We start from the raw sequence: 68,703 nt of genomic DNA, 5'->3' as shown, positions 1-68,703 counted from the left end.
TCCTTTTTGGGAGCTTTCTAATTGATTTTTTTGGGTCTTCCAAGTTAGAACAATAGTCTTTTCTCATATCTTCTTTGATCCTGTCTCTCAAGTTAGTGATCAGATTGTGATTCACTTCTAGAGTCCGTCTCATTAGCAACAACATCAGGTTTATGACTAGAGTATACACCTAAATCTAAATCACCAACATGTCCCATTGGGTGAAACATTACCTCTTGAATCAGCCTAGCCTCTCCAAAACCCACGTGATCGTGATGGACTCCAAACGACCCTTCAAGATCCGATGCCTGAGAACTGCCATTCCCCTCCTTAATCTCCTTGTCTCCGAAAGCCTATTCAAGAGTCTCGAGAACCATGGAAACTTCCACTCTGAATGAGGCATCCAGAGCTGAATCAGCAACCGGATTGGACATAGCCTCCATAGATGGTTCTTTACTAGGTTCTCCATGCTCTTCCACCACTATTCCATCAAAAGGCACCAAGCTCTTCTCAACATTAATGATCTGATCATCCCCGTCCACTTCTTTCTCCCCTTTGACCTCAGGTTTTCCAGCTTTCTTCACCCAAACCTTCGAGGGTATTGTCTCCTTCTTTCCATGCTTACGAGTCCTCTGGTTATGCCCTTGGCAGTGGCAACTTACACAGTAGGCTGGCAACGTTTCAAAGACAATCTCTTGTCTCCTGCTACATGGCATCCTAGGTAAGCCAATCCAAAAATGAGAGATGGGTTGCTTTGAAGCATCTACCTCGATACAAACATGTGCCCCATCTGTACGAGTAGCACAAATCGTGGGGTTATCACAATGGATAAATTTCCCTATCGGTGCCGTGAGCATCTTCCAAACAGAGGCCTAGTAGAAGTTCGGTGGGAGGCCTAGCAAGAACACCTAGATCGGAGCAAAAGGTGGCTCAAAATCCTCTTTAAAGTCCAGTGACCAAGCAAAAGGCATGTAGTGAACACCTTCCATTTCACACGATTCCCTCGACATCGCCTTGTGGAAGTCGGATTCGTTGGACATACAGATGCAAATGTTTCTGGGACGTTGCATGGCAGAGACGATAGGCACACTGGATAGACCCCAGCGGCTGCGTATGAAGGCACGAATGGCGTCAAGGGAAGGTCTCTGCCGTAGGAATTTTGTCACCATTGAGAACCTAAAGGGTTCAGCTATTTTGAGGATTTCCTCAACTGAAAATGTGAAAAAGATTTCACCAGTTTTCGGATGCCGAAAAGGGACTACCATCTTCGACAGCGGTTGGGGTGTTGCTAAAACAAGGTCAACAAAGGACCAAAGTGGACCAGCCAAGGGAAGCTGGCCATTGACGGCCCCCATATAGAGTATGGGAGAAGCTTTTGAAGCGATAAAACCCAGCCAATAATTCAGCCACTATCACCAGCTTTCCGATGAGGATCTTCTCTCCCGAGGCTGCTGCAACTCTAGCCGACAAGATGGCCACCGCCCAAAGCCAAAGCAGAGTCGTTGGAAGCAAAGATCAGATCCCAATACGATGACAGGCAAAACAGGTCACAACAATGCCAGAAGATCCTCAGCAAAGTCGCCTGAGCCCCACAATGAAGTCTGTGCCGGCAGTGAGCAGCCATGCGCCGGACAAAGGCAGCGATGGGACTTCTCTCTCCTCACGGTTTTTCTCTCTAACAATAGTATTTCTCAAACAGCCCAGAACTATTAGGTGAACCTTATTTAATTTGGTTGAAGAAGTATTGATCTTGAACTTCTTACAATTTTGTGCATCGTGGTCATTAGAACATTATCTGTTGGAAAGCAACAGTTGATCTTACAGAACAAAGAATTTGATTTGTTGGTAAGGTTAATCTGAAACACAATTGACAAACCAACTGCAAAGTTCTCATGATACTCTCTTTTTGCCACTGTCACCTGGTTGGGTTATTCAACTATTTCAATCCAGTTTGAATTATTATTTGACTTCATTCCAATTTTTTTCCCAATAAGAATAACTTTTGAGTTCTATCTTTCTTTGGATGGTGGATATTTTTCCATCACTTTCAAAGAGATTATATTTTTCCTTAAATTAACTGATAGCAATTTATGATATATGATATATTCCTAACGAAAAAAAAAAACACTTTATAATATACACGTATAAGCTAAATGCTACTTTTCCAGGACTGCTTATTGTAAAGATTGCTATTTATAAAAGTAGGAAACTATCCTTGTCGGAGACTTCATGAAGATACTATCATGTATCTCACTATAGCTTACCTTACCACCTATTACCTGGTGCGGTTAGGTCATAGCTCTAACTGCAAGCAAAAGTTGTCTTTTGTTTTTTCCCCTCCATCTTTCCAAAACAGTTGAATAATTAAAATCTAAATATCCTATGTGTTTTGGTATCAGGTTGCAGATAATGACTGTTGTGCTGTGAAACTTGTTTCACACTTGGAGTGGAAAAGTAAATTTAATATGGAGTTTATATTACTTGGTGGATCATGTGAGGTTTGGATAAGTGCCATTACATATTTGCATATATTCTGCATTATTTCCCTCTTTGTTGGGACTAGTTAGAATTGAGCATTTAGGTGCCACTTGGCTCAGTGTTCCATCTTTGCCCCTTGTCTCAAGTACTTCATATACTTATTATTGCTCTTGCTAACCATAATAACTTAGGGTTATGTTAAAATTCAAGTATGTTACAAAAAGTTCACTTTTGTGTATTCCACCAAGTCACTAATTCCATTGTAGTTGTACATCCTTTCAGATTTACCCATATACTTGATTTTTATCATCTAGTACCATATTGTAGTTGGTGGACAATCATAATTGCCTTCTAAATTGAAAATTAAACAAATATAAGAAGAAGAAAAACTACAGTCTTGGGAAGTTCTATGTTGAAATAAAGAGTAAATTTTATTATTAGATGCATGTGCTTGAATTATGCATTTGTTAATTGAAGTTTTTTTTTTTTTTTTTGAAGATAACTGTGTAATTCTTTATTGAATAAACCTGAAACAAAGTTCAATCAATACAGTATTTCTCACTAAGCTAGTATGTGTAATTTGTCTAGGGCCTTCTTTTATCCACACCCTCTCTTCTATACTAGATAAAGCTAGTTTTGCAAGTCTATGAGCTACTTTGTTAGCTTTTCTATAAACAAATCTTGTAGACCAATCAGTCATACATTTAAGATTTTTCTTTTTTATATCTTCTAAGAATGCCCCATAATCTGTTAGCACATCCTCACTACTGCACAAGTCCTTCACAACAACTTGAGAGTCCCCTTCCAGCATTACTCTGCTGAGCCCAGTTCCAAGCAAAATAGAGCAGCACTTCTAGCAGCCATGGCTTCTGCTGCACAAGCCCCTTCTTGATTCTCAACAGCCGAGCACAGACAAGATAGCACCTCCCCTTGATCATCCCTCACTACAACGTCAATCCCCACTCTTCTGTTGGTAGCATCCATAGCAGCACCCCAATTTGCCTTCACCCTCCCCACCTCAGGCTTTTCCCATTTAGCATCTTCTCTTCTCATAGCTCTAGTATCCATGCCTCTCTGTTGGACCAGATTTGCTTCCTTGAATTCTGCCCAAGCCAGCTTAGCAGTTTTAAGAACTTTCTTTAGTTCATCAAATTGATCTTCAAATACGCACAGGTTCCTCCTAAGCCACAACTTCCGCATGGTTTAAGCAATTAATTCCACCTCTTCTATACTTAACTTCATAAACATAGTGGCCCATAACTCTACAAAGCCAATCTCTGCATTAATCCATTTCTTTACAGGACACTCATCCTCTGCCCATACATCTGAAGTTGCAGGGCATCCCCAGATCACATGTACTGCTGTTTCAATCCCCTCTCACAGATAGGACACAAATTAGAAACAAAAGCTTTCCTTTTAAAGAGATTGGCCTTAGTAGGTAAGAGCTCATGACCCACTTTCCATAAAAATAGCTTCACAACACCTTGCACATTCATATTCCATATTTGCCTCCACATCCCCTCCACCTTATCCTTCCCTGAACCTTCTCCCATGTTCCTCCTCAATCTTTCTTTTCGGAGAAAATATGCAGATTTAACAGAGAACCTACCATTCTTTGTTGTCCCCCATACCATCCTATCCTCCACACCCCACCTACTAAGGGGTAACTTGCATATCTGCTCTGCATCCATTGTATTGAAAGACTCGAAAATGAAATCTCTCTTCTAACATCCAGTCTCAACATCAATCAACAAGTTAACTTTGGCATCAAGAGGCAAAGTAGTTTGGAGATTGCACCTTGTATGAGCTAGGACATAGGAGCCATCTGTCATGCTAAGACACTAATCTTCCTGCCGTCCCCAACCCTCCATAAAATCCCATCTTTGACAAGATCAATGACAGGCCACAAGCTCCTCCATATGTATGAAGGATTATACCCCAGTTTTGCATCATTAAAGCTAACCTCCCTCTAAAGTATTTCTCCTTCATAATTTGAGCAACCAGCAAGGAAGGGGAAGTTAGCATTCTCTAGCATTGCTTAGCAAGCATTGCTTGGTTGAAACATTCAATATCCCTGAAGTCTAACCCTCCAACCATTTTTGAATCGCCCAACTTATTCCAGCTTCTCCATTATATCTTATTCTCCTTTTGTCTATGCCCCCACCAAAACCTGGCCATAAGGGAAGAGATTTCTTTGCAAATTTTCCTTGGCAACATAAACACACTCATTGAGTATGTAGGAATAGCCTGAACAACAGCTTTCAATAAAACTTCTTTCCTTGCCTATGCTAAGAAAAGATTCTTCCAGTTATTCAGCTTAGCCCATACCCTTTCCTTAAGTGATTTGAAAGTGTTGTACTGAGACCTACCCATCATGGCAGTTATACCTAGATATTTCTCTTAACTCCCACACACAGGAACCCCTGCCACCCTTTGGATCTGTCTTCTCACTGCAGTAGTTGTGTTTGTAATAAACAATATGGTGGACTTTTGTAAGTTGAACAAATATCCCGAGGCCTTCCCATACAGCTCCAACAAATCATGAATCCTATGCCATTCAACCATGAGTGCCCTCCCAAAAATCACACAATCATTTGAAAAGAGCAGGCAATTTACCCTTTTTCCACCCCTGGCCACTGCAACCCCCTTATCTTCTTAGACCTTTCAGCCATATTAATTAAGGAGCTAAGTCTTTCAGCACATGTACACAAGATGAACAAATAAGGGGATATGGGATCCCCTTGTCTAATCCCACAAGTTGGCTCAATAACCCTGCCATGTTGTCCATTCAATAAAATTGAGTGAGAAACTGAATTCAAACACTGCATAATGAGCCCTATCCACCTCTCCCCAAACCCCAACCTCCTCATCATTCCTTCCAAAAACTAGTTTTATTGTTTTTCTTTTCAGTTTTATTATGAACTAATTCTATTTTCTAGAATTTTGATGTAGTCTAGCATTGAACACACATTTTATATTCTAGGTTATTTTATTGCAATATTTTCATGATTGAATGTTTATTCCTTGTTCTTAATGCTTGCAATTTTCTAACTAATTATTGTTCAATCTATTGAATCATAATAAAACTAAGAGGTGATTTGTGATTAAAGCTCTAGGATTAAGTACCATTAGTTGAGCGAAAATATAGATACTTTACCGTGATTAGTGTGATTTTCAAGAAAAATCTAAAAGATTTAATGAGTCTCCAATTAGTTAAATTCATATAGAGATATGGAGTTATTAGTTGGAGATATTCTTGATATTGTTTGAGAGAAAATATTGAATAGTTAGGGGATTTTTATCATCAACTTGGGATAATTGAAATTCTATGACAAGGAAGAATAAATTGTGTGGGATTTGCTAGATGAAATCAAACATTCTAGATCTATTCTTATTATCTTTAAAATCTAAATATTGATGCTATTTTCTTCAATTTAATTTAGATAATCCATTTTTCAAATTTTGATTTTCTAAATAGTAATTAATTTAGTAAATTTCAATATTCAATAAAAAAATTATTTCCTGTAGGTTCGATATCCGTTTTCTTAAAATGACTTTACTACTTGTAATGATTTTACGCACTTGCAAATATATTTTTATGTGAACAGGTGGCGATTATATTATATGGAACAAACGAAGCCAAATTTTCTAGTAGGGGAAAACTCGAATTCTCTTGCTTATGGAGATGATGGGAAACCTAACCCCAACTAGAATGCACATCGTGGTGCTCTAGCTGAATGGGTTGGTTTTGCAGGTGGGCTGTCACTGCATTTGATTTCACAACCAAAGGGATTTTGCAAGCAGCTGTGGAAAGGGAGTTATGGAGGTTGAAGGACTCCAATGGAAAGCCACCAGGATTGATTGGAATAAAGCTAGAAAGTGCTATGACATTTATTGACAACCATGACACATGGGTCTACTCAAAATATTTGGCCATTCCCCTCTAATAAAGTCATGCAGGGATATGCTTACATTCTAAGTCATCTTGGCACCCCAACCATTGTAATTCCCATCTTATTTATTCGTCTAACTTTTTGTTCTAAAGATGGCTAATAATTCATCATGGTATCATACCAACTTTGTTGACCAAAAGAGATTGTTTTATGCTTTGCAGTTCTATGATCATTTCTTTGATTGGGGTTTAAAGGAGGAAATAAGAAAAATTAACTACAATTAGGTCGAGGAATGGGATCAATACCAGAAGCATTGTGAGCATACTAGCATTTGATGGTGATTTATATGTAGCTGGGATTGATGACAAGATCATCATGAAGATTGGACCAAAGATGGATCTTGGAAACCTCATTCCCTCAAACTTTCAAGTTTCAACCCCTGGCAAAGATTGCTCTGTGTGGGAGAAAAAGTGAAGAATAGAAATGATTTTGTGCTGGATCAATGTCATAATACCCTGTTACTAATACTTTAATGTAGAATAACGTTTGGCCGCCCTTGAGCTACTCAATCTAAGCCCTTAAGGGGTGACCAACATCGGCCACCCATATAGAATTGTTGCAAATTCAATGAATATTGTTAGATAAAGACACTATGATGAGACAAGGAAAGGCAACATGTGTCTGATTGGCGACAGAGAGTGGAATCAGCGATTACGATTTTCTTTGAGCATTTGAGAGGGTAGAAAAGGCACATATATGTGCCTAGGACCTAGCTAATCAGCCCTTCTGGGCGAAGTTAGAAGAGAAGATAAAGAGATGGAAGAGGCATGTTAGTAGGTCTCTGGTCACTTGTGTGAGGCCAACATTAGTGAGGAGCATGCTCGTGTTGGGAGAGCAGAACATATTGCTAGCATTATGGCGTAAGCTCCATTCTACATCTTTTTTGGGTTTTCCTTGAGTGCGTGCATTTGGCATGTAGAGCATAATGTGGGAGATAGAGAGAATATAATCAAAACAATGTTTTTTTCAAAAAAGAAAAAGGCGATACCCTCATATTATTGATAACCCTCACTTCTAGCAGATGAATACCTCTTAAAAGTAAAGTTTGGGGGAGACAAGAAATCCCAACAAAACCAAGGCCTTGAAAAAACTATATCTATACCCTGTACTAATTGTAATTGAAATCTACAAAACAAATAGAACAAATGCTAACATGCTATCAGATAAAAGTGATTGAATCGAGGCATTCTCGTAGCATCCATCCTATATTTTCTCAATGCCAAAGATGGCAACTGATTAGCCAAAAGAATAGACTGAGATGGTCGGAGCTCCTACCTTTGCAAGATGATCAGCCACAAAATTACCCTCTTGATAAGAATGTTGTATAGAATAATCTAACACTTGCTGGAATCCAAGAATGTCCTCCCAAATATGAAAATATCGTAGTGGACCAGTGGTGGAGAAGTGGAATTATGAAACCATTGAACAACAATAGCTGATCAGCTTCAAAGAGAATATTTGGATAGTCTAGCTGTAAACAATACAACAAGCCTTCTTTCAATGCCATCAACTCTGCCAGTGTGTTAGTTCCATTTCCCAAATAAAGTGTAAATGCAAACATAAGCTTGCTATCTGCATTCCCCAACACAACACCATGTCCTGCCATACCAGGATTTCCAAGATTAGACCCATCAATACTAAACTTTAAATGTCTAGAAGGGGGAGAGGCTGCCAAGTCACTGGTAAAGGCCTCTTAACCCAGAGTTTCGTAGGATTACTACCCAGGACCTGTAGAGAGATCTGATAATGAAATTGAAGCTGCCGAGATGGCTTATTGAGGCCATTATACTGAACTAATTCTATCCAAAACTATAGATACTTTACCGTGATTAGTGTGATTTTCAAGAAAAATCCAAAAGATTTAATGAGTCTCCAATTAGTTAAATTCATATAGAGATATGAAGTTATTAGTTGGAGATATTCTTGATATTGTTTGAGAGAAAATATTGAATAGTTAGGGGATTTTTATCATCAACTTGGGATAATTGAAATTCTATGACAAGGAATAATAAATTGTGTGAGATTTGCTAGATGAAATCAAACATTCTAGATCTATTTTTATTATCTTTAAAATCTAAATATTGATGCTATTTTCTTCAATTTAATTTAGAAAATCTATTTTTAAAATTTTGATTTTTCAAATAGTAGTTAATTTAGTAAATTTCAATATTCAATAGAAAAATTATTTCCTGTGGGTTCGATATCCGTTTTCTTAAAATGAATTTACTACTTGTTATGATTTTACGAACTTGCAAATATATTTTTATGTGAACAGGTGGCGATTTGGTTTTTCGAAGGGCTATGCCCCCAGTATTATAAAATATTATATGGAACAAACGAGGCCAGATTTTGCAGTAGGGGAAAACTCGAATTCTCTTGCTTATGGAGATGATGGGAAACCTAACCCCAACCAGAATGCACATCGTGGTGCTCTAGCTGAATGGGTTGGTTTTGCAGGTGGGCTGTCACTGCATTTGATTTCACAACCAAAGGGATTCTGCAAGCAGCTGTGGAAGGGGAGTTATGGAGGTTGAAGGACTCCAATGGAAAGCCACCAGGATTGATTGGAATAAAGCTAGAAAGTGCTATGACATTTATTGACAACCATGACACATGGGTCTACTCAAAATATTTGGCCATTCCCCTCTGTGTGGGAGAAAAAGTGAAGAATAGAAATGATTTTGTGCTGGATCAATGTCATAATACCCTGTTACTAATACCTTAATGTAGTAGAATAACGTTTGGCCGCCCTTGAGCTACTCAATCTAAGCCCTTAAGGGGTGACCAACATCGGCCACCCATATAGAATTGTTGCAAATTCAATGAATATTGTTAGATAAAGACACTATGATGAGACAAGGAAAGGCAACATGTGTCTGATTGGCGATAGAGAGTGGAATCAGTGATTGCGATTTTCTTTGAGCATTTGAGAGGGTAGAAAAGGCACATATATGTGCCTAGGACCTAGCTAATCAGCCCTTCTGGGCGAAGTTAGAAGAGAAGATAAAGAGATGGAAGAGGCATGTTAGTAGGTCTCTGGTCACTTGTGTGAGGCCAACATTAGTGAGGAGCATGCTCGTGTTGGGAGAGCAGAACATATTGCTAGCATTATGGCGTAAGCTCCATTCTACATCTTTTTTGGGTTTTCCTTGAGTGCGTGCATTTGGCATGTAGAGCATAATGTGGGAGATAGAGAGAATATAATCAAAACAATGTTTTTTTCAAAAAAGAAAAAGGCGATACCCTCATATTATTGATAACCCTCACTTCTAGCAGATGAATACCTCTTAAAAGTAAAGTTTGGGGGAGACAAGAAATCCCAACAAAACCAAGGCCTTGAAAAAACTATATCTATACCCTGTACTAATTGTAATTGAAATCTACAAAACAAATAGAACAAATGCTAACATGCTATCAGATAAAAGTGATTGAATCGAGGCATTCTCGTAGCATCCATCCTATATTTTCTCAATGCCAAAGATGGCAACTGATTAGCCAAAAGAATAGACTGAGATGGTCGGAGCTCCTACCTTTGCAAGATGATCAGCCACAAAATTACCCTCTTGATAAGAATGTTGTATAGAATAATCTAACACTTGCTGGAATCCAAGAATGTCCTCCCAAATATGAAAATATCGTAGTGGTGGAGAAGTGGAATTATGAAATCATTGAGCAACAATAGCTGATCAGTTTCAAAGAGAATATTTGAATAGTCTAGCTATAAACAATACAACAAACATTGTTTCAATGCCATCAACTCCGTCAGTGTGTTAGTTTCATTTCCCAAATAAAGTGTTAATGCAAACATAAGCTCGCTATTTGCATTCTCCAACACAACACCATGTCCTGCCATACCAGGATTTCCAAGAGTAGACCCATCAATACTAAACTTTAAATGTCTAGAAGGGGGAGAGGCTGCCAAGTCACTGGTAAAGGCCTCTTAACCCAGAGTTTCATAGGATTACTGAAAAAAACTATAGAGGAAAATAAAATGCAAACTGTATTTCTATGTTTCTTTACAATGCAGCAGAGCTGCTTAAATACACATGTTCCCATAATTGTAGGGATTGAGACATAGGAAGAAACAATGTGATTAGATTACATTCAATCAGAATAAATCTAGATAAGGAAACTAAATAGAGAATAAATCTATACAAGGAAAGTTGATATCTATACAAGGAAAGCATCAACTGTCTTGTTGTCTTGAGCATGGTCTGCATGCGGGCCTCCATCTGAGGCTGAATTAGTGGCTGAGATCAAGCCTTTATCTTTGTCAATTGAGCCTTGATCTTGGTCAGCTGAGTTTCTTCTAACATCCCCCTGCAAGCTGATGGGTGAGGTGGTCACTCTCAGCTTGTCTCTAAGTAGTAGAAATCGTGCTGAAGTAAGTCCCTTAGTGAATATGTCTGCCACTTGATCAATGGTAGAGAGATACCTGGTTGTGATGTCTTTATTAACAACTTTCTCTCGAATAAAGTGATAGTCCACCTCTATATGTTTAGTCCTTGCATGATACACTGGATTTGTTGCCAAGGACAGTGCCCCTAAGTTATCACACCATAGGGTAGGAGCTGTACCGAGAGGCACTTGCAGTTCTTTTAGAAGCATCCTGAGCCAATAAACTTCAGCTGTGGTAAGTGCTAAAGATCGATATTCAGCTTCTGTACTTGATTTAGAAACCACAGTTTGTTTCTTGGCACTCCAGCTGATTAGACATGGTCCTAGATATATGGCATAGCCAGTGGTTGACCTTCTGTCATCTGGGTTACCAGCCCAATCTGAGTCACTGTATGCATTAAGAGTGAGTGATCCCTTGGTGAATAACAGTCCATGATTGAGTGATCCTTTGAGATACCGTAGCACTCTTTTGGCTGCTGTCCAGTGGACTGTGGAGGGATTGTGCATAAACTGACAAAGCTGATTGACAGTGAAGCTTATGTCTGTTCTTGTCAAAGTGAGGTATTGCAAAGCTCCAACAAGTTGTCTATATTCAGTGACATTTTCCAATGGATCACCATGATGCTTAGATAACTGAGAGCCTGCTGGAATAGGGGTTTTAGCTGGTTTGGCTTCTGTCATTTTGAACCGAGAGAGAAGGTCCAATGCATACTTGGACTGTGATAACAACATCCCATTGGTCAGATATTGAACATGTATCCCAAGAAAGAAGCTAAGAGAGCCAAGATCCTTCATTGCAAAATGTTGCTTAAGACAATTTATGAGACCTCTCATTGCTGCAGTATTATTTCCTGTGAGAATTATGTCATCTACATACACTAGCAGAAATATGTGTATGTCAGAACAATGATAAACAAAGAGAGAGTAGTCCACTTTAGATTCTTGAAATCCAAAAGCAATTAAAGTGGTGGCAAGCTTGTTGAACCAGGCACGAGGGGCCTGTTTAAGGCCATAGATGGATTTGTGTAGCTTGTAAACATGATTTGGATATTTTTTATTTTTAAAACCAGCTGGCTGTTCCATATAAACCTCCTCTTCAAGTGTCCCATGGAGAAAAGCATTTGAGACATCAAGTTGTCTCAATGGCCAATTGTAATGAACAGCGATTGCTAAGATTGTTCTGATTGTTGACACTTTGACTACTGGACTGAAAGTTTCAGTGTAGTCAATCCCATCTTGTTGCTCATACCCTTTGGCTACAAGTCTAGCCTTAAATCTGTCTAGAGATCCATCAGCTTTCTGTTTTATTTTGTACACCCACTTATTATGAATGACATTCTTGGTGGGAGGTCTTGGACACAAAGTCCAAGTGTGATTGCATAAGAGAGCATCAAACTCTTCTTGCATGGCTTGAATCCAGTGGGGTGACTTGATGGCTTGAGAATAAAGATGTGGTGTAGTTGGTAAGGTGGTATTAGGAGTCACTGTATGCAAAGCCATGAGAGGGTGTTTGATGACTGAAAAGACTTTGTAATCAGGAAATGCTTTAGTTTTCCTAGAACCATCCTTGGACCTGGTAGTCATAGGATGTGTAGAAGCAGCTATGGTCTCAATTGGGGGTGCAGTAGGGACTGCTGTGTCCTCTACTTGAAGTGTTTCTGGTATGGAGCAGGCAGTAGAACTCATTTGTTCCTCAACTTGAGGTGGTTCTAAAGGAGAACTGAAGTTGGGAGACATTTGTGGTTCAACAGAGGGATCAACAGATTCAGCAGGTGGTGCAATATTGACAGAGACATCAGAACTTTGTGTTGATGTAGTGTGGTAAACAGGTAAGATAACATCATTTGAGTGTAAAGTACTAACCTGTTGGGGGAGGTCTCGTGCAGAAGACTTGAGCAGAGATGGTTTCCAATCCTGTGCTGGAAAGGAGTGCTCATCAAAGATGACATTCCTGCTGGTCAGAATTTTTCCTGTCATGGGATCAAGACATCTATACCCTCGATAATTGGAGCAATAGCCTATGAATATGCACTTTTTGGATCTGTACATAAGCTTGTGGGTGTTATAAGGTTTGAGAAGAGGATAGCAACAGCAACCAAACACTTTGAGAAAGGAATAATCAGGGACTTTGTTTAGCAGTTTGGTATATGGACAGTTATCTTTCAACACAAGGCTAGGCAATCTGTTTATGAGGTAAACAGAGGTGTTGAAGGCATCTGTCCAGTAGGTATTTGGCAATTTAGATTGAGCTAAGAGAGCAAGATCCATCTCAACTATGTGTCTATGCTTTCTTTCAGCAAGACCATTTTGTTGGGCAGTATATGGACAAGATATTCGATGGTGGATCCCATTGGCAGTGAGAAATTGTTTGAATTGAGTAGAAAGAAATTCACCTCCACCATCAGATTGAAAATTTTTAATTTTCTTAGACAAAAGATTTTCAGCTTGGCATTTAAATTTCACAAAACTGTCAAAGGTCTCAGATTTTGTCTTGAGAGGATAAATCCAAGTGAACCTTGAGTAGTTGTCAATGAACACAACATAGTATTTAAACCCAGTTGTAGAAAGAACAGGAGAAGTCCACAAATCAGAATGTATTATTTCCAAAGGTTCATTGGTTACAATTGTGGAAGCAGGAAAAGGAAGATTTTTGGCCTTGGCTAATTGACAGGCCTCACACAAGACAGAATGTTCAGTAGACTGAATGACAGGAATGTGAGCAAATTTTCTAATTTTATCTAAGACTAGAGAAGCAGGATGTCCTAGTCTTCGATGCCAAATATTGGCATTTGCAGAGACTCCAAGGAAACTAGTGAATTTCTTGACTTTATTGATAGACTTGGAAAGTTTGATTGGATAAAGGCCATCTCTACTTGGTCCTTGCATGAGAGTCTGCCCTGTGATGTTGTCCTTCACAAAAAAATGAGTATCAGTCAGTTTAAACCAACAGTTATTATCAACACAAAATTTCTGAATAGAAAGCAAATTGGCTGCTGCATTAGGACAATGAAGAATATTTTTGAACTTGAAAGGTTTTTGAGAATGAAGAAGTGTTGAGGAACCAATGTTTAGGATAGATAAACCTGAACCATTTCCTACAGCAACTTCTTCATCACCCTTGAATTGTTCTTGAAGAGTGAGATTCTCTAAATCTGCTGTGACATGATTGTTTGCTCCACTGTCAGCAAACCAGGGTTGTTCTTCTGGTTCAACAGAATTCATTCTTGCAGCCATGGCAGCCAACTGAGAAGGAGGATGCCTCCCTTGATAAGAATAGTTCATCCTATGGTAGCAGTCTAGAGCTTGATGTCCCATCTTTCCACAGATTTGGCAAGGTCCTCTCTGGTTTGTTTCATTCTTGGGCTTGTGCCCTTCTGATTTCTTAGAATAAGAGTGTTGCCTCTGCTGTCCAAGATTCTTTCCCTTGTAGTTAAAAGATTTGGGCTTTTGTGAGTAAAGGGCAAAATTACCAGAGTCACTTGTTTGCTGCTGTTGTTGATTCCCAAGAAGAATTTCATGGTTTAATAGCTCAGCTTGAAAGTCTTCAAAGGCCATAACAGACTCTCTAGTAGCAAAGTGAAAAGATGTGATGAAGGCAGTGTAAGTGGGATTGAGACCACCCAAGACATAGGAAATAAGGTCATCATCATCCACTGCCTTTCCTGCTGCAGTAAGTTGATCAGCAAGGATTTTGGCTTGTCCTAAGTATTGAGTACAGGTTTGTGATCCCTGACTCAAGGATTGAAGCTGTCTTTTTAGGTAGGCTATTCGGGACCTAGACTGTGAGGCAAATCTAGTTGCCAAAGAGGTCCAAACTTGCCTAGAAGTGTGTAAGCCATAAACTGAAGACAACACACTATCTGACAAGGTGGTATTGAACCAACTGAGAAGGTATTGATCCTTCTTTTGCCAAGATAGAAAAAATGGGTTGATCTCAGTTGACAAGTTTCCTGAATTATCAGAGAGAAACTTTGGTGGGCATGGCTCAGTGCCATCAACAATACCCATGAGATCATGACTACGCAACACAGGTAGGAACTGTGATACCCAATTTAGATAGTTGTTACCATCTAGTTTGATAGAAATAAAATGAGTGATACTTGGTAGAGATAGAGTAGAAGAGGAGGAGGAATTACCAGAGTTTGACATGATGTTAAAAGGAAAAGGATCAGAAAAAGGTATTAACCCTCGAGGGTCTCTGATACCATGAAAAAAACTATAGAGGAAAATAAAATGCAAACTGTATTTCTATGTTTCTTTACAATGCAGCAGAGCTGCTTAAATACACATGTTCCCATAATTGTAGGGATTGAGACATAGGAAGAAACAATGTGATTAGATTACATTCAATCAGAATAAATCTAGATAAGGAAACTAAATAGAGAATAAATCTATACAAGGAAAGTTGATATCTATACAAGGAAAGCATCAACTGTCTTGCTGTCTTGAGCATGGTCTGCATGCGGGCCTCCATCTGAGGCTGAATTAGTGGCTGAGATCAAGCCTTTATCTTTGTCAATTGAGCCTTGATCTTGGTCAGCTGAGTTTCTTCTAACAATTACTACCCAGGACCTGTAGAGAGATCTGATAATGAAATTGAAGCTGCCGAGATGGCTTATTGAGGCCATTATACTCAATTACAGAAAGTTTTGTCTTCTGAACTACTGCTGCAGCCACAGGTTCCTTGCCATTTTGAAGATGCTCATTTCGAGCTAGCCATATGTCCCGTAAAGTAAAAACAGGAGTTATGGAAACCAAAATAAAAGCTTGATCTTTTCTAATGGAAAGCTGCCACCATCTCACAAACCAGTCTTTCTATAGTAATGAAAGGAGATTTGAAAAACCAAGGATTGCGGCAAAATGCTCCCATACCAACAAGCTTAATCTCCTTCAGCAAATAAGCGCTCAATATTTTCAATATTAGGTGCCATTTGCGGCAATGACATTTTGAAACTAATGGAATGCCACATCTTCTGATAATTGCATCAACAGATCATACAGCGTCAAATGCTATTCTCCAAACAAATACTTAAGAGCGATCAAATTACTCCAAAATACTTTGGCTAGCAAAAAATCTGGGTATGCTTTTTCAATACCTGCCAAGCAGATTTCATGGTAAAATCCCCTTCCTTTGTGTGTTTCCAGACTCTGATCTGCTCCTGATCTCAAAGAAATGGGGAATTTGGATACTTCCTGCACTAAGCGACTCCCTCCATGCTGGTTCGACAAAGTTACATTCCAGCGAGAGCCTTCAATGAGATCTTTTAACAATAGAGTAGGTTGTATATTCAGGAGTATATATATGGATAGGCGTTGAAGACGAGACCTGTTTTAATAATACAAGCTTACCACCAGATGAAAGCAGCTTCCATTTCCACCCTGCTACCTTCCTCTTCAAGCATTGCTACTGAGAGTTTTTTGTAGTGCAGTGGAGCCCCCAAGTAATTCAAAGGAAAACTTCCTTCTCAGAATTTGGTAGTAGCTGCAATAATTGCCCTCCTAGCACCAGGCAGCTTGGGATGCATTATATAATTACTCTTCTGAAGATTAATCAGCTGACTAGAAGCACTCTCATAGATTGATAAGAATTCCAGCAAGTTGATTAGACTTCTTCTAGATCCATTTGTAAAGATTAAGATATCATCAGCAAACAATAGGTGTGTAACATGGAAGCAGCCTCGGAAATCTTTCTAAGGCTGAATTTTTCCAACACTCGATAGTTTGGAAATACCTCTACTCAATACTTCCTCACTTAAAATGAATTGAAATCGAGATTAATCCATGTGGCTGAAAAACCAAGCAGTAAGGACCTGCGAAAGATACTTCCAGTTGACCCTGTTAAAGGCTTTCGCCTTGTCAAGTTTAAGCATCAAATTACCTCCCCATTCTAATTTTTTTTAGTATTTTTTTAAATTAATGATTAAGAAAATATTTTTTAATAATATTGTAAATTTTTTTAAAAAAAATATTTAAAAGTGTTAAAAAAATCATGTGAAAAAAAAAAAAAACTTCAAGTGTACTAGCGGGAGGCCCCAGCGTACCTGATCATTCTGCTTAAGTTTTGGAACCAAAAGAATATTTCGATACCTGTATTTTCCAATATACAATTTCATAATTAACTATATATATATATATATAAACACACAAATACATATATGATACATACTTATATATACATATATTTCTTTTATTAATTAGCAATATATATATATTTATCGCTATTATATTATGGAAGAATTAAAGATTTCTAAAATAAAGATACGTTGAAAATGTAAATAAATAAATAAAAAGGTAGAGATATATGTGTCAAAAGATAATGATATAAAGATCACAAACTTGAGAAACACAAAAAAAGAATAAAAAATAAATAGCCGATAAATTACAAAAAATAATGAGATTTAAAAAAAGATTGAGGGGACTTTCTTCACCAAATTTCTGTCTTATTTAGTTTTCTGGTTTCTTCATAATTTGGTAATCATGTGGTTGCTCTAATTCAAATCGGAGCTGTGATAATAAATATTCACAATTTCGTCAAGAAAAACAAAGTTACGTAATTGCCTTTCATAATCTGGGCGATCTTCAAGCCGCACCCTTGGCTCTGGAGTCAGAAACACTTGATGCAGTAATGAAAAGATTGAATCAAACTAAAATATATCATTCGCTTGACATATCACGTTAATCTTCAATATAATGGGGTTGGTCCCCTGTTTTCAAAGAAGGAAAGAATAACGTATTGGTTTATTAGTACAAAAATTTCTTTTAAGAACCAAATATCTCCCTCCTCTGATTGATCGATCTCAACATTTTTCTTTATCTCTACGTTCTTTCCTGTATATGTGTATATATATATATATTATATATACATATGTATATATGTATCCTATCTTGGATGCTGATTCCCCTCTATAAAGTTTTTGGAAGTAGCTTGCGCATTTATCTTCCAGTATTTTCCAGGGACTAACTGCTAATTATAGGCTGTACTTGATTTTGTGTGGCTGTTAACTTCTTCAGTTGCTCCTGCTTCCAGCGTATCTCCGGTTGCTATATGATGGGGTTTCACAGATCCATTTGAAAGGTGAAGGTTCTGCTCATGATGAGCTTGTGACATCCATATCAGAACCAAAATCATCATGATCACTGACAGGAACAACATTGACACCCATACCATCCGAACATATCTCTTCAAAGGTTTGCAGTGCTTAAACAGGATCTCAGAAAATGCATCCTTCACTGATTGACATTCTACTAGACTTTCCATTCCCGGATATGCGTCGAGCAGATTTTGTATTGAATTTGAGTAAGCCACCACTATCTTGTAGTTGCTATTAGATAGAAGTTGACCATTTTCGCATTTCCCATTGTTGGCATCCGAACAAGTAAAGAACTTCAATACCTTAACAAATAAGATAAGTAGAAATAATGAGAGAATGGACTCGCAGGGTTTTGTCAGGAATGGGACAAAGTATTTCAAATAGTAGTAGAGATAAATTGTGAATAAAGAAAGAAGAGTTTCTCAATTTCAACTGGCATACCTTTGGGATGTCTCCTATTCGAATTGTATTAGCTGAACAGTTGTCTGGCTGGTATTGGTAGTCTGGTGGTGCAGAGAAGGGATTGCAAACATAAAGAAGATTTGGATTCGATGTTCCTTGAAAGAGGGATATGTTTGCATTCACCTGGAGAAAGATTTGACAACATAAGAAAATTCTTAATTTTGTAGAAGTTTTTTCCTTTTTGTACAAAATAAAGTAACTGAGGCTACTTTGAAAGAAGATTGAATTAGTTAGAGCATTGGACCCTTTCTTTCCCTTCCTTGATTCTGTTTTTCCCAATGTATACAGTTTTAGGCATACTGTAATCTTTCCAGGTTTTTGCATTGTCATGATGAGAGTAATTCATTGACGAAGTGCTCCAAGCATTATTTTCTATATCAAATTGGACTTGATTTAGTGGCCTTGTTTGGAAATTTCACCAAGAGGCATGCAAAATGCAGCACAGACAACTTAGAATATTGGCAAAGAAACAACTCATAGCCAGCCAAGTAAATTTGTACGAGGTTAATAAAGAACTACAAAGGAGACATCTCAAAATAGTGACTTTGTGAGACGAGGACGCTACTCATTACCTCATTAACAAGCTTGTAGATCCCTGCACTGACATCAAATAGGACTGATTTAGCTGATAGTACTTCATCACAAGGAAGGATTGAGCTCAAGCTGCTGGTGCTGGGATTTTCTTGGAAATTTTCAAGAGCTGTGCACGTATCACTAGAGAACCTGAAATAGAATTGAAACTCTTCTCAATTTTTATGCAGAGACTTCTTTTGGAATGCCACTTTCATGTTTTGGGTAATTCTATAAGCAAGAACTTGGCTTACTTCTCTAAAAAGAAATATATTCCAGAGAACAACCAGCAAAGAACCGTCAGGGACCAGCATAGTATAATGAACCTGTATGGAAAGAAGCTTAATAAGCTTTGTACTCTAAATAAATCGTGACTGAGAATTGTGCTATTAGATCCATGAATGGTATCTGTATACTCACAGGTAAAGTGCCCGACGAAACCTCATAGTTCCAGACACTACAAACAGGAAGAATTTTTACTTCAGTGACTTTAGGTAATTGGGGTATAAATAGTGAAAAGTTTACCACTGCTTCCCATAATTTTAAGAAACTAGAGGCATAGTATTTCCATTGTTTTTAGTATAAAATTCTCTGATCCAAGTAATTTCTGCTTCTTTTTGGATTCTTTTCAACTTTGAGCAGGGTCAGATTGATGTATCAAGCAAATTTTACCACTAAATCCAAAGTTGAAGAATTAGTTAATTGGTAATAGATCACTTAAGACTGACTATACTTGCAAAACACAACAAAAACACACCCATCCACCCACCTGAAAGAGCTATGACCGCAACCAGGTTGAATGAGATGGTAACTGTCGTTATTATATATCTGCAAGCATGCAAATGTCATTTACCGATGTTTAATGGGGAGAGAGAGAGAGAGAGAGAGAGAGAGAGAGAGACTAACACTATCCTCAGACCCTTGTCGATCAGATGCCTGTTCTTCTTTGCCTGCCTTTGTATTTCTGCAGCTTCAACATTAAGTTTCTCAGATGTGGAGGTAAGGAAGTCAGAAGCATCACTACTTCCTTCAGCCGCTCCTAAGTTATTTGTTATGTCTTTCATTGCTCCTGTTGTATTGTATATGGTTTCTGAAGCCTCATTTGCTGTGTTCATGATAATGTTCACCACTGTTTTGGCTCTTGAGTGAAATCTTGCGTTGGCCCCCAGAACTAACCCAGATGCAGTTCTGCAAGATAGCCATAATTATGCTTGGGACGAGATATAATTAAGAATCTCTGAAACAAATGTTCTTTCATTCCTTCCATATTATGGAGACCAAATGTTGGTTTCGCTTTTGTTTTGACAATCTAAAGTGTAAACGCTCTGCATTTGCAATACTTTTAAACAAAATCATCTTTCATGGAAAGCATTTTCAGAAGGATTAAACAAAAAGAAAGACAGTTCAATTTCAATTTCAAATGCAATATCATGTGCTTTAATTTTAGTAGAGATTATAGGTTAATCATAATTTTGATAATATATTTTTGTAGCTTTATTGAATGTGGACTTCGAAGTTAAATTGCTTACATTGCTAGAATTGTGAACAATGTGACAAGGAGAATTGGTCTGAGGCAAAACTGCTTATTAGGTAATCTTTTCCTCAGCTTTCCAATCTTTCTACTTGTACAACAAAAAGTAGTTGCCAGCAGAAAGCCTCCATATACAACTCCACACAAAAGCCACAGCAACCCAGCGCAATATCCATAAATCCCAGTAAATATGGTTGACTGCACAAAACAATATCCATCACACATAGAATTTAGATATAACACACACAGATATATATATATATATATATATATATATAGAGAGAGAGAGAGAGAGAGAGAGAGTTACACTCCAATAGTGCTTGTTGGTGATATCATATCCTCCCCTGTATTTTTTTAAGTTGTCTAGAGGATCCACCCTCACAGTATCATCGGACTGTTTAACTGGTTCTGAGACATTGTCTGTCTGAAGCAAATTTCTCCCTAGGTAATCAGAAAAGAAAAGGAAAATTAGTAGCTTATTAATCAAGGTGACTATTGGTGTATTTAGAACTGTATGCATGTGCATATGTGCCAATCAAACTTTTAAGGGATGAAAACAGATAAATTTCAATTCTTTGGATTAGTGAATTGAAGTGCTCAAGTCTCTTCACTTAAGCTTGTATGGTAAATAGTTTTACATACATGAGCTAAACCATATATGGTAAAATGCGGTTAATATACAGTTTTCACTCAGTTATCTATCTCTCCTTTTCTTTTTATGATTCACTCAGTTATCTTCATTTTATATCATTTTGAAAAAGGAGGAGAATCCATCAACTTTGATGAGGTGTCAATCTATCATGTATCCCACACAATAACTTTTTCCAATTATATAAACAATATGAAACAAAAAAATCTACAACCATAAGCCTTCTCACCCTCAAATTCAAACTTATCTGTGTAGATGCATATTTATAACTGAAGAGACTCTGGATTCAGCTTATTGCAGGGATCAATAAACCTTAAAAGTCCTAATGTTTTTGCTTGAATCCTTAAGAAGAGCTCTAAAATGTATTGACATTAAGATTTGAAAATCATAAAGTTCTCAACCTAACCTGGTGCAAAGCCACTTGATGAAATTGTCTGTCCTGCAATTTCTGGAAGAGCCCTCAAGGCTAAAATTACCATCATGAAAGTCAGGGGCAGGACCAGTTGTATTCTGTGTGTGGAGCCCATGATCTCTAACCTTTGAAATAAGTAGAAGAAACAACAAGTTCAAATATAATACTCAACAGATTGATAAAATCTGCAACATTCTTTTCTATCTAACGCATTAAACTTTAGATGGAAATCCATACCCATCAAACAAGATGACAACAAAAACCCATTCAAAGAAGCTCTTAATCAATCCAAACAGGCACCTAACCAATCAAAGAGACAGATGGAGCTATCTCATTTCTTGAGTTAAGAAATAAGAACCGCCGACGTTTATATTAGCAAACAAAAAGCCAAACTCCTTAAAGAAGACTTGCATTTAAACTTAACAATTTTTATTGCAGCAGCACAACTTTTCTAAAAGTAGCCTCTTTTGTGTAGAATGAGTTCTTTGCTTGCAAGTAAAGAACATTTTTAGCCAACAAAATCTCAACATATGTACATATATATTCCAAAATAAACTTCTATTGTTTTAAAGACTGAGAAAGTTGGAGAAAAAGCTGCAAAGTTTACGAAATTTGCCCATGAACCATAGCAGGAAGTTCCACGAACTTACCTGATCATAGAGATGAAATGTTTGTTAAATTTCAATGATGATTCTTCCAAATACTTGAAAAAGACATCAAGGGAAAGAGCTCTGCATAAATTTCAGTCAAGGTTCTTCCACAGACATCTTCAATATATAGAACTCGAGCCTCTAAAAAGTTTCTGAACTCCAATTCTCAAACACAGAATACCCATATAAAAAGAATTTCTCTGCAATCCAATCTCTATATAGCCAATAAAAGTCCTGCTTGGATACTTGTGCCAAGTGTGCAATCCCGTTCAGGGCTCTCTGAGGATGACTTCTTATGTCGATATTAATGCAGTACAATTATCTAGAAACTCCAATACTCTTCACATACCATCTATCGGCCTCCGAGTCCTCTTAAAACTCAAAATCTCAACTGAAACACCTCAAAAATCAAAATTCCCGTCAATAATTTTTATTGAATTTCAGACGTTCCACTATGTTGTCTAACATGTTTTAAGGGCAAACAAAAATCGTGTCAAACACGCCCTTGGAGAATGGAGAGTTGCTTTTCTTTTGTGCTTCTCAACTGATTCCACTTCTGAATTAATGCAACAACTCCCTAGTTTCCCAATACATGTCATTCATTTCTAATGGGGTTAGTCTGAACTGCATCTGATTCCAACCAAACCTCTCCCTCTCTCTCTCCGCAAAGTCAAAAAACAACAAACGTTACTCAAGTCAAAATGGACGACAATTTAGTCATGGAAGTCGCAGATCTCTCTCTCTCTCTCTCTCTCTATCCCTTTTGTTTTCCGAAGTAGATGTGAATACAAAGGCAAACGAGCTGCTTCCTTCGCGTGAAAAAGGAATTAAAGGAACCGAACGGACAAAAAGTAATATAATATAAATAAGGCGGTTCTGTTATTTTGGCAAAGAGAAAAACGTGATCATGTTTCGAGTTTCTATGCAAATAAAACTGCATGGATATGAGGGAGGAGTCGTCAAGGAACCATTCTTTGTATTGGGACAGGTCGTTGCATGTAAATGTCGTCAATCAATATTGGAGCGCGCTGGGGTAAGTTTGGAAAGACTGAAGACAGGACCGGCCGACTTCTCCTTCTCCTTTTATTTTTCTCTCTCCTATGCTATGCTTATAAAGTTGAGCATTGCTACACAACCTCCACCACACTCCACACTCTACACTTTTTTAAATTTTTAATATTTTTTTTAAATTTTTTTTTGAGTTTATTCTTTTTAAATTATTTCAAATTTTTTATTTATTATTCATATAATAAATATTTAATAAAAGAAAAAAATAATAAAAATTAAAAATAATGTAGAGTGTAGAGTGTTAGGAGGTTGTGAAGATTTTTTGTATAAAGTTTTCAACTATAAGTTCTCTCTCATATTTTAATAAAAAAATAATAGTTACAGTCGGTCGTGAATATATAAATATCGTACAATCATTTTTAAAAAAATGAATAAATATAGGACTCACATAAAAAAAATTAATTTGTTAATAATAGACCTCATTCTTTTTTAAAACGACTACACGATATTTACGTATTACACGACTATATATAATATTACTCATTCTAATGGTACAGATTCAGTGCACTGAAATTCTTGCTATAATTTGATATCCTCTGTTGGAAATGAGAAATGTAGTATTCACATATACACTCTCTATTATTTAAATTTTTATTTATTTTACTTTCTTAAATATTTGTATGGATAGTACTAATAAATATTATAGAATCTATTTTTGAACAGAAATTTGAAGGGCCTCTATTATCTATATGCAATTGCATATTCACAGAAAATAATAACTGAATATTTTCTTGTTTATTAATTATAGAAGATGCGGGCCCGAGATCATTAATTTCATGCAAAAATGATTTGAACATGGGAAAATTCATGGGCTCAACATAGGGTAAGGCAAATTAAGGTCTTTTGGATTAGATGATATAAGTCTGATCTTCAAATGAGAGAATTAGGTTCGAACTCCTCACTCCTATATATATATATATATATTAAATAATAAATAAATAAATAAAAAACACCAAATATGATAAAAGGGTCTGCTAGAGCCACCAAGAGTGACTCTCAAGGATTTCTATTGAGAAGTGCAATGAACTTTTTTTTTATTTTGTGTTCTTTTATCCCCTTAAATATTTTTTAAGAAAAAGAGAAAATTTCATAAACTCATTTAAAAACACTTTATTAATAATTAAGTAAAAAAATATAGAAAAAAAAATAAAATGGGAATCGGTCACTTTTGTCAAGATGCATCCTTGGTGGCTGCAGCATTTTACAAGGTAAAAAACTTGTCACTATTCATTCAATGTGTCAATCGGGCCTCATTTTCTTAATGGTGTAAAAATTGGAAAGTAATTATACAGGATCCATTCTATAGATTATTTAGTTGTATATGGTGTAGATGTATATGGTGTAGATGTAAAAGTTTGGGTAGGATTAAGTAATTAAGTTGCTAAGTTTGAATAGGATTAGGTAATTAAAATGATAGAATTTATCTTATCATTAAGTTGATAATTTTGGATGAATGTAAATTATTTATTGATTTTATTTATAACAATATTAAGTTTATCTATGAGGTATTAGAAGTTGTTTAGATAAGTTATAAGTGTGAAAATCAAGTTCATAAGGATCTTCACTTATCCAGAACAAAAGATTGAACTGAAATCAGAAGCTGTAGTGAAGAATTTTCGCAGATGTCAACATTCCGTCAGGAGATGTCTTCGTGACAGACTCATCTCGTCAGCAGTGTTCTACTGAAACTAAAACTTCTTTCAGATTGCTTATTTAAAGGATCTTATTGGTCAGAATCAGTAGAGATTCAGGTTTAGATATTTTTTAGAGTACTTTACAGTGTATATTTTGGTAAGAAAATTTCTTAGAAAATTTTCATATTATTTTTCTCAAAGAGTGTGATCATGCTCTATGTTAGAGAATTGATTAGTCGAGTTTTAAGAAAAAAATCAATGTTTGAAGATTGTGAGAGATTCTGACTGCTATTGTAGTAGAAGATAAACGAATTATTTATTTGATTAAATAAGAGTGTCAATTGATAAAAATTTTATAATTAAATTTTATTTATAATTATTTTTAAATAATAAAATTAAATTTTTTAAATTTAATAGAAATCGATAGCTTTTATCGGGATGCATCCTTATTGGCTGCAGCATTTTCCAAGGTAACAAGCTTGTCACTATTCAATGTGTCAATCGGGCCTCATTTTCTTGAGAATGGTGTAAAACTTGGAAAGTAATTAAACAGGATCCATTCTATTGATTATTTAGGAAAAATTTTATTTGTAATCTCTAAGCGAAAATTGTATATATAGATTTATTGATATATTTTATTAAATAAAAATTATTATAATTTAAGAGAGATATTATTGTAATTTTAAAAAAATTTTAAAAATAAAATTATCAAGACTTGTATGAATAAGTAATGTTACATACAGTCGTGGAATGCGCAAGCGTCGTGCAATCGCTTTAAAAAAGAATGAGATCTATTATTAAAAAATTAATTTTTTTTCATGTTAATCTCATATTTATTTTTTTTTTAAACGACTGCACGACGTTTGCACACTCACGATTACAAGTATCATTTTTCTATATGAATAATTTTTATTTAGAGACTATACGTAACATTTCTCATTATTTAGTTGCATATAGGTTTATAACTTTTGTATGAAAATATAAATCTAGTAAGCCTCAAGGAGGGGTGAGGAGAAATTTTTTCAATCCGAGCAATGCTATACAACCTTTCTAACCTTCACACATCATTTTTTTTTAAATCTTTATATTTTTTAATATTTTTTTTAAATTTTTTTTTTTTGAGTTTATTCTTTTTAAAATAATTTTATTTTTCTATTTATTATTCATATATTAAAATTTTGATGAAAGAAAAAAATAATAAAATTTAAAAAATATGTAGTATGTGGAGAACGAGAGATTGTGTAAATTTTTTCAATCCTATATATTCAGAATGAAATTAACATACGTCTACGTACGACTTTGGAACCGAAGAGGTGTAAAAAGAGCCTATAGATTTGTGAATAGTGCCGTTTTACTTTAAGGGTGGTTTTACTATTTTGCCCTTCTTTGTGTTAAAGATTGTATTCTTATTCTGATATAATTAATTTTTAATTTTATTATTGATGTAAATCGAAATTAGTATTATTTTTATATCGATTTATAGCCTTAAAAAGCCACGGTTTGTCGATAGTGGCTTTTACTTGATGCATGTATTTACGATTTCACCTTTTTTTTCCTTTGCTTTGGGGCTTTTTTTTCTTAATAATATGTGGCAGAAACCGTCTTAACCTTTTTCCTTTTCTCGACAGATAAAACATTTATAGATAAATTAACGGATATAAGATATTAGTTCAGTAAAGAATAACATCCCAAAAACAGCTCTCGTCTAACTTTTCCTCTCGTCAAACTTTTCCTCTCTACCAAACCCGTTTCCAGATCTGACTCGAGGGGGTGGGAGTTTCGGCTCCTCCCCCTCTTTCTCTTTCTCCCTACCCTCCGGACCTTCTGTATTTGTTGTATTTTGCAGGCTAAATAAGGGAGAAACGTGGATCTAGATCTTCTGACAAATATAGATCAACACGCGTCTCTCCATGGTGTTGCCCAGTCGCCGATCTTCAAGACTACCGAAGGCGGCGCCAAACGGAGCGGCGAGTTGCTCGCACGCGCGGCCAGAAGATATCGGAGACGTTTGGCGAGTGGCTCTCTCACGCCGCCGGGAGGCCCTCTGCCGTCGTCACGCACGGCGCCACTAGGTTTTGTGAGTCTGGATCCTCCAAGATCGGCCGACAGTTTTCTCCCAAGGTGGCGCGGTTCTGCACACGCCACCACAGCCACTGGGAGCAGTTTCTGTGTCCGTGGTTACAGTAGTTTTTTCTTTGTATTTTATTTCGTGTCCTGTTCTTCTTTTTTGTAATAAAAATCCAAAAAAAAAAAAAAAATTATCCCGTCGGACCGTGGTCCGATCGGTGTGTTCTCCCCTCTCCGTTTAGGCGGTGTATGAGGTTGGTGCACCCTACTCTGTGTTGTCAAGGTATGAGTTTTGTCACCTAGTTACTGTTATTCTGTCGGGGACAGAGATATACACGACGGATCCCTTAGACTTAAGTCTTTAGAGATTTGTCGTCTGGACTAGACCATGTCAACCACGAAAGTGTGCTGGGGAGCTATTAACGTTTGTAATTGACTTTTTAAGTCATATTTATATGTTCACTATTATGAATGAAATGTGAACCTTATTCTAAAAAAAAAAGTTCGGTAAAGTAAGACTCCCTTACAGTCTTTCCAAAATCAACACAAATTATAACACAAGAGTAAAAAAAATAAAGAGGTGATCGGAGTAAAAAAATTGACTTCCACCCAATTCCCACAAGAAGAAACCATCTTAACCTTGCTATATATCTAGTATGTATATATATATATATATATATATGTATATATATGTATATATATATACATACATATATATACATATATATATATATATACATATATATACATATATATATATATATATACATACTAGATAACAGCTTACGAGGCACGAATTTCCTATTGAAACTGCTACTACATTTCTGATATGGTAAATATGAATTTTAAGATGCATATTAGTTAGAACAACAAGTATGATAAATGTAAAGATAATCATAAATCAATATAACAAATTTTACAAATGAAGGAAACAGAAAATGTAAAATTATTGAATTCTTAACAAATCAAATGTTTAGAATTAACTCGTTATATTGAAATCATAATAAGACATGAATTGCTCCACTTGTTACTTGTTATAAAACCAATTAGACATGTACATAATAATAATAATAATAATAATAATAATTTTCTTATAAATGCAAATAAAATAATATTATTTTTAATTATTTCAGACAACTACATGGGTATTATTGTTATTGGAATGATAAAATGTAAAAATAGAGTATTAATTTGAAATTTAAAAAAGTATAATATTCTTTGTTTCAAATGAAAATAAAATTACTTTAAAAAGTGTTATTCAATATGATTCATTATTATGAGAAATAATATGAAGACAATTATTATTTTTTCAAAACGATATCTTACAGTAATAAAATATTATTCTTTATATTTAAAGATAATATTTTCATTTTTGAACTTAAATATAATATTATTATTCCTTTCAAATTTGGAATTTTAATATTGATCTTAGAAAATAAAAGCATGTTCTTACCAAAATAATTTTTAAAGGATAACAAGTGTTATTGATAATTTTTATAAATATTTTAAGAATTCATTACAAATATATTAATATGAAATGTGTTACCACAAAAAATAAAATAGTGAATATGATAAATTAAAGACCATTATAAACTTATGCATAAATTGGAACCTAAAAATAATAATTACATTTTATAAAATGAAAATATTATTAGTCCAATAACTATGATTTATTTTTATGAATTACTATGAAAAAGAATATGAAGATTATTGTTATTTTTTTCATATAATATTATATGCAACAAACTATTATTATTTTTAAATATGAGAAAAAATATAAAAAAAAAATCCTAAGTTGTTAATTTGTTCAAAATCTTCATTGAGATTATTTGTAAGATATTAATATTTGATTCTTATTATTATATTCTAATTACTATTAGAATAAAAGAAAATTTTAATTGTATTTTTAATGTTGAATTAGAGGATAAAAACGTAATTGTGCAAATAGGGATAGTGTGAACAACTCAAACGCAAATAAACTATCTATGAGGCTAGATTAGAAAAAAAAAACTATCTATGAGGCTATAGCCTCTTTTATTGTAGAATATATATATATATATGTATATATATATATATAGTATTTTTATACTATTATAGCCTATAAATTTGTGAATAGTGCTGTTTAACATTAAAGGCAGTTTTACGATTTTGCCCTTCTATATTTTGTTTCATCGTTGTTTCTAATTATGGTTGCTCTTCTATGTTTTTCATTTGGAGAACCGAGTTGAAAAGAAATCATACTATTATTCTGATATAATTTAATTTCTTAAATTTATTATAGATGCAAATGGAAATTAATATTCTTTTTTTCTTATATAAAATTTTAGTGTTTAAGAATTTTAAAACCTAAAAGTACTAATGTTTAATGATTCATATATAGAAATATCACTTTGCAGGTCATGATAATTCTCTAAATAAAATCTCTCTTAAAAAAACCCAACTTATATAATCTATGTATTAATCATTCACACAAAAAATACCATTTTAGTGTACTTCAAACAATTAAAAGCTAAAATATTATCTTGAAGTTTAATAAGAGACATTTTTTTATTGTGTTTGATAAAGGAAATTAAGGAGATATTTCATAAATTATCCACCTTATTTCAAAGTTATGTACTCCAAAGTCTAAAAACTCTGAATTTATATGTCAAACTACCACATTTCAGCAATTTACACCCTACATCCATATACTCAATTAAATCTAATAGAATGCCTAGGCACGTGAATTACAAGTTTTTCTTAGGGAGGGCCACGTCCTTTGGTGGCCACCCATTTTATTTTATTTTATTTTTTGAATTTTATTATTTTAATTCTAACTTAGGGATAGCTAAGTAAAGTAATCAAATTAATATTGGCGACCACATTATAATATTCAAACTATATATTAAGCAACAAGAGTCGGGCTACTCTGCTGTCCATAGTAGCCCGCTCAAGTTAACCGCTCATTATTTTTTAGTTTTTTTTTTTTCATTTTTCTTTTCACATTTTTTAATATTTTTAAATATTTTTAAAAAATAAAAAAAATATCTCAATATACTTAAAATCACCTCCTTAATCACTAAGTAAAAAATAAAAATAAAAATTTTGTCAAGCGGTCAAATTAAACGGTACAACTTGGAAGGTAAAGTAGTTTTTTCCAAGCAACAAAGAGATGTGTAATTAAAGCTGTAGGCTAGCTAGCTAGCTAGGTAGGATGCATATATGGTCCTAAACTTTATTGTTTATGATAATGAAATCGACTGATTATCTCAAACAGAATCAAGATTCTATGAAAGTTTCTCTTTGATGTGATGCTGATCGAGTTAGTTAATAGTAGTAATAATAGACCTATGAACTTTAATTTTATGTAGTGGTCCTTAATTGGAATTCGATCAGTTTTCAAGTCAACTTTTGAGTAAAAAAGTTTCTCAACTTAATACTCATAGATCAAAATGAATTCTCTGTACAAATTCTGCTCATTCATTAACTGAAATGTGTGCTTATTTATCATGACATTGACAAATCTTATACAAAAGTTGTAAAGCTTACAAACTGACGTAATTTAATTCGATCTGTCAGATTGTAAAGTTATTTTTATTATAAAATAAATCTGACTGATCACATTAAGTTACACCATTTGTAAGCCTACAAATGTAAGATTTCTGTGTAGACTAAGAATTTCTCAAATAAAGTTTGATGCGATTGAAATATTTTGTTCTAATACCAAAACCGGATAGGTTAATGGAATGAAATACAAAACTTTATTCCACATCCATGTACCTAAATTTCTAATAGGACCAATACCAATCAAAGTGTGTAATATGGACTCCATTCTCTTTTGGCAGTTTTTTTCTTTTTTTCTTTTTTAAGTACTTGTGGAATCTTTTGATAGTAAAAATGGCTCCAGAAATCAAGACATCAAATGAGAAAACAAGATTTAACAAAACAAGACATGTAATCCAATCCTCGTCAAAGCCACCTCACAAAGATTGACGAAAAGACACTTTGTTGCTGCTTTACCTACTCCACAACGACCCGCAAGCACAGAACAGTGCTGCTAATGGAATTGGAATGGTCAGGAAAAGTGTTTGGCAGCCCAAGCGGCTAAAGAACAGTGGAGAGCCACCACAATCAACGGGGAAACTTTAATAGCCGAAGTCGAAATTTTCTACTAGTTTTGTTTGAACACTAAAAGGCTGGAGGAGAGAGAGAGAGAGAGAGAGAGATGAAGTAGGTCTTCCAACTTTATTGAGCATGAAATCTCATGATGTCCAAAAAGTTTAAACAGATAACTACATATCATCATAAAAACATCCAAAATGATACTAAATTCTTACTCTTTGCATTCCCTAGATTTTACCAAAAGATAACAAAAGAATCCTTATTCCCTAATTTCCAACTATCCAAAACAATTTATAGAGCTAAACAAGAACATTAAACAAAGAAAAAGAAAAAGAAATACTGCCTTTCTGCACACAACAACTAGGTCAGACAATTCTGAATTGGGACCACAATGGTCAATTTGGTAGAGTATTATTTTTCTTGTTTGGATGCCAGGATTTCATTGACAGAACCCAGTTGAGGAAGGACCATCTTTCCATTGAGGCTGCGAACAGGCCTTGGGAACAGATCTAAAACCTAGGTAAGGATAAGGCTGATCATTGCATTGGAAGGTTTGTGCGATTAAGCATGGAGTTAGCTAGCTCTTCATTCAACTTCACTGGCAGTGGTGGCATTTGCTTCATTACCTCCGGCGTGCCATTCAAGCTCAAGCTACATAGAAGATAAAGCAAAGGAGTAGCATTTATACATATTCAGTGATTCTACCAGAAAATTGATTGGCATAGCTCCTTCGACAGCATATCCAAATCAATCTCCCATTTCATAAAACATATTGTAACTAACTAATATTTTCATGCTACCTAATGGGTCAGAATGGAAACAATTAAAGATCTAGGTCATATTACACACATGGTAAACTTAGTGGAATTATATTTATTACAATGCATGCATGAATGATGCTCTAAGCTAAAGGCAGCATGATACTCTAATCTTGTCGTTTAAAAACTGGATTCTACAATAAAATTCAATCCACCTCAATACTTAAGGGGCATTGAAATGTACGCAACTCAAGCCAATGTACGCAACATGAACCAAATGCTCGAAACTAGCTGTTCTCTATTTTCATTGTGCGCTAACATAGTTGTACCCACTGAAAATCAAAGCTCCGTCTAGCGATTACAAGAATAGTGAGAAAAGGGCAGTAAAAATGTAAAACACACAATGCACAAATATTTGAGAAACATATATTCACACGTATATGAAGGAAAATACTAATATTTCATATAAACTGATGCTAGGACAACTGTTAAAACTAAAGATAATACCAGAATATTTAATGAAAGCATTAAGCATGGTCAGCAACATACTCATTCATGATTTTGTGGATGTTATCGCGGATTTGACAGAAGAGACTTATGTTGTCCTGCAGCTGAATGCAAAATGAAAATACAGCCACTTCATTTCGGTAATCACAAAGAGTACACGAGAATTAATAACAAAAACCCACTCCTTTAATTATAGTATTTATTATTACTAAAATATCACAGGAAAATATATTTGATATGCTAATCACAGATGATCTTGGACAAAGTTAAAAAAATTCTAGACAACATTATGGGACGCTTAAAAACTAAATTGTTACAAGAAGTTAAAAATGAACAAATACATTAAGACCTGGCATTCCTTTCCAGAAATTAAAGTCAACGATTACAGCAGAACCTCTATTATTCATATGTCGACTAGTGGGCTTCCCTATTAAGCACCTAAAACAAAGTCTTTTTTTGTTTTTTATCTAATAATTAATGAGGTCAGGAAGGGTGAGGGTTGGGATTTGGGAAATCCAGTAGCTAAACTGCAAATACTAAGCAAATAAATGGTGTTGACTGCAGCTAGATTATCTATAATCCACCCAAACCATCTAAACACAAGCATTCAAGCATAGAAATTAAAGTAGCAGCAAGCAAAAGGTACATCAACATCTACAAGAGAGGGCAGTTGATTTTTTTCATCAATATCAATGAAAAATTGGTAGCATTATTCTTGACTTTAAGATGCCTCCCAAACCAATGTAATAATTAGCCTAACGTAAAAATAAATAACCATATGGGGTATGTTCTCTTTTTCTTTTTTTTCTTTTTTTTTTTCTTTTTTTTTTTTTATCAGTAAACAAGATTTTATTGATCAAGAGAATAGGCAAAAGCCCAAGTATACGGAACATATACGAGAGCAACACCTATGCGGTGTATGTTCTTATTCACCTGCATAGCTGAAAGGTTTATAGAAATTTGATGTAAGGCCTGTGCATTTTGCTCCAGACTCTCTCCCGTGGCACCACCAATAGCTGCAAACAACATAATTCAAATTTTCTGTAAGGCATTTTATGCTGCGTAGAAAACAAACTCTGCTTCAAAACATGCTTATGTAATGTCCCAAGGGAGGCCCAAGCCATATCTGAGCCATATGCCAAAAGGACTAGTCAATGGCACGATTAGAGCCCCTTGAGATCATTCTAAAGAGCAAGGACTTCTCCCTCCCAAAATGATCCCATACACCATCTACACTCATCAATCAATATGGAGTATCCCAGCTTGCCTAAAGGACTATACATTTTTTTAAAGACGCTTTGTTTGTTGAAAAAAAATCTCTTCTTGAAACCCTTTTTTTAATAAAAAAATTGGTAAGTGCATTAGGGCATTTAAAAAAATTAGTTTAGGACATTCTCTCATTGAACATTTGGCACGTCAGATGCTTAAAGGCTCAACATTCAAGTCAATCTATCTATGACACTTGTTTGGACACTAACCAAAAAGAAATGTTTTTATTTACTGGTCAAACAAGTATGGTCAATTAGCTGTGCCCACATGAGAAAGAAGGTAAGTTTGCAGTTGATGAACTCACTCAGCCGGTCCCATACAGGCCAGTTGGCAAAGAGATGGTTCATTGCGTAGACCAACTGAACTACGATGTACATAGATGTAAACATATAGTGTATATGTAATTAAATTAGAAAGAATTTACTTTGTATTTTATATTGAAAGCATTGATTCCAAAGTACAACAAGCAATATCATGTCACCAACAAGGTGAATATAATAAGTCCTTCAAATAAGACCACATCAATGGCCACATACATCAACTCTTTCTAAATCAGTTCCTCTGTAGTGATTTATAACTTTGAAAAATGAAAACAAGATTAAAAAAACCATGAGAAAGTAGGCGAGCGACTTGTTAAAATGAGATGCAACCTGAGTGAGGTAAACCAAAGAAATAAGTTTTTTATACGTGCAACAAAAGCACCAAGGAAACAAGATATGATACCTTGCCGCTGCATTGAAAACTTAAAAAAAAAAAAAAAAAAAAAAAAAGACCCAACCATATAACTAACCTTTGAATGAGATGCCATCATCATTATCCATTGCTGGTGGAGCATATGTGGGAACATTCGGCTGTGCCGCAAAGGGAGATGACTTAACTGAAGGATCATTGACTTTTTCCTACAAAATAATACAGAAAATACAATCATGGAGCATCGGGTGCTGAAAAAACAGACAATCCACAGAAAAGTAAACCAGAACATTGCACCATGAGATAAGGGACGGTATAAGGGAAGAGAAGTAAAAGAAATATGCACTATACACAAGACGAGGACTCCCAACTCTCAAGCCTCATTCATTCAGGTGGTGTGAAAGCATTATAATCCCAAGGCTGGTGAAAAAAAAAAGATACCAAAGAAGCATATTGTCGAGACGATGTTTTCTATATGAAACAATGAGGTCTTCCCCCGAAGAATCGGAGCACTTGAACATCATCGCATGAATGCCACCAAAGGTAAACTAGTTACTTAATTATTCTTTAATATAAGGCTCTCGCATACATGTATCAAGAGTAATGGACTTCTCATTCAAATTCCATAAACAGTAAGCATAACAAGACCACTTATCTACACATGTAAATATATTCCATGAGAATATTCAGAGATGTAGTGCAATTCGTTGAGTAATCATTTCTCTCATGCCCATTTGTCTTGTGTGGTTGCATCAGCTGTGCTTAAGCGTATACATTTTGTTGAACATCTATTCATCATCCAACTTGGCTATATCTGGTGCTTTCTAATCATATCAATCCCCAGATCTCAAGATCAAATAATGATGTCACATCCAATGATAAGGTGGCACCCCAAACAGCTAACAAGATTACTGTGTTACACATTCTCTCGCCAACAGAGTTATTTCCACATTATGCACGTTGATGAACTTGTAAGTTAGTATATCAGCTTAAGGCTCAAGAATCATAAAAGTAACAGCAACAAACTGAAAGTATCATAATTAATGACAAGAGCTACCCAAATATGCCTAATCATGAAATTTTCAAGCGAAACAAGGGGATTGATATTACCATTAGACAAAAGAGACATACATATCATTAAATAATCTATTCGATGTACCACGAAATGGAGTGGAACTGGTAAGAAAATTGCCGCTGTTTCTCAACTTTGCAATGTAACGTCATCGGAAATTTCCAATGCATGATGAGTAGATGATTTGATATATATATATATATTTATATAAAGGAACCAATTCATTCAGGGAACTAACAAAAACGAATCAAAGATCAAAGACACATTTGCACAAATGTCCACATCAAGAAACAAACTAAAAACTTGGCACAAGTAATTTCCAAAATATCATATAAAAGAAAAAAATAACTGGAAAACCTACCTTTTTGTCTTTGTGTTTCCTTGTTAAATTATGTTCATCCTTCCGTCTCTTGCTATTTTCTTTTTTCTGGGAAGACAAAAACAATCAATCAGAACACCATAAAATACAACTATCTTGTTTCTTCCTAAGTAACTCAAGCTTTATATCAAATAAAAAAGGAACAAATACAGAGTAGTGCCCTCTCAACAGGTTACAAATGGAGATTTAAAAAGCAATAAAATTCAAGAACAATGAAAACTGACTATAACACAAACCAGTCACACAAACCTATCTACGCAAGTTCCTATTAAGCACCGTTATTCCCATCCTGCCAAAATGTCCACATAATATAGGTTGAGACTGCACCTCAAATCACATCACTCTGTCGACAACCAAATATACCTTTCCAATCTGTCAAGCCTCAAACACCATCCCAGGCTGATGCATCCTATATATATAGACAATGCTAATGGCCACAATTTGCTCTGCCACTTCATGATGTAGGTTGAGATGATTTCCTGTCTCACCACTATTTTTACACAACCCAAATCCACACTAATTTTACCCATTTTCATAAAAATTTTCAACACTTGAAATTCACAGAAAGTAGGTCCATCCAAAATATGCTACTTTTCATGATGCCTTCATAGAAATTATAGAAAAACGATTTCAGCAAGTTCCTATTAAGCTCTACACCATTAAATGTGCAGTTGTCCCTCTCTTTCCAAAGTGACCACATAGTACCTTTCTTTATAAGGTAAATTTTATTCCAATACTGCTAGGTACAACTGGCCTGCATAAATGTGGGGTAACCAGCTAGCCCACGCGGAAGAGAAAAAAAAGAGAATGCAAAAATACAAATGGAAAAAGCAAAGAAAGAAAAAAGGAAAGAAGAAAGCAGGAAAGCAAAAGGCTGAGATTTTCTTCTTCTTCAGGCCAGTAGAAAACCAGAGCTGGTTCGTCAAAGCATTTCTCCACCAAGAAAAAAAAATACCCATCTCTTAGATTTCATTGTTAACATATTTCTCCCAAACCCATTTCAGATTTTTGCCAAACCCATTTCCTAGATTTTTCCCAAAACTCATTTCCAACACATTTCTGTTGTTTCTTGTTGATCTTTCCAAACAAGCCTCCGTTTGTAGCCAAATCTGCATCGTGGGTAGGACCGAATCTGCATCTGTGTTTGGTGTCGTCGCGCGTTGTGGGTAGGACCGAATCTGCTGTCGTCAACTTCAAAGCTAGTTTTCTCCTTCCTTGTCTTGCAGCCTCTAAAATAGTCAGAAAACTAAAAGAAAATGAAAAGAAAAAAAAAAGGGGAAAGGGACCATGTCTGCTGTGAGTGCTATTACTTCGCTTTCTTTCTTAAAGCATAAAACCAACTAACTTCCTTGTTCTCTTGTATCTCTCATTCTGTCTTCAATTTTTCAGAAAGCAAAATTTGAATTCTTGTAATGGATAAATATAGCAATCATTTGGACGTGGGGAACTCTGCTCCTGTTTCACTCAGTGAAACTTGTTTTATGGCAGTGCTACTAATTATAAGACGAATCTTCGGCTAAAAAACAAGGCATAGGAAGAACAAATATGGCGGCAACGGTGTCTCCTTGGGCCAAGCCCGGTGCCTGGGCACTTGACTTTGAGCAACACGAGGCCAAGCTTCACCAACTACAACAGAACGAAAATCAGCCCATCTCCAGAATTCCAATCGAGCCTCTCACCGGTTTTCCGTCCCTGTGAGCGCTCTATAGAGGAGCTCGACTGCAACCGGCTCGGAGGCCAGATCTGAGTGGAGATGATGAAGTGGCCTTCGATGATGGCTTTATGGGTTTGTAGAGACAAACTGGGGGTGGAGAAGACAAAGGGAAGGGGTTGGCTTCGTGGAGAAGACATTGGGCAACAGTGCGTTTTGAGACATCAAATGAAACGGGGCATTTCATCTCCACGTGGGAACGGTTCCCCAAAGGTTTCCCAAGGGCGGTTGTATACAACACTTTTCATTTTATTTATATTCAACTCACAATACAAGTACACGAGAGGCTCCAAACCTAACTCCGACTAATCCTTTGGCATATGGCACAAATATGGCTAGTGCTTCCCTGGGTCATGATGGCAGGGATCCAAGAAACTTCTTACTGCCACAGGCTGGCTCATGGAAATATTCAGAAAGCAAGTAGAGCTCCGTCACTATACATATTTAAAAACTCTAACAAAACCTAATTTGACCCTTGGATCCAAAAATTCCAAACTTTACACTAAACCCTAAATCTAAGAAACCACAGTATAATAACTAGTATGCCTGAAATGATTATCATGGACATTAAAGCCAACCAAAGAATTCCCCAATTGGTATGAGTATTTCAATTGGAGCAGGCCAAACTCTCCGTCAATCACCCACAAAAGATTGTTCACATGCATAAGAAAGCATTGCGCACACAGTTTAAAGATGTTGCATAAAATATATGAAATCTCTTGGCAGTAATTACAAAAACCGTCAAATCTATCACATTTCATAGAACAAACTGCAAAAAGACATATGCCTATCCATAATTTCAATCTTCCCCAGATGTCCCCAACCAATGATTCCAGAGACTAATCACCTATGGATGCATAAGCAATCGCCTCAGCCAACTTGACCACTCTTGCAGGGTATTTAACTGAACAATCTGAACTTTTTTCAGCAATTATAATAGCATGTAGGGCCCAAGCTCTGTTATGGTTACTATAGCATAGCACATTAAATTTCAGGACACTAACTTGATGATTATTGATAAAAATAAGTGAGCCAGAAGAATAATAGAGCTTACAGTCATCCATCGACAGCGCAATGCCACATCCCGAACAAGCTTATCTGGCAGATTCATAGCAATCATTGAGTAGCATCTTAAGGCCGGTTCTGAGCTAAAGCTGCAAGGTAAATACAATATCATTTGGATGAACAGAATATGCATGAATAGAAATTGACATGAAAAATAAATTAAAAATGAAAGATTCTAATTGAGATAACAAATCTGTAACTCTATACATTAAAGTAAAAGAAATAAAAGTCGATATATATTGCCATTTCAAGAAAGTTAAGCCTTTAAATATACAAAACTGTAATTCTATAACTAAAAAATAATAGGAATAAAAAAGTTGTTACATGTCTCAAACCAGTTTTTTCAAGGTTGCAATAATACAATATAATTTTTTTTTATAAGTGATAATACAATATAAAATTGGTGCATAAAAACAACAGAAATCTATACTTCCAACATCACTTTTTCAAGGTTGCATTCATAAGAAAGGTACCATACAGATTCATGATTTTTAAAATCTCTAATTCAAAGCCGAACATGAGACTTTGGTTTGACTTCAACAAAGATATTGACACTATGTCGGGAGTTTAAAAGAGATGAAAGAGATATTGACTTCAACAGACTTTGGTCAATAAATAGAGTTTGGAGGGTGTAGACTCCAAGGGGTGTGGTCGTCTTAGTGTTGTGGGTTTAGTGGAATGTTTGAATATGATTTGGAGTCATAGCTGAGTAGTAGTTGTGGTTGCCGTAGGAGTTGTGGTTGGAGTTGTGGTTGGAGTAGAAATAGGTTACATGTAGTTGGAGTAGAACTAGACTTGTGCCTGCACCTAGAAGTATAGTGCACGTAGGTTTTGGGTATAACCTTTGTGGGCTCACGTTCATGGGCTATCTATCGGCTTAGCAAGGATGCTACTTGGGCTTGCTCATCCTTACATGGGCTTAGTGGGCTTGTGGGTTTCTAAATCTTCATAAATTTAATCCTCCATAATCCTAGGGTCTAATCCTATGTGCCCAATAATTAACCTTGAGGAATGAACATGGATATAACCCTAATTCATTCTCTAAAAATAGAAACCTTAATTATATTGTAAACCCTGATTTTCCTAAATTAGAACCTCAAAAGTTCAGGGTCTTACACGCTTCCTATCCATCACATTATTTTCTTCCATTTAAAGCATCAAACAAGGGATGGGAGCCCTTCTTCATTAGACACCTTTCCTATACTTCCAACTCCCTACATACAATTAGGTTATGAAGGCCTGAAAATCAAGGGATATGACTGAAGAGGTGATAAAATTTAATAGTCAAATATAAATTATCATCAAATCTGGAAATCTTATCAAATAGAAAATCTATTACTCTAAGTGAGAATATAATATATGGAATTTTCATATATGACAAGTACATGGTGTATGAGGCATGCATAAAAGCACACACTAGTGCCACATTTTCTCGTATTTTCCCCCACTTACTACATTCTATCATCATGTCACTACAAAAATAACTGGATAATAATAAGATTAACATGATACAACAAAAGGAAAACACAAAGGTTTGCATAATGAATTTAACCAAATAAGATACTCTGCATCATTATCATTCTTCAAACATCTTTAAAGTCTCCAAAACAACAAAAAGATGAGTCCTCATGGCAATATATTAGAAAAGATTGTGCAGAAAACTGTTTGAATAATGACTTTAACCATGCAAGCCCTCAAGTCATTATTCAGCAATAAGATCATCTCACAATGCAGAAAATTGCAAGATTTAATGCCAATATTAGAGACAGATTGTGTGGAAAATTATATTAAATCTAAAACTTCTGGATTCAGATTCAGTAGACTGTACTTACTGGGAAAAAAAACTGATATTAGAATAAACGTGGGATACATAGAAGAGTCAATAGCAATCGGAATCTTTCAAATCTTGCCATCTAGTAACTTGGTGCAACTAACTTCTCTTATTATGTAGATAGATTGAAAAAGGGATGAGAAAAAAAGAAGGAAACTTAGTTAATTCCTGATTGTCAGATCTTAAGTTCTACACGTCGAACAGGTTGGAACAAAATAGGAAGAAATTTTTCGGTTTCATTTTTTCCTTTTATAATTGATTGTCCAGCATACGTAGGCAATAGTGTCTCTGCATTTAGTAATTCATAAACCCCACCAATGAAGATCAGGAAAATATACAGGAACAGACGAAGCTGTCATCAGTAAATTAAATATCCATTTCTTGGGATCTGAGAAGGCCGATGAGATAGAAATCTAGATACCCAATCAATATGACCATTTTCAAGCAATAGATTACCCATTATAATACACGTGAAAAAAGTCAAAATAAAAAATCAAGTTGATGTTATAGGATTTCCAAGTCCAAAACAACAGAAGTCAGAAGTTCAACCAGAGCAGTATACGGTGTTAATTTAGATGATTAACATAAACATGGCTAACAGTAGCTGAAATTCGTGATTTAAGAAAATTACAACACTAAATTCAGAGCTATACATAGTAAGACATAAGGAAAAAAATCAGCCACTTGACCATGAAACATTTCAGAACAATTTTTCCAAGCTATATATATACCAAAATGGCATATCACCAAAGGCGTATGCGAAGATTCATCAGCATTCTCCCCTATATATCATTCAAACTTAAAATACAAAAATCAAACTTTTCAAACTCTCACAGACGACTTTAGAATGTTAATAACCACACAAAAAAAAAGGGAGCAAAAATATCTCGACTTTAAATTCGAAAGCAACTCCAATAAAAAAAACATGGAAAGAATGGAAGAAAACAGAACTAGCACAATGGTCCAGCACACAAAACTAATGAAAAATAAACAGGAACTTTATTTTTCTATACACCACATAATAAATTTTCTAGTTTAATATTTCAGTTCAGTTTTTGAGGAAAATAATGCCATGAGTCTTTTGCAACCAAGCCTTTAAAAGAACCCATAAACACTTCATAAGATGAGAAAAAAATAACGCAACCGACTTATCAATCACAAACCAAATTCTAAGCAAGATTCTCAACACCCAACTAAAACAAACCTACAGAAACCTTATATCTCAACAAGACGCCAAATCAACACTAACAAACCAAAATTCATTTAAAATCCTCAATACCCAATTGAACAACAGCTACGATAACCAGGAAAGAACCTAACAGAAACACAAATTCCCCCTGATAAACAAAAAAGCAATCATAAAACCCAACTGCAGTAAACCTACAAAAGGACATCGAAACAAGAATAACTTAAATTGTTACTCTCGACATACTTGACGAGCCCTTCTTCGAGTATGGCCTGCTCGTCCGCGGTCCAGTCCAAGGAGATTCCCGTGTTGTGCTTCATGACCTGGTTCTCCGGAGGCGCACCTGAATTCCCATTGCTCGTGTTCCCATCAGCGGCCGCGTGGCCATTGAACGGAGAAGACGATGCCTCTTGATGGCTTCCAGACGGGTTAGCCATGGAATCAAAAAAAAGAAATACAAACTCAAATCCCAGTAGAACCCAATTCCTAGAACCTCAGAATCAACGGTTGGTTCCCGCCAATTTGACTCTCCCACCCGTGCTCCACGATGTGCCAAGAAAGCAGGACAAATTAATTGAGAGAGAGAGAGAGAGAGAGAGAAATTATATAAGCACGCAGACTGTGAAAAAACTGTATATAAATATGAGACTGAAGGGAGCTCTACGTTAAACGAACTATTGAGAATTGACGAGGCAGAACCGGAGGAAAAAGAAACAGAGAGAGAGAGAGAGAGAGAGGTTTTGACGTTGGAAGTTTGTATTGAGAAAGAACTCGTTCTGTTTTTTTCTCGTTAAAGCAATTAATTTCCTTTTGTTTCTTTTGATTTTCTCACTCTGTAATTTGTTATCCCAACCGAATAAGTAACTATATTGACTATTTTATCCTTCTTGTTTTGAATTATGTCGGTGACATGAATTAGCAACGTAAATCTATATTCAATTTTTCAAAATATTTGTTTCCTACTATTTTACGGCTTTTACCTAATCAATTTTAAATTTTATTAATTTATCTAAAATTTATTAATTTCACAACTAAATAATCATTGCGGTTTGACAGCTTTCTGAATCCCAGAGATCAAAAGTCAAAAAAAAAAAAAAAATTTCATTCCGACGAATTTTAGAGAAAGTAAAAGATTGTATACACATAGAATTTGCGAAATAATGGTTAATAAGAAGAGTTGTGGTATACCGATATCTTAGTCTAATAATATTATATGTAATGATTTTATCAGCAGTTTTTTTAAAATTTGAATTCAAATCTTAAATTTTAAAATTTCTATAATTTTTAATAACTTAAACATCAATGCATATGATTATATAAATAAAATTGTAAGAATATATAGATAACATTTTCCTAAAGGGAATGAAGATTTCTAGGTATCGAGGCTTAGAGAAAATTAGAAATTAATAACGGTAAATCCATTTTGGATTTTTTTTATTCTTTTAGACTTGTTTGGATACAAAAATACTCTTACCTCATCTCATTTCATCTCATTTTGCTAAAATGCTTAATTTGTATATATTTCTCACATACATTACAATGAGCCACGGCCTCTCTTTTATACAATAATCTGATAAAGAATATTCTACATAATAGAAATGGCAGGTGTGCATAGAGGCACGTACATTAGGGGTGTAACTGGTCCGGTCAGGTCCGATTTTAGACAAAATCTAAGACCGAACCGGTATGTACCAGTTTTGTATTTTTTAAAACCGATTAAGCCCCGATTACCCTTCTAAACCGGTACCTCCGGTTTTACCGATTTTCGGTCCGGTCCGGTCCGATTTTTCATTTTTTTTTTAAATGTAAAAAACATATAATAAAGTGTCACTTCTTATAATAAAATGTTATTAATAATTTAATATATATTATGTTTAAAGCATATGATCAATTAAATTTTCATCTTTAAGATTAAATTTTTATTTTATAAATTATAACAACATTATCTTATATATAATTATATTAATAACATATGATCAAACAAATTACAAATGTTCATATTTAAAATTAACATTTTATGTTATAATTTATAAAATATAATATAAAATTATTTCATATATGATATATAATTATATATAAATATTTAATATATAATTATATATTATATATAAATTTCTTTTTTCTAATCGGTCCGGTCCTGGAAACTAAGGAACTGAAACCGGACCAGATCCGACCGGTTTTCATAAAATAGAAACCACTTCCGGACTAGACCGATTCAAAACAGGACCAACTTGTCTGATTTTCCGGTTTAAATTTACACCCTTAACGTATATTGTCAGTGCTACATACGAAGGCTCGTCTGCTGATAGTGTTATGAAGGGTGATTTGCTACAATGGTGAATATTCTGGAAGATGCTTGTGAGTCCTCATGGTTGTGCTCTGTTGTGTGCACTCCTTCATTAGTTGGATGCACTGCAAAAGTCAAAGAAAAAAAGAAAATGTTTATCTTGTCTCATTCCGGCCAATTTTGGAAAAAGGAAATGGTTGTTTACCTACAGAATTTGCACAATGATGGTTAATGAGATGAGTTGTGCTATACCGATACGTAAGTACAATCTTACTCTAATAATATTATACGTATTGATTTTATCAGTATTTTTTTAAAAATTTGAATTCAAATCTTAAATTTTAAAATTTCTATAATTTTTAATAACTTAAACATCAATGCATATGATTATATAAATAAAATTGTAAAAATATATAGATAACATTTTCCTAAAGGGAATAAAGATTTCTAGGTATCGAGGCTTAGAGAAAATTAGAAATTAATAACGATAAATCCATTTTGGATTTTTTTTATTCTTTTAGACTTGTTTGGATACAAAAATACTTTTACCTCATCTCATTTCATCTCATTTTGCTAAAATGCTCAATTTGTATATATTTCTCACATACATTACAATGAGCCACGGCCTCTCTTTTATACAATAATTTGACAAAGAATATTCTACATAATAGAAATGGCAGGTGTGTATAGAGGCACGTACATTAGGGGTGTAACTGGTCCGGTCCGGTCCGATTTTAGACAAAATCTAAGACCGAACCGGTATGTACCAGTTTTGTATTTTTTAAAACCGATTAAGCCCCGATTACCCTTCTAAACCGGTACCTCCGGTTTTACCGATTTTCGGTCCGGTCCGGTCCGATTTTTCATTTTTTTTTTAAATGTAAAAAATATATAATAAAGTGTCACTTCTTATAATAAAATGTTATTAATAATTTAATATATATTATGTTTAAAGCATATGATCAATTAAATTTTCATCTTTAAGATTAAACTTTTATTTTATAAATTATAACAACATTATCTTATATATAATTATATTAATAACATATGATCAAACAAATTACAAATGTTCATATTTAAGATTAACATTTTATGTTATAATTTATAAAATATAATATAAAATTATTTCATATATGATATATAATTATATATATTATGTATAAAAATTTAATATATAATTATATATTATATATATAAATTTTTTGTATAATATATAATTTTTTTTTCTAATCGGTCCAGTTCGGTCCCGGAAACTAAGGAACCGAAACCAGACTGGATCCGGCCGGCTTTCATAAAATAGAAACCGGTTCCGGACTTGACCGGTTCAAAACCGAACCAAACGGTCCGGTTTTCCGGTTTAAATTTACACCCTTAACGTACATTACCAGTGCTACAGACGAAGGCACGTCTAGTAATAGTGTTATGAAGGGTGATTTGCTACAATGGTGAATATTCTGGAAGATGCTTGTGAGTCCTCATGGTTGTGCTCTGTTGTGTGCACTCCTTCATTAATTAGATGCACTGCAAAAGTCAAAGAAAAAAAGAAAATGTTTATCTTGTCTCATTCCGACCAATTTTGGAAAAAGGAAAGGGTTGTTTACGTGCAGAATTTGCGCAATAATGGTTAATGAGATGAGTTGTGCTATACCGATACGTAAGTACAATCTTACTCTAATAGTATTATACGTATTGATTTTATTAGTATTTTTTTTAAAATCTGAATTCTAATCATAAATTTTAAAATTTCTATAATTTTTGATAACTTAAACATCAATGCATATGATTATATAAATAAAACTGTAAGAATATATAGATAACATTTTCCTAAAGGGAATGAAGATTTCTAGGTATCGTGGCTTGGAGAAAATTAGAAATTAATAACGGTAAATCCATTTTGGATTTTGTTGATTCTTTTAGACTTGTTTGGATACAGAAACACTCTCAACTCATCTCATCTTATCTTATCTCATCTCATCTTATCTCATCTCATCTCATCTCGCTAAAATGCTCAATTTGTATATATTTCTCGTATACATTACAATGAGGCAGGGCCTCTCTTTTATACAATAATCTGACAAAGAATATTCTACATAATAGAAATGGCAGGTGTGCACAGAGGCACGTACATTGCCAGTGCTACAGACGAAGGCACGTCTGCTGATGGTGCTATGAAGGGTGATTTGCTACAATGGTGAATATTCTGGAAGATGCTTGTGAGTCCTAATGGTTGTGTGCACTCCTTCATTAGTTGGATGCACTGCATTATGGTTTGCATGGGTTGCAAGCATTACGTGAACAGACCTCCTCAAGTCAAGCGACAGTGATTTTAAGCGTAGCCTTGAACATAGAAGTTGAAAACGAGTAGTTGACAAAGGTTTGGTAAGGACATCAACTAGCTGATCATTGCTTGAGATGAAAGACATTGTCAAGTACTTGTTGAGAACCTTATTCCGAACAAAATGGAAGTCTATCTCAACATGCTTGGTGTGAGCATGGAACACTAGATTGGATGACAAGTGGCCCTAGGTTGTCACAATGAAGGACTGGTGCCGAGGTAAGGTTGATCCCAAGGTCCCAACACAGATGCTGCACCCAAATGATTTCTGTAGTGGCATTTGCCACTACCTTGAACTCGTCTTCTGTTGATGAACGTACAACTGTACGTTGCTTCTTAGACGACCACGAGATCAGGTTCGAACTAGAGTATATGAGGTAGGTGTTTGTGGATCTTTTGTCATCAGTGCCCCCTGCCCAGTCGGCATCGGTGAATGCTGTGAGGATCATAGTTGGTGACTTAGAAAATAAGTCCCTCAAACAAATCCAAAGGCATTTCATTCCCTCAATGGATCACAATTCGACAACACTAATGAATCGAACCCTAACTAGTATTTAATCCATGAAATAACTCCTAAATTTTCATGGCATACCTAATGTTGTAAAAGTTAGTGATTCGGCAAGAACACCAAATACAACAACATGTACTAAGATTGACTCAAGAAATCATAAACAAAACACAACCACATAGAACATAAGAGAATAGAACGAAAATACCAATAACACAAAAATTTAACGTGGTTCGATCCTTTCGGATCTACGTCCACAGGGGGAACTGGCCAGAGATAATCTTATTCAAGTTTCAAATCGCAAGGATGTACAGGTTACAAGATTCAGTCATCAGAATGATATTAACTCTCTCAATCTCTCCGTGATTTACAAGTTTCTCTTTGAACCTTCCTCTCTCTCGAAGCCTTTCTCTCTAATGTATCCCATTTTTTCTTCTTCCGGCTATAGTAGACATCGCATGTAGGGGTGTAACCGGTCCGGTCCGGTCCGGTTTTGGATAAAATCTAGGACCGAACAGGTATGTACCGGTTTTGTATTTTTTAAAACCGATTATGCACCGGTTACCCTCCTAAACCGGTACTTCCGGTTTCTGGTCCGGTTTTCCGGTTTTTTTAAAATGTAAATTTTACAATTTTTCATTAAAAATTTGTTTATAAAAAAAAAAATTGATTTAAAAAAACCTGTTTTATACTTTTATTAATATATTAGACTATATAATAGTATTAATATTAGACTATTGGTATAGTTATAAGTTATATATTAATATTAGTTATAAACTTTTAGTGATTTAGTATTAACATTTTATGTAATAATTTATAAATTATAATAAGAATATATGAATATATATGTTATATATAAAATTTCACATAAAAATTTATAATTATACATTATATATAAACCTTATATATATTAATATTTAATATATATAAAATATTTTGTATAAAACTTATATATAAAAATATTATTTTTTATTTTTCTTAATCAACCTGTCCGGTCCGGTTCGGTCCGGTCCAAAAAATTTCGAAACCGGACCGGTTCGGTCCGGTCCGGTCCGGTTTTCCGGTTTGAGTTTACACCCCTAATCGCATGCCTTTTATAAGGTTGAATCACTTCAGCAACCCTAATGACCCTGATCCAAACACATGGGCATATGCTAACTGAGAGATTACAGAGTGTGAATCAGAATAACAAAGAAGAAAACAAAGGCACGTGGTCACTTCTTTGACCATTAGATACAGAATAAAAAATTACAACTTTATCCTTCTAAATATAGATTGTTGACACATTAGTCATCAATATTCACTTTGTCATCAATTTGACTTTAAGGTTCCCCATCTCTGGCCAATTCCCACCTTTTATTCCCTGGTCAGCCCTCCTCCATCTTGATCATGTCTAGGCAATGCCTAAACTTTGATCTTGGCAATGGTTCATCATGTCTGTTGGGTTTTCTTTAGTTGGCACTTTCTCCATTTTGACAGTACCACCTGCAACTACACCTCTTACAAAATGAAGTCTAAATCAATGTGTTTTGATCTTTCATGAAAAACTTGATTTTTAGTGAGATGTATAATACTTTGATTATCATAGTAGACTGTGATATTACCCTTGAATAAACCTAATTCATTTGTTATACCTTTCAACCATAATGCCTCATTCATAGCCTCTGTCATGGCTATGTATTTAGCCTCAGTTGTGGACAAAGCTACAACTGATTGTAAATTAAATTTCCAACTCATAACAACACCAAGGCTGTGAATACATAGACAGTCAGGGACTTCCTGGTGTCCAAGTTTCTAGCAAAATCAGAATCTACAAACCCATAGATTTCTTGATCACTTAACACATTGCCACCAAATCTAAGCCCTAAACCTGAAGAGTCTATTAAATACTGAAACACTCAATTCAATGCTTGCCAGTGGGGTTTCCCAGGGTCTCCCATGAACCTATTAACTAGACTGACAGCATAGGTAAGGTCTAGCCTTGAACAGACCATTGCATACATGATACCTACCATACTTGCATATGGTATTTCTATCATATATTCCCTTTCATCATCGGTTTTAGGGGACTGATTAACAGAAAGTTTAAAATGCTGTCCAATGGGAGTAATCACAGATTTTGCTTTGTCCATGCTAAATCTTTTAAGTACTCTTTGTAAATATATTTTTTGTGAGAAGTATAGTAGTTTCATTTTTCTGTCTCTAATTATCTCCATAACTAAGGTTTTCTTAGTAGGTCCAAGATCTTTCATTTCAAAAACAGATTTTAGAATTTCTTTTACATGCTCAATTTGACATTTATATTTACAAGCTATGAGCATATCATCCACATATAACAGAAGGTAAACAGTGACATCATTAGAATTTAAAATATACACAACTATCATAATTGCATCTTTTAAAACCATTCTCGACCATATGTGTGTCAAATCTTTTATACCATTGTCTTGGGGATTGTTTTAATCCATACAAATACTTTTTCAATAAACACACATGGTTCTTATTTGATTCATTTACAAAACCTTCAGGAGGTTGCATGTACAGTGTTTCTTCTAATTCACCATGCAGAAAATCAATTTTAACATCCAATTGTTCTAAAAATAAATCATGATAAACAGTGTAAGCTAACAACAATATGATGGAACTGTGTTTTATTATAGGGAAGAAAATTTCATTGAAATCTATACCTTCCCTTTGTGTAAAACTTTTTGTCACTAACCTAACTTTATACCTAGGTTTTTCTACCCCAGTTATACCTTCATTTTTCTTGAATATCCATTTAGATCCTATGATTTTAACCTTGTCAGGTTTTAACACCATTTCCCAAGTCTTATTCTTATAAAGAGATTAAATTTCTTCTTGCATTGCAATTGCAAGAAGTCAATTACTAGATTCTTTGCTACGCATTACTTCTTTATAAGACTTCGGTTTAGGGTCTTCAATGTCGTGTGCTACAGAGAGGGCATAGGCTGTTATATTAACCTATGCAAATCTCAATGGAGGTCTTATAACCCTTCTTGACCTATCCCTTACAAGGTTATATGAGCCAGTAATTTTCTCTTGGTCACTCTCTAAGCTAGACTCTGAATTATCTCCAGACTGTCTGTTTGTATCTTGAGGCAATGAGTTCAAAGACTCCATCTCAATCTAGACTTTTTCTGGGACAGTGACAGGTTGTGTCTCAATTGTATCCAGTTGAGATTTGGCCATTTGTGACTCATTAAAGGTCACATCCCTACTTATTATACAATTTTATTTTTCAGGTTCCTCTATCCAATGTTTATAACCTTTTACTCATTCAAGATACCCAACAAAAATACATTTTACTGCCCTAGGTTCCAGTTTGTCAATTTTACTATGTGCATAAGCAACACAACCAAATGCCCTCAGATTATTGTAGTCTAACGGTTTACCAGTCCATAATTCCTGATGAGTCTTATAATTTATTATAATAGATGGACTCCTATTTATCAAATACATAGCAGTACTAACTGCCTCTACCCAAAAGGTTTTAGGCAATTTGGCATTGGATAACATGCACGTAACCCTCTCAAGAATTGTTCTATTCATTCTTTCAGTTAGGCCATTCTGTTGGGGTGTTTTCGTCACTGTCCTATGCCTTGCAATATCCTCCTTTTGGCAATAGTTATTAAACTCATTTGATAAGTACTCAAATCTATTGTCTGTCCTAAGCTTTTTAACCTTCCTCCATACTTGATTTTCAACCAAGACTTTCCATTTTAAAACTTGATAAATGTGTCACTTTTCTGTTTAAGGATATAAACCTAAACCTTCATAGAATAGTCATCAATAAAGGATAGGAAGTAATTCCCCCCACCATGAGAACTAACCCTTACAGGCCTTCACAAATCAGAATGGACATAGTCCAAACTTTGTTTAGTAAAATGTGTACTGGGTTTGTAGCTAACTCTAGTGGACCTACCTAGTATACAATCTTCACAAAAGTGAAGGTCTTCTAGGTCTTTGTCGCCAAATAACTCATGTTTTTGGAGTTCCTTTAAGCCTTTATGGCTGACATGCCCTAGTCTTTTGTGCCAGAGTACAGTATCATTTTCCAATGGTTTCTAGACAGCAAAAGCATGTCCTACAACAATCTGACCTACAAGGGTATAAAGACTATTCTTTATTTCCCCTCTCATTACTATGAAGAACCCTTTAACTACCTTTATGACTCATGACTCAAACTTAAAAGAGCAACCAGATTTATCAAGGATTCCAAGAGAGATTAAATTTCTCTTAAGATCAGGTATGTATCTTACATCTTTTAGTATCATTTACACACCATCATGCAGTTTTAATCTGATTGTGTCAATTCCAAGAACTTTGCAAAATTTATTATTACCAAGCATAACATGTCCACCATAAAAAATAGAGAAAGTTTCAAACCAAGGTTTATAAGGGTACAAATGAAAAGAATATACTGAATCTAAAATTCATTCATTACTAGATTCAATCTCTGAGATACAAAGTACATAAACACTCTCATAGCCTTCAGATGCAACAGATACATCTCCCTCATGTTTGAACTTATCTCCATCTCTTGTTTTCTTTTCTGGGCAATCTTTCTTGAAATGTCCATCTTTGTGACAGAGGAAACACTTCAATTGTTTTCCTTTTGATTTTGATCTACCCTTAATTTTCTTTCCTTTATAATCAGGTTTCTTAGATCTTCCCCTAGCCACTAACCCCTCACCAGTATGAGTTTTAGCTTCAAAATTATTCTGAAGTTCCCTTGCATGCAATATGGATTGCACATCATCTAATGACAAACTCTCTCTGCCATACATGATTGTTTCTTTTAGGTTAGCATATCAACTGTCAAGGGAACTCAATAACAGTATAGCCTGATCCTCATCATCTATTGTGATGTCTATGTTAGTAAGATATATAATGATTTTGTTAAACTCATCCAAATGGTCTTCAATAGACACCCCTAGGGTCATTTTAAAGATACACAGCTTTGTCTTCTTATGAAGACGATTGGCCAGGAATTTGGTCATGTAGAGAGTTTCTAGCTTTAACCAAATCCTTGCAACTGAATCTTCATTTGCTACCTCCCATAAGACCTTATCCCCTAAGGAAAGAATAATGACACTGTGCCTTTTGTAATATATTGGATTTAATCCTATCAATAGTGGAGGAACTTGATTTTTCCTTTGAGGACCCTTTAGACCGCTTCTTGTCTCCAAGAAGTGCATCTTGGAGACCATGCTGCACTAACAGAGCCCTCATTTTAATACGCCAGAGACCAAAATCATTTTTTCCTATAAATTTCTCCACCTCAAACTTAGTAGAATCCATCTCGACCTAGGCTCTAGATACCACTTGTTGTAAAAATTAGTAATTCGGCAAGAACACCAAATACAACTACGCACACCAAGATTGATTTAAGAAATCATAAATAAAATACAACCAGATAGAACATAAGAGAATAGAAGGAAAATACCAAGAACACGAAAATTTAATGTGATTCGATCCTTTCGAATTTATGTCCATAGGGGGGAACTGGCCAGAGATAATCTTATTCAAGTTTCAAATTGCAAGGATGTACAGGTTACAAGATTCAGGTCATCAGAATGACCTCAACTCTCTCAATCTCTCTGTGATTTACAAGTTTCTCTTTGAACATTCCTCTCTCTTGGAGCCTCTCTCTCTAATGTATCCCTTTTTTCTTCTTCCGGCTACAGTAGTCATCGCATGCCTTTTATAAGGTTGAATCACTTCAGCAACCCTAATGACCCTGATCCAAACACGTGGGCATATGCTAACCTCTCGATTGCAGAGTGTGAATCAAAATAACAAAGAAGAAAACAAAACGTGGTCACTTCTTTGACCATTAGATACAAAATAAAAATTACAATTTTATCCTTTTAAATACAAATTGTTGAGACATTAGTCATCACCTAATGTCTAAATAAAAGAAATTCTTTCCATCGAAATTCTTTCAAGGTGTTACAAGGGGTAAGGCTTATCGAACACTCTTTGAAATCACTAGAGTAAGAGGAAGAGAAAATGTTATGAAAGAAATTACAAAGTAAGCGGCTGATGTTACCTGGATTCTTTGATGTTTCTTCCACTTAACTTGACACACTGGAGATGGTGTTGGTTTTCTTTATTTGGTTTGCACACAACTGGAAAACATTTTGTTTTTGTCTCGTTCTTTTATCCATCTTTGCTTTGATCTCTACTTCCTTTTTGATATATATTTGTTTACTTTATCTTACAATTTATTGATTCTACATTGGTTGTCACCATATCTTGTAAAACTGTAATTTGGTGAAACTTCATTTTTATCAGTTTTTTTTGTCTCCTAAAATCTTTGTACTCTACTCGGTCAAGACTAGTATGAATTTATTCAAATTTTAGAAATTAGCAACAGGTAGTGTAACAACCTGACCCTATCATTAGGGATGGATTAAGATTGAGTTTGTTGGGCCATGAAGTTTAGCAAAGTCATTTGAATTTATTGGATGAGTGGTCAATCGCAGTCACAAATAATAACTTGTTTATTTTCTCAACTTCTATCCAATATTTATCATACTATTATAATAATATTTGTTAGTCTTTAACTGAAGTTTGGAACCCTTCAATAGTTGGCCGAGAAATTAATTATATTTCTTTTTTATATGACACACATGCTCTAAGTTCATTAGTTTTGATGTGAATGTATCATCAAAGCCAGGCATCAAGGAATATTATAGAGTGTATATATGAGATTGAATGATATTTTATGGAGGATGTTGAGGTACCAAACAATGATTTAACATCTTGATTTGGCGAAAGGTTCATTCCACCAAATCTCCAGTCATTTTTCAATTAGACTAGAATGTGTTGGCTATTCCTGTCACTATGGTTGCTTTTTAGTCGGCATTTCTTCCCTAAGGTCATGTGTTGGATACTTACTAGAGTTTATTGGCTTCGAGAATAGTGGGAACCCTTATTTATTCTCAAAATTGACTAAAATCTACGCCTATGGGACTAGATGGTGTTTACGATGCCGAGAGTTAATAGGCTTGAGTCGAGTAAATAAGTAACTTTAATGACTATTTAAATAATTATATATATATTTTTTATTTTTGAAATTATATGAGATTAATTTATTGTTTTGGTGTTGGTCGATCAATGGCATTATTATCTTTAATAATTAACTTAATTATTATCCTTTAGTTTGGTGATGTATTCTCAATTTTTCTTTTTTAATTTTTAAAACAATGCAAGATATTTGGAAAGTTGAGAACTTGGAATTTGAAAAGTGAAGGTGATTTATCTATTTGTAGTAATTTAACTCTGAAGTGTTTAATTATGATACTATTGTAACTTTTCTTGGTTGTGGACAATGATTATGTGGTGGATTGTGGTTTGGTTGTAGACTATATAGTATGTGGTGCTTGTGTTGATGTGGACTAATAGGATAGAGTTGATACATTATTTCAATGATTTGAGGTCCGGTTGTTGGCTATGTGGCAACCGGCAGGAGTTTAGAATTTTCTTGAGTCTCTTGATTCTTGGAGATGGTAGGAAGCAAATGGCCCATTTGATATTTTGATTTAATATCAAAATATTATGTTTTAAAATATTATTATGGTAGGTTTGTGAGGTGAGATGAGAATTTTATGTTTTGTTTGAAAGTTTAAAATATTATGTTTTAATATTATTATTGTTTTGAGATTTGAAAAAGTTGAATTGAGATTTGAAAAAACTGAATTATTTATTATATTTTGTATGAGGATTTGAAAAATGTGTAATGATGAGATGAGAATAAAATTTTGTGTTTTGTCTTGTACCCTAAACTAGCCTTAGCAATGCTAGGGAGCCCATTTTGGGCTCCCGATTTTTTTACCCAATTGGTTTTTTTAATTTTTTTTTTAGTTTTTTTTACGTAGTAATTAAGAAAATATTGTTTAATAATATTGTGAATTTATTTTTATTTTTTAAAAAATATTTAAAAGTGTTAAACAAATGATGTGAAAAACTTTTTCCCCAAAATATCTCTAAACTATTTTTTTTGTAACATATCCAATCTTTAGTCGTAAGAATTAGGTACATATTATTCTTGTCTGTAAGGGAAACAATTAATCTAATTTTGTCGAACAATCTACTCTTGCTAATTATTATTAGTCTTTTAAAATATAGCGAAACAACTATGGCATCTGGTCTAGGAGTTTATTCCTGTTGTCTATTTTAAGAATTAATTTATTCGGTACCATTCCAAAAACTCAAAATTTAAAATCATTAATTTGATTGGTGTGGCCCACAGCTTAATCCTCTATGTATGATAAAGTATCACAAATTATGGGAAGAACTTTGGGGATGTGCTCAGCAGAATTCTCATTTTGTTTTGTAGAAATTTTGAGTTTCTGATCCTTGATTAATTTTCCTCACTTAATTTGGGGTTGAAAGCTAAAATAATCCCAATGTATAGAGAGATTTCGAGTTTCCATTCTTTTTTTAATTTTAATCTTTTAAGTTATGGTTAAATACTAAAATAGTCTATGTGGTTTGTTTAGTGTTCATGTTTCTACAGTTGTATTTGAATCAACATTTAGTGTTGGTGGGCATATCATCGATCAATTTAAGAGTGCACTAAAACTAGATATTGTTGAAGCATTAGAAGTGCACAAGGAATGCTTTTAATACAATAATTTTGTTTAATATCATTTATTTTAATAGAAGCACAAGAAATGAAATTGGAGGACCTAATTGAAGATGTTGTGTGTATTATTATCGGGATTATAACTTCGATATTGTACAATATGTTTATTTTTGTATTGTTTAGATTGTAATTTTGGACTTATGCTAATATTTGGTATTGTTGAGAATTTGATTTAGTGTTTTTATTGTTTGGATTGTAATAACAGATTTTAGTTTGGATTTGTGTTTTTATTGTTTGGATTATAATTTGTGGTATTGGTTTTATTATATGTTAAAATAAGAAAAATATTGATATTGTTCATTAGGAGTTAGTTTTATATTTTTGGGAGACATGATTTTAGTTTTTATGTGAAATTATGTTAATTAGGTCAAAATTCAAATGGGTTATTTTGGTTATTTCAACCCATTAACATGAAACAGACTAAAACGAGTCGTGTCATGTTGACCTATTTTTTAATTAATTAATAACGAGTCAAATTATATCGTGTCGTATCAACCTGATATTTTAATGGGTCAAGTTAGAGTTTAAAATTCTGACACGTTTAAGTTAAAAGGTTGTGTTTGTGTTGACTCATATAATATAATGTATATATCTTGACATGACACAAACACGATTTGTTAACACAATTTTCCACCCCTATTGATTACTTGATTATTGATGAATTATTGATTATGTTTTGTTATGATTTTCATCATGAATTTAGATTATCTTTGGTATTTGGACTTTGGTAGCTTAGTTAGGCTAAAGAACTAATAACGTAAAAATGTAAAACAGATAGGGCCTAAAATGGTGCAGATCGAGTTACGAAAAAGAGATACAAGAAGGCCTAAAAGCCGATTAAGAAAAGGCTCAATCCGACTATATAATGAAGCCCAACTTCAAAATGGATTTCGACACGGGCTCTGACAACTCCAGCTCCTGATCAGACATGAGAGTCTAAAATAAACTCCACCTTTAATCGAGGTCGAAGGTTGGACTTGGGTAATCCCATTCTATTGGAGTCAAAGCCCAACCCTAATACTGTCTCTTCTTTTTCAATCTTATTCTTTTTGGGGGTTTACTTTCTTAGCTCATGATTATTCTTAAAATTTCTCATAATTTCATTTCTGAACATCACTTAAATATAAAATACTTTTTAATTTCAAATCTTCAATTTTTTTATCTAATCATTACCTGATCATTATCTAAATATAAAAACCAAAAAAATCAACACAACTTTTATAAACTTTAAAACAAAAATAATATTAAAAAAATATATTTAAACAAATTTTAAACTTTATAATATATTTATTCAACATTTTCTCTCTCATTTCTCAATACTCAATAAAACATTTTAATTCAAATTATTTTACTACTATTTACAAAATTTTGAAATACTATCCAAATGAATATTGTAGAGATACATGGGAAAGTGTTGCTAATGGAATTGGAATATAGACAAGAAAGTGTTAGGCAGCCGAAAGGGCTAAAGAAGGTTTAATAATAATAATATATCAATAGAATAGTACTACATGTACTTACAGTTTTATTAACACTTTTACTTACAAGACTCATTTTGCTAATTTTTTTTTAAATTCAAATTTTGAAATTCAAATTTCATGATTTTCAACATGTCAATAACTGACATGTGAAAAAATAAATTTTTTGTAAATTTTTTTTAAGTATATTTAGTATTTTCTATATCAATAATTAGAAAAGAGAGAGGAGGGAGAGATGATTGCACTGACACCAAAACAAAGAATCTATCAAACTAATCAAGTAGAATTAGACAAATCGAAATTTCCTAGAATCTTTGTGCATAACACCAAAATTAGAGTAGGAGTCAGTCATATGATGCGCTTCTTGTAACTTTATTGAGCATTCCATTCCATGACAACGAAAAAATTTAAATATTGTAGACGCCATTTTGTGCATGTCTTCTTTAGCACTCTAATCCTAGAATTCAGAAACTAGTCATCTCAACCTCAAAACCTGAGCCTCAAATAAATCAACCAAACTACTCCCCATATAAAGTCACAACTCACATGTAATTCCAATTGCTGTCATCACTCTTACACAACATATCATTACCACTCTTGATTTTGCATTTCTTTCTCAACGTCTGATTCCTTGGAATTTAAGAACTTCTCCAACCTCTAAAGATATATGCCATAATTATGCACTTACCTGTATTGTGATTAACATTGTATATAGAAATATTTATAAGCTACCTTTCCATGAATCACGTACATATCAATATACAATATGTATCAAATAGTTATATACCAATGTACAAAGATGCATGAAGTAACACTAGATGGATGGGTGAACCAAGGGTTGACCCGACCCGAGGTCCTGAGTCTAAACTTGTAGACTCTGGGTCTGCTAAGGCCGGTAAAACTGCCGAGAGAAAAGGTAGAAAGAGTCTCAAGAAAGCAAAACCAGATGGTTACAAGAGTAACTTGCAACCTAACACACTCGAGCTTTCCAAAATACTACAAGGTCACAGGTCATTACCATCACACTGAAATAGCTGTATGAAACTATAAGAACTAATTACATCATCATAAAAACATCCAAAATGATACAAATTTTTACTCTTCATTCCCTAGTTTTTACTAAAAGACAACAAAAAAATCCTTATTCCCTAATTTATAAAAGCCCAAGTGACAGTCCAACTATCCAAAATAATTTATAGAACCAAACAAGAACATTAACAAAGACAAATAAATACTGCCTTTCTGCACACAACAATTGGGTCAGACAATATTTGGATTGGGACCACAATGGCCAATTTGGTAGAGAATTATTTTCCTTGTTTGGATGTCAGGATTTCATTGAAAGATCCCAGTTGAGGCAGGACCATCATTCGATTGAGAGGCTGTGTAACAGGCATTGGGGATAGATCCAAAACCTAGGTAAGGATAAGGCTGATCATGGTTGCATTGGAAGGTTTGTGAGAGGAAGGATGGAGTTAGCTAGCTCTTCATTCAACTTCGCTGGAAGTGGTGGCATTTGCTTCATTACTTCTGGCGTGTCATTCAAGCTCAAGCTACATAGAAAATAAAGCAAAGGAGGAGCATTTATAAAACAGCGTATTTAAGTCAATCTTCCATTTTATAGAACATATATTCTAACCCACTAATATTTCATATCCCTGGAATGGGACAGGAATGGAAACAATTGGAGATCTAGGCCATAATCAACACATGGAGAACAAGAATCTTTGTGACAATGCATGCATGAATGATGCTCTAATCTTGTCGTTTAAAAAATCTATTCCACAATAAACACAATTAACCTCAATAGTGAACAGGCATTGTGCATTTCATTCGTGTATAAGATTTGCTCAAGACAACAAAAATAAAAAACAACAGAAAAAAGAAAGATACTATGACCTCTATTTTGAGCAGGTTTTTACACAATGACAGATTTACTTTTCCATCCTTCTATATGTAAAGTATAGTGCAATAATATGAAAAGTGAAAATGTTTTCCCAACAAATCAATCCTCTCTCACAACTCCCGCTCCCCCTTTTTTTCTACGCAAAGGAGGAAGCCCCGCCAGGGAATCCTCTTCTGTCTCTTTCTTCTTTATTTTTTTTTCTCTCCATTTCCATGGTTTTCTCACCTTGCATCCCGGTCATTAGAGGCACAAACTTTGGCGCTACACTAAAGGTCCTCCCACACATGCACCAACAAAAGAACCGTCACTCTAAGATCCACTGGGCCCACCCTTTTCAGGCAGAATCACCAATGTATGGCCTCCACGTGCTGGCCCATCGCCATCTTTTCAGCCTCTTTCAACTTGTTTTGAAGATCTAGCCTTCTCTGGGCTTAGTCTGGGTTCTTTTTTAAGTTTCTATTTTATTTGCAATTTTTCTCCTTACTATTGTAGGAGGCTAGACCTGGCCCTTTCTTTTTTTTGATAAGTAAACAAATTATATTACTCCAAGAATAGGCCTAGCCCAGTATATACAAAAGACAACCCTGACTAGGAGGGTATAAGGGAAACAAGAAAATCATGAAAGGCCATGCCATTGAAATCAACAACATTGGACCAAGTACATAACGTGCTATAAAATAAAGCTATAAGTTCCTCTAGCAATCTCTCATTGTCCTCAAATATCCGCGCATTACATTCCTGCCATAGACACCACATGATACACATTGGAATCATCTTCCAAACTCCTGAAATCTTATGTACCCCTCCAATACTTGGCCAGCTGTCCAAAGCTGCCACCACAGTCTCTGGCATAACCCAACCCAACTCTACTCTACCCAGCACTCCATCCCATAAAGCCCGTGCTTTGTCACAGTGTAGCAAGAGATGATCCACCGTCTCGCCCCCTCCCCTACACAAACAACACCAATCTGCTATAATAATTCTCCGCTTCCTCAAATTATCAGTTGTGAGAATCTTGCTCAAAGATGTTGTCCACACAAAGAAAGCTACTTTGGAGGGCACCTTGTGTCTCCATATCCTCCTCCAAGGGAACCAAATGTTGGGATCTTGGGTAAGAACCTTATAAAATGAGCGAACTGAAAAAACACCTTTCCTGGCGGGTACCCACCACAATCCATCTTCTTGTACATTGCTTGGCTTCACAGAGTATAGAAGACTATAAAAATCAGCAAAACTCTCCCAATCTTGCGTAGCAATACTTAAACTGATATTCCAATTAAGTTGCTCACCCAATATTCCCATAACCTCCGCTATTGAAGCCTCTTTGACACTAGCAATTTGGAATAATGAGGGAAATGCATCTTGTAGAGTAGCATCTCCACGCCAAATATCTTTCTAGAATATAATCCTGGATCCATTGCCTATCAGAAGACGAGTGTGACGAAGAAAGACCATCCATCATCTTCTAATATGTTTCCATAACCCCACTCCATCAGCTCCTCTAATTTCTTTAGTGCACCATCCCCCCCATATATCACCATATTTGCACCCAATCACCCCTCTCCACAAGGCTTCTGGTTCCTTATTGTATCTCCACAATCATTTGCCGAGTAACGCCCGATTGAAAGTCCTCACATTTCTAATACCCAGACCACCATTGGATATTGGGCGACATACCATTTCCCACTTGACCAGATGAAATTTAAACTCCTCCCCTAAACCACCCCACAGGAAGTCACGTTGGAGTTTCTCAATCCGGCCTGCCACACTTGCAGGTATAGGAAAAGTGATAAAAAGTAAGTAGGTGTAACAGCTCGGTAGAAATTCAATAGTGAAATTTCTATTGGCTCACGAGTAGACCAATCGTATAGGTTTTAGTCTGTCAACATAGTCGGTGTTATCACTAACTATGGTGCCAAAAGTGCGATTCTAATTATTTGAGTACTTATAAGTTTCAGAATGCGTTATGGTCTGCGTCATTAGACTCAGTTAATTATTTATGATTTTATGGCGCAATAAGTTCATTTTCATATTTTCGGACGAAACGCCTGTTAGAAACTATGAAATTATTTTTAGGGGCACTTTGAGGTTGAATTTCGGTAAACGATTTTCACTGTAGGTTAATATGAATATTTAGGAATTTTTAGTGCTAAGTTTATGATTTACTTTTCCGGAGAAAATAGTAATCTCGATAAGCGCACTAAGTGCAGTGTTTCAAAATCACAGTATGAAATGTCTAAATTAGATTAAAGAAGTTTTATTTGAACACTTGGTAAGATCTTAGCCACACATAGTGAATAGTATTAGACACTTGGCACCATGAGGAACGTTTGATGGATTTGAAGGAATCAAGACGTGAGATCATGCCACCTAAGCAAAAACCTTATTCCATCCAACTAATCAAACTGTGTCAAACCAAAGAGGTTTTCCACCCTAGTGAAATCCGATATGGTTGGAATCCAACTGAGAATCCAAAAGTATGGTGGAAACTGAAATCCTAAATGGTTTTATCCAAACCATAAAGCTGACCACCAAAACCTAAATGAATAAGTTTTTAGCATTGTGATTAATCGCTTGATTAAATTACTTCTACATGTTATTAATCCTTCAAATTTGTGTTGGATTTAAGCTTGATAGCAACTCAAACCCTTTCAAAAACTCAAAATTTAGGCCTATTCGGTTTAGGCCCACTAAGGCCCACGAAATTGATCATCTTAGCATTGATTTTTGACCAAGCAAGTTCACTCCCCACATGGCTAACCATATTTTTTAAAGAGGGACTAAAGGATTTCTGAAGTAAAAGGGTAAAAGGCCACCTCACTTTTTCAATTCTACACTCAACCTTGAGAAAATATCTTGGGACTAATTTTTTTTATATTGAATTGGGTAGAAAAGACCAATATTCAAGCTTCATTTCAGCTTTATCATCTTCTATAACTTGTCTAATAAGCCCCCCAGCCCACTTCCCACAAAAATCATCTCTCCATTACACTTTTCTTTGATAAAACACAAAAGACATTCTCGGACAGTTTTTCTGAATTCTGTTGCATGCCTTATTCGAACCTTTTGTAAGTGTTTTCTCGCAAAATTTCCTTCATGAAAGTTGTTCCTATTTTAGTCTAGTTTACGTGAATACCTTATTTGTTCCATTTGGAGATCATTTGATCTGTCAAAAGTTGTTTAAACCAAATAAAGGTCATTCTGGGTGATAAACTGGAGTGTGTTATATTTTGAAATTTTTGACCAAGCTAATGAATAGATCTTGGTCTAAACTTTTTATGGAGTACTGTTAACATGTGTATATGATTATTGGTTGAGGTGTTGTTGCATGATTAAAAGTTTTGGCCAAAGATTTTCTTAGATCCAGAAACTTAGAAACTGGAACAGGAAAAACAGTTTCTGTTTTGAGAAAGTTTAAATCTTTTATAGTTTAATCATAATCCAATGGCTTTAATATTTTTATTTGAGGATCCTAAGCCTCTCATATACATGTTAGAATGTTAGTTTCAAAGATATGAAATTTTATGCAAGGAGATATTCGGTTAGGCCAAAGTGATGATGTTCTTGGCTAAATTTATGTTTTGGTTGATTTTGTGATCTTGAGTTTAAAGCTTAGATCTGTTTTAGGGCACCTTTATAAACCATGTGATGTTTTGGTTTGAAGATCACATTTTTTTAAGTCCTGGATCAAGAGGTTGATAAAAACAAGTTAGAAACAAAAATCTGTTTTGAACTTAGAAGAAAAATCGAAAAGTTCAAGTATGGTTTTAGTGATTTTGATGACTTTTGTTCATGATTGAAAACATGATTATTCTTAGGAATATGTTATGAGTATATTAGAAGAAAACTTTTAGTTTAAACATGAGTTTTAAAATTTGAAAGAATTGCAACAAAAATCAAAGGAAATAGCCTATGTAAGTTTCGGCCTTATAGAGTTTTAATAGTTGTGTTTAGTTTTAAATTTTTCTGAATTGATATTTGAGTTGAAGACAAAATTTACATGAGGTATGTGAATTTTGATGATTTTTGAAATTAGGATGCAAAATATTTAAGTTAGGGGTAAAATGGTCATTTTTTCACATGTAGAGAGTAAAATGGTAATTTTACTCTAAGTTGATATTTTCTATATTTCTAATTGTTAGTGATTAAGTTTCAACTTTTAGAAATCACTACTTCCAATTCCTCGTGATTACGCTTGAGTTTTGTCTAAAAACACGAAGACAGAGTTAAGTTAGTTTTTAACTTACTATTAGTTTAATGTGTGTGTGATGAGTAAAGAAACTACAGTTTATGTATATATGTTATCATATGTGCCATGCCAAGTCATTACATATTTATCTGTTACACAGAATTTATTCAGTCATGAGTTATTCATCGGTTACACAAGATATTTTGTCACGTATTGCTATACATTGCAAGTATGTCATATTAAGTTAAGCATGTCATCTGTTACATGTATGTCATGTCATGTAATATTCAATGTTGCAAGTATGACATATTAAGTATGTTGTCTATTACATGTTATGCCATATTACGAAATATTGTCTGTTACATGTTATGTTATGTTACGAAATGTTTCTATTTCAAGTAAATCAAATCTTTTGAGTTAAGCTCAAGTCATGTTGTGTTCCGTTAGAGCTTCTGTCCTTTCGTACTCCAGTCACGTTTCGTCTCGAATACAGTTTGTGTATTTCGAGAACAGTCATGTCAAGTTATTCATGTCAATTACGACCCTAAGTGCTAGGATAAGATAATATCCTAGTGAAACTCATTTGTTCACGCTGAAATGTCTAACTAGGTGTGAAATTTCCTGAGTTGACGAAATACTATCAACGGGTAGCCGGTGGGACCTAACTAGCTGGTCATCGGAGCGAGCCAGACACTAACGCCGATGGAGTCACATTTCAGTTCTCGTGGGGTCCACAATCAGTGTGGCACACGAGGTATGGGGACCACAGTAAGTGTTTCAAATCAAGTCTATGTCAAGTAAGTCAAGTTCAATTCATGTTTCAGTTTAAGTTATGTTAATTATGTTATGTTGTATGTCATGTTATGCTATGATTACTTATAATTTTGATTATACATTTATGTTTTTACTGCTATACATACATCATTAACTTGTATGGAAGTTTTCTGTTAACTTACTGAGATTTGTAATCAAATCTTACTGTAGTAGTCCCAACTACCATTCCCACCCGAATGATAAATCTTGTTACAGGACCCGAAGGAGAATCGGGATACGACCAACTGGACACGGTCGACTGAGCGACGGTGCAGCATCAATGTTAATATAGTAGTTAATTTAAATTACTACTTGTACTATGTAGTTGCATCTCCAGTACTCTTTTGATAATAGCCATTTTGGACTAGTATTATGATTTCAATTGTTTAGCATGTCCTTTGTATGAAATATGTTTTAAGTGTTTAGGATATTTTCAATTTGTTGCATAGTATTGCTAAAGAAAAGAAAAATTTATCTGCTGCGAATATTACATAATGCTATATGCATGTTAGGAATATCGCATCATATATGTCATAAACGGAGGCATGTAACCTTATGTTACATGTCCCGATACTTCAAATATCCGTCCAATCCCAAGCAGAATTTGGGGGCGTCACAATAGGTAAGTTAGAGAGTGTACTCTTTATCAAAGTAAGCCTACCACCTTTCGACAGGTACATTCTTTTCTAATACGTTAATCTTTTCTCTATTTTCTCAATCACCGACTCCCATATAGCAGACATCCTTGCACCAACCCCCAACGGAAGACCCAGGTACTTCAAAGGTAGAGAGGCAACCTTACAACCCAACGCATGAGCCAGTTGCCGTGCATTAGACACCACACCAATTGGCACCAATTCGGACTTATCAAAATTCACTTTTGAACCAGACACTGCTTCAAAACACAGAAGCAACGCCTTTAAAGCCCGCACCTGATTCCGATCTGGATCACAAAAAACAAGCGTATTATCTGCAAACAATAAATGAGATATGTTAACGATGCCCCTATCCGGGGTTCCAACCGAAAATCCTTCCACGAAACCATGATGGGTCAAGGCCGAAATCATCCTGCCTAATCCCTCCATCACAATAACAAACAATAAAGGCGAAAATTGATCGCCTTGTCTTAGGCCTAGCCAACTATGAAAGAAACCCGTCGGGCTACCATTTACACAGAGAATTTAGCCGTTGATATGCACCACTGGATCCATGACCACCACATCTCACCAAAACCACATCTCCCAAGAAGATAGAGAAGGAAATCCCAATTAACATGATCGTACGTCTTCTCCATGTCTAATTTGCATATGATCCTTATTAAGCCAGCCTTAATTCTACTGTCCAAACATTTATTGGCAATAAGGACCGTATCAAGTATTTGCCTACCTTCAACAAGGGCATTTTGGGGCTTAGTGATGATCTTCCCCACCACCTCACTAAGTTGGTTGGCTAACACTTTGGAAATGATCTTGTAAACCACTCCCACTAAACTAAAGGGACGATACTCCGTTATCTCGTTTGCCTCCCCACCTTCTTTGGGATCAATGCAATGGAAGTAGTATTTAACCTTTTCTCAAATTTTCCAGCCACAAAGAGCTCTTGAAACACCTTCATGATATCTTCCTTTACAACATCTCAGCAATCTTGGAATAAACCCATAGAGAAGCCATCCAGCCCCGGCGCCCTGTCCTTGGCCATTTTCCGCACTACCTCCGCCACCTCCTCTTCCTCAAAAGCCCTCTCCAACCGAGAGACATCACTCGTTCCAATGGCGTCAAATACCAAGCCATCAAGGGACGACCACCAACACATCGGTTTAGTTAGGAGTTGCTCATAGAATCCAACTATGTGATCTTGAATAACATGTTTTTCTATACACTCAACACCATCAATCTTCAGAATCTCAATGTTATTGTTCCTCTTGTGAGAATTTGCAACTCGATGAAAGAACTTGGTGCTTCTCTCTCCTTCCCTGAGCCACAAGGACCTTGATTTTTGTCACCAAGAAATCTCTTCTAACAAGATAATTCTCTCAAGCTCCTCACCCAACAAGAGCTACTTCATCTTGGGTAAGGGACCTAGCCTCTTGGATCCTCTCAATTTCCAGGATCTCCTTCAACTTACCCTTCTTGTTTGCCCCTAGATCACCAAAAGATTGCACATCCATAGTTTCAGATCTCTTTTTAGCGCTTTCAATTTACCTACAAGGACAAAACTAGGGGAACCCTAAAACTGGTACAAAGACCACCACTGTCTTACTCTTTCAATGAAGCCTTCAGATTTTAACCACATATTTTTGAATTTAAAGAACCTTCGACCACCTTGGATACCACCACAATCAAGCAAGATAGGCCAATGGTCCGAGCTAATACGAGGCAAACGCTTTTGCCATACGTCTAGAAAGTGGCGGGCTAATAATCAAACTTGGAGTATGACAAAGTTTGGCAAATCTACCAAATTAAAATTCGAGATGCACTCAGAGAACTCTATCATAGCAAGCCACCCTCTTCTATTATCGGAAGACTCACTTGGAAATCTAGTGACATTAAAATCTCCCCCCTATACACTATGGGAGGTTCAACCAACTATGAATTCCGGCCAGTTCTTCCCACAAACATACTCTGTTGCTGTCTAGATTTGGACCGTAAACGCTTGCAAAAGCCCATAAAAAATTATCTGACACTCTTAAAAAGAGCATGCTACTGGCCCTTTCTTACCACAACCACCCTACACATGCCCCTACTAGACTTGCAGCCCTTAGTTTCCTCGTAGCCTATCCCCAGTCACCATATCACCAATACGTGTGGCTCACACACCGTCTCTTCCTGTGGCTCGTATGCGCCTTTAGAGGTCCAGATGTCACTTGTTCCACTCTTTTGTGCGAGACAAAAGGCCCCTTTTGCCAGGAGTCATTAACATGTGCTTCTCTTATCAATAGATGCAGAAACGAGATCCTCATTGACTGCCCCAACACCAGTGAACATATGGAACCAGGTTCCATTTTCCATTTGTTTTGTATTTTATGCCTTTGTTTGGAGTGTTTGTTTGGGTCCCCCAACCCTTCTATTGTAGTTTAATTTTAGTTAATTTAATTTTCCATTAAAATTTTTTTTCCCAACAGCTACAAGTATAGCTACTTATCAAAAAGCATTACATAATGATGCATAAGATAAATGTGTTCCAATGTTATCAAGGCAATTTTGGTGCACCTGGATTATAGCGGGCCAATAACATGTAGGTCACCAGTACAAATGCAAATGGTTGATCGGGAAATTCAAGTCAATGACACAACATGAACCAAATTCTATAAACTAGTTGTTCTCTATAGTTATTGTGCTCTAGACTATATATTCACATGTACAGAAAGAAAAGTAGACATTCATATAAACTAATGCTAGCACCACTGTAAAAGCTAAAGATAATACCAGAGCAATAATAAAAAGCACTAAGCATGGTCTACAACGTACTCATTCATTATTTTGTGGATGTTATCGCGAGTTTGACAGAAGAGACTCGTGTTCTCCCGTAGCTGAATACAAATGAAAATACAGCCAAGTCATTTAGGTAATCACCAAGAATACATGAGATTAATAACAAAAAAAATCCACTCTTTTAATTGTGGTATTTATGATTATTAAAATATTGCAGAAAAATCGATTTGATGCAATCACAGATGATCTTAGACAGAGTTATAATCAATTCTATTGGGCGTTTATAAACTAAACTGTTATGAGGAGTTAAAAATGGACAGGTACATTAAGATTAGCCATTACTTTTCAAAAAGTAAATTCTTACAAGAACCTCTATTAGTAGTATGCCGACTAATGGGTATTCCAATTATGCACCTAAAACAAACTAATTTTTTTTTTCTAATAATAAATGAGGTCAAAAAGCTTGAGGGTTGGCATTTGGGAGATACAGTAGGTAAATTACAAGTTCGGAGCAAAAAACATGGTGCAGCATAAAAAAGTGTAATTGCAGCTAGATTATCAATGATCCACCAACCCATCTAAACATGAGCATTCTGTGCATTCATGCGTAGAAATTAATATAGCAGCAAGCAAAAGGTACATCAATGTTTACAAGAGCGGGCTGCAGATTTTTTTCATCAATGATTTATGAAAAATCTGTAGCAGTATTCTTGACTTTAAGATGTGTCCCAAACTAACGTAATAATTAGACTAATGTAAAAATCCATCCATATGGTACGTTCTTATTCACCTGCATAGCTGTAAGGTTTAATGAAATTTGATGTAAGGCCTGTGCATTTTGCTCCAGAAGATCTCCCGTCACACCACCAATAGCTGCAAACAGCAGAATTAAAATTTGCTGTAAGGATTTTTTTACGCTTCAAAGACAACAAACTCTGCACCAAAACATGCTTGCCTAAAGGAGACTATATATTTTTTAAAGAGGTTTCGTTTGTTGAAAGAAAAAATCTCTTCTTGAAACCATTTTGTTTTTAAATAAAAGAATTGGTGAGGGCATTAAAGCATGTTAAAACATTGTTTTCGGACATTCTTTCTGATTAATTGGTGTGCCAAATGCTTAAAGACTCAACATTCAAGTCAATCTATCTATGAAACTTTTTAGACACTAACCAAAAAGAAACATTTTTATTTATAGGCCAAACAAGTATGGTCCAATAACCATACCCGTATGAGAAAAAGGTAAGTTTGCAGTATGACGAGCTCAAATAGCCAGTCCTGTACAGGCCAGTAGGACTGTTCACCAGCCTGTCCCGGTCCGAAAAGTCACTATTCCAACCTGACCCGAAAGCAGACTTCCGAATAAATAATGCCAGACTGAACATATTAACTGAATTTCTGGAGCCGAATATAATTTCGAAAAATCGGGTTTTTCCACAATTCCAATTTTCCATGGTAACTAACGTGGTCTAGTGAAATTTCCGATTTTAACTCTCTCTGCTTTGATTTGTGACATATCAACGTACAGTTGTCAGATTTTTTGCTTGCAACCTGCTTTTGTCTTGATTTTGACA

At 35.0% G+C, this 68,703-nt stretch overlaps 3 protein-coding genes across 6 annotated transcripts in view; all 3 read right to left on the bottom strand.

Moving 5' to 3' along the window:
• Positions 1-17,649: 17,649 nt before the first annotated feature.
• Positions 17,650-22,680, bottom strand: LOC108984922. Of its 4 annotated transcripts, none has more exons than XM_018957020.2 (11): positions 22,174-22,680; positions 21,518-21,648; positions 20,770-20,903; positions 20,461-20,660; positions 19,838-20,119; positions 19,701-19,759; positions 19,352-19,388; positions 19,186-19,257; positions 18,934-19,084; positions 18,341-18,484; positions 17,650-18,201 (listed from the first exon to the last, which is right to left on the bottom strand). In XM_018957020.2, the coding sequence occupies exons 1-11, from the start codon at positions 22,179-22,181 to the stop codon at positions 17,773-17,775; spliced, it is 1,647 nt and encodes a 548-aa protein (XP_018812565.2). In that variant the 5' UTR covers positions 22,182-22,680; the 3' UTR covers positions 17,650-17,772. The 4 variants fall into 4 exon arrangements, with proteins under 4 accessions (XP_018812565.2, XP_018812567.2, XP_018812566.2 ...); XM_018957022.2 differs by having other exon boundaries at positions 21,518-21,643; XM_018957021.2 differs by lacking the exon at positions 22,174-22,680 and adding an exon at positions 21,761-21,866.
• An 8,463-nt stretch (positions 22,681-31,143) lies between these two features.
• On the bottom strand, positions 31,144-42,308 carry LOC108984923. The gene is made up of 7 exons (XM_035691794.1): positions 41,758-42,308; positions 38,484-38,583; positions 35,701-35,766; positions 34,368-34,476; positions 33,242-33,324; positions 32,351-32,412; positions 31,144-31,694 (listed from the first exon to the last, which is right to left on the bottom strand). The coding sequence occupies exons 1-7, from the start codon at positions 41,946-41,948 to the stop codon at positions 31,580-31,582; spliced, it is 726 nt and encodes a 241-aa protein (XP_035547687.1). The 5' UTR covers positions 41,949-42,308; the 3' UTR covers positions 31,144-31,579.
• A 15,470-nt stretch (positions 42,309-57,778) lies between these two features.
• The window catches only part of LOC108984924, a 22,186-nt gene continuing 11,261 nt past the window's right edge, over positions 57,779-68,703 (bottom strand). Inside the window, exons 5-7 of the mRNA XM_018957027.2 lie at positions 67,923-68,005; positions 67,169-67,230; positions 57,779-58,346 (exon numbers count right to left, since the gene is read on the bottom strand). Coding sequence (XP_018812572.1) covers positions 58,229-58,346; positions 67,169-67,230; positions 67,923-68,005 — 263 coding nt within the window. The 3' untranslated portion in view covers positions 57,779-58,228. The remainder of the gene's footprint in view (positions 58,347-67,168; positions 67,231-67,922; positions 68,006-68,703) is intronic.

Source organism: Juglans regia, chromosome 7 (assembly GCF_001411555.2).
Source record: "Juglans regia cultivar Chandler chromosome 7, Walnut 2.0, whole genome shotgun sequence".
Taxonomy (NCBI): domain Eukaryota; kingdom Viridiplantae; phylum Streptophyta; class Magnoliopsida; order Fagales; family Juglandaceae; genus Juglans; species Juglans regia.
This window is presented reverse-complemented; position numbering and strand designations above follow the sequence as displayed.

Bases quoted from the DNA above. Each gene is read 5' to 3' on its own strand.
- LOC108984922 (XM_018957020.2), bottom strand. The intron at 20,904-21,517 runs GTTAGGTTGAGA...CTGATTACCTAG, and splicing joins ATCAAGTGGCTTTGCACCAG to GGAGAAATTTGCTTCAGACA. The intron at 20,120-20,460 runs GTAAGCAATTTA...GCTATCTTGCAG, and splicing joins TTGTTCACAATTCTAGCAAT to AACTGCATCTGGGTTAGTTC.
- LOC108984923 (XM_035691794.1), bottom strand. From the start codon at position 41,948: ATGGCTAACCCGTCTGGAAGCCATCAAGAGGCATCGTCTTCTCCGTTC. The intron at 34,477-35,700 runs GTAGGTTTTCCA...ATTATTTTGTAG, and splicing joins GGAAACACAAAGACAAAAAG to GAAAAAGTCAATGATCCTTC. The intron at 31,695-32,350 runs GTATGTTGCTGA...TCTTCTATGTAG, and splicing joins ATCCACAAAATCATGAATGA to CTTGAGCTTGAATGGCACGC.